Consider the following 60,948-nt stretch of genomic DNA (forward strand, 5'->3'; position numbering starts at 1 on the left):
TGGTCCAACATGAGAACTACATAACATGAAAGTCACATATAAGGAAAATAATAAAACAGGCAAAACGACTGCCGTTGATGGAAACAATGATAAACTGGTACGATGAGATATTTTGATTTTTGTGGCATTTTATTTGTAAATTTAAAAAAAATAATAGTACAATGTAACGCGCATGGTTTGATGCATGCTCGTCCAGGTAAGGAAATCTCTCATCCACTCATCCAATCGATTTCTTCAGCTGTCTCAGCTGAATGCTGGTTCCCCCAACCTTTTAAACAGGTCACTTTCTTGATCATTACTATGCAAACTGTCATGACTATTGATCAATAACCACTGATCAAAGACCATTGATCAGCGAAAACTGATCGATGGCCATGAGTACCATTCACAGAGAGTTGGAGAATGGCTGCAATCACAGCATTGTAAGATGGTGACAGCCCCCTCCTCGTGTAAATGGCCTCCTTGACTCCCTGCTCAAATTGTACATCCTCATCATTGAAAGAGTGTGCATGGCCTGTAGGTGTAAATAGACTGCAAAGTCCTGACATGACGAGTTAGGTCTCGTCAAAGGAAGCAGATCTTTGAAGGTGACCAATTTTTGACCCAGCAGTGTTTAAATAAAATGCATCTCAGCTGTTCTGATACTCCTGAAATGTCACAGATCCATAAGTTTTCACTTAGGCTGCATTTGTCCTTTTTCTCTCCTGACTCGCACATGCAATCGCTTCACATGCAAAATTGATTTTAAGCCCTGTCGCTCACACGCAGAGATTTATCCAGATACTTGAATATTTGGATATTACGTACTGTAGATGATGAGATTTTAAAGTGTTCAAAACCTTAACATTTAGGAACATTTATAATTGTTCCACGACTTGTAGATGCACCTTTTTGCAGGCTGGTGAACCTCTGTCCACCTTTATGTCTGAGAAACTCTGCCTCTCTGAGATGTCTTTTATTTTCTTGTGTCTTGTTGCCAGTTAACCTAATTAGTTGAAAGATGTTCCTCCATCTGTTGTTTTAGTAACACTTACTTAACATACTTTTCGACCCTTCCGTCCCAAATCTTTTGCGGCGTCTTACTGCCATCAGAATTCAAAATGATCTAACATTTTTCATGAAATTGTAAAATGTTTAAACATATAATATTTACATTTTACACAGTGTCCCAGTTTTTCTAGAGCTGTTCTTGTATTTCCTTATACAAGTTAAAGGCAGGGTTATGTCGGGTAGGGATGGCAGCAACCAAAATATGTTCACACGTTTTAAAATAACGAGTGCTGTGCTCACTGTGTCACACACATTAACATCAGCAGAGGGAGATGTCAGAGTGACATCACTGAAGTCACAAAGCAAGCATAAGACCTGCGACATAACTTATGAGGTCACAGATGAGTGTGAAGTATCAGGTGATGTAAGAGGCATTATGCAGACACAATTACATTCACTAAGCTGAAAGGATGGTCAAGATAGCCAAAAGTCAGACCCACACTGATAATCTGCTATTTATTTGAAATTTGGGGGAAATATGCATAAAAACTATCGTACAGAGAGGGATGTGATACGATTAATCTCACTGTTATGAGTGTATGTTCATTAAAAATCCAAATAGCAAAAAGATAAGAAGTAAAAGAGAACAGCTGGCCTGCCTCTGTCCTCTGTGTTTGTAGGGTTAAAATAATCTACCAACACCTCTAAATCTCACAAATTGATGCTCTTTTTGAATTTATTCAAGACAACAAAAATGTTAAAATGTCAATGTAGCGACTGTTTTGACCAATATAGCAACGCCTATGAAGAGCTGCTATATGCTACAGTCACACTAGTGGTTGGAGACTGCAGCACAACCAAAATTACTCTGACGGTGTTCAATGAAATCACTGTCGTGTTGCCTTTGAAATGGTTGCAGTAATTTTACAGAGTCAAAGTTAGCAGCTGAAGAGGGTCAAGCTGGCAGTGGTTGATCTTATAATATGATTCACTGTGATAAATAAGCCAAAAACACAAATCTGTTGATATCCATCCAACTATTCGCCTTTTTCCATTTATCCAATTCAACAAATGTCCTATTTTTCTTTTATATAGAAATATAATCAGAATACAACCGGTTCAGTCGAGCCCCCTGTCACACTCTTTGATGCAGACTTACTCACACCGATTGAAACATGTTAGGATTCTTGCTGTGGTTATAAATTAAATCAGAATCTTTATCAGTCAGTCAGAGTTGGCCTGTGATTGTTTGGTGACAGGTTGCTTCCATCCAGGGGAGCTGTGCAGCTGCCCTGTGATTAAAAGTGGTTTGCCTAAAGCAGGGGTGTCGGACTCCAGGCCTCGAGGGCCGGTGTCCTGCAGGTTTTAGATCGCACCCTGGGTCAACACACCTGAATAAAATGATTAGCTCGTTACCAGGCCTCTGGAGAACTTCAAGACATGTTGAGGAGGTCATTTAGCCTTTTAAATCAGCTGTGTTGGATCAAGGACACATCTAAAACCTGCAGGACACTGGCCCTCGAGGCCTGGAGTTCGACACATGTGGCCTAAAGGTTGCTTCACCTACTTGCAATTGGTCAAAAGCAAAAAAAAAAAAAAACCCAGTACAATCGCAATTTTACCTAGATTTGATTTTTTTTAATGGATAAGTATGTTCACATTGTAAAAAATACTGGAGAAAGCAAGTGCATTGGTTTTAGACTCTGCACCCACTTTGACTCCCACTATGTTCGTATTTTGGAGCCATAAAGGATCATTTGGAGATAATTTTCAGATGGTTTGAACGTGTATGCCTGAGGAAGAGTAGATATATTGGACAAATGATATTGAATATGGAGCTACCAGGCAGGAGGAAAAGAGGAAGACCAAAGAGATTCATGGATGTAGTGAAGGAGGATAGGCAGAGGGTTGGTGTGACAGAGGTGGATGCTCAGGATAGGGTGAGATGGAGGTAGATGGTTTGCTATGGTGACCCCTAAAGGGAGCAACTGAAAGAAGATGAAGAAGAAGAGGAGGAAGTGACCATATTTGGAAGAGAGTGAGAAGTGCTGAACACAAACTGAAGCACAAACTTTGTTGATGGTCAGATTGTTCCATTAAAAGGCTCTAAAAAGCACAAACAGCAAAGACAAAGTGGAGCTTTGTCAGATGACTGAGTGAGTTAGCAGAGGTGAGTCTATCAAAGCAGCTGCAGCCCTGACTTTAAGCCTTACAAGCATCCAAACAAAGAGCTTTCCAAAAATCCGTCACCTAACATGTAGTTAATGGGGAAACTATCATTAGAGAACTGTTTTTGCTTTAATCATGTTTATTTCCTCTGTAATGGTACATTTGTGCATTTTAATCTAGGAGTCTATGAAGATGAACCCACGTGTTAACCAGTCCAAGTGACCATCAGAGGAACTGAACTTTTGTGTCTTTGGCACTGGCTTCATTTCTTTAGTCCCAAGGGTTTCCACGTGTTCTCACCTTCGGTGGTTAACATCGTAGCCAAGTAGTAACAATTTTTCAATTAGACGGATACATGAGTATAAATATCTATGTTCAGGCTAAGTTATAACATCTTTGATTAATTTTTTGAGAATTTAGGTGGGTGTTTTTTTTTAAAGAATAAGCTTAAAGTTGCCCCCATATCTTATTTATCTTATAATAAAATAAGTGTATCCAGTCTTTAGTCCTCTGTGGACATTTTTGCTCTTGGACTTGTTACAGCCTTGTTTGGTGTGAAGACTGTTGATTGTGGGACAGCTTGTTGCTTTCTTCTGCTGTCCTGCTCTGATGCGATGTTCTGTCATTGAGTCATAGTTTAGTTTCCCCCGCAGGCTGTTTTTACGTCACTCTCCAATCAGTGACTGTGGACTGGAATAACCTAATGCGAGGTGCACACTGACTCCCGACCTGTGTCGCATCCTATTCTTCTCTCCCATCTCCACGTTGGGAAAGATCTGCTCTGAGAGCAGCGTGTCTGTTAGGGAGGAGGCTGAGCGATTTTTGAAGCTGTGGTTTTTGCAGTTAGCAGCTGTTTCCGAGCCTCGGGCACTTCAGGATCTGATAGCGTGGAAGGGAAACTTTCTTGGGGCATTTTCCAATATCTGCTTCAGCACCACCACCTCCAACAGTCATCTCTGCAGTAACATGTTTGAACAGATGAGCGTCAAGACGGTAAAATGTAGGTCACCGCAAAGATGGCGTTTGCTTGAATGCCTGCATGCTGCGAGGTATTCGGGAACCTGAGAGGAATCTTTTTTAGGTTTTTAAATGTAGATTTCAGGTTTTTGGTTCACTTTTCACTATTTAAATGTAAAATAAAATCCTTCAGGAGTGTGAAGGGTCACCAGGTTTCCTCTAAATGTGCACAGAGAGCTCATCTCTTTCTCTTTGTTTCCATTCCCCTGGTTTTCTACTTGTGTTTTGATTGTGTTCAGCCTTTACATCACTTCCTCCAGGGCAGCAGGGGGGTGGGAGGCGGCAGATTGGGGCGGGGGTGATGTTTGACGCTACAGTCGTCGCAGGGCTGCTCTCAGTGGTGGACCTGCCAGACCTCAGTACAGTCAACAGACAGGAATGAGTCAAAGTGTCCTCTGGCCAGCAGTGAGTGCGTCACCCGCACACATGACCAAACACACACACAGAAACACACAGAAACACACAAACTTGTATAACTTGTATGCTAAGGTGCTGGTTGTGTCTAAAATATCAGCTTTAGAGACCAAAAATGAGCTTTTCTGTTCAGCTTCACCTAAAAGTCTGAAATATTTCTGTTGACTAAATTATCTAAGCTTCAGCTGTAGATAAGAGAAATACATTTTAGTGTAACTGGAGTCCATTTGGAGTTTGAATCCCAGAGATCTGAAATGTTTTCATAAAAAAATAAATTTTGCCAACACTTGTTCTTGAGTTTATAGCTTTTGTAACACGTTCAGACAGAAAAATGTTCTGGATTTTTCTGGATTGGTAATACATTATTTTTTTCTAATGATAAATAGATTGGAGCAGCTGAAGGAGGTGGAGGTGTAGCCTACGTGCCCAGAGTGCTACTCCGTTTTCCTGCAGTGAGCTCACTGATACCACTCTTGTGTTCTTTTGTTGGGTAAAGCTGTATCTGTTAAAGTGAAATCGGTGGTTTGCTATTGTGTAGCTGTTTGATACCAGACGTGTTTGAGAAAACAGTCGGCTTTAGTAATTTACCCGAGGGAGAAATGCCACGGTGAATTTGAAGGGGAAAATTGTCTCTCCTGTGAAGCCTGAAGTGGTGGAGCACAATAATAACTCAAATAATTATTAATTATCATCCAGAGGCGACTCTTTGTATCGTTGGAAAATGTCTGATGCTAGTTTATGATTCTTATAAACATGACGATTCTGCTACAGGAGCTTATGGCACAGTGAACGATGCTTTCTTTGTTACCAGGCAACCTGTGGCCATAGTTGTATTTATTGTAGGGTTTTTACCTTCAAATGTTGAGTGCATTAAGGTGACTGTTGCTGTGATTTGTGGCTAAATAGATAAAATTGAACTGAACGGAACTGAATGGTAATGGTACTGAAAACGTCCCTGTGCACAGTAATGTTAGAAAAATCACTTCTGCAAATAATGACTCTGAGTTTAAGAAGGAAAAGAAAACAAAAAAACATCAAGCTGACAAGGCTACGTATTTTCTTTAGTTCATAACCAGATCAGACTTTTACAAACAGGCAGATAAAAAGAAAAAGAGAGAGTAGTGACGGAGCTCAGTTTGAGGACAGCCGTTGTGTAGCAAACAACTAAAAAACTTGATTGTTTTTCCTTTTGGCTTCACCAGGATCATGAGGTGGGGGAAAAGTACAGACTTTAAAGTGTTGTTAGGTTGGGCATAATGATTAGTTGCACAAATTTGAGCCAAGTGCCTAAATGTGTGCCCAGGAGGCCCAAATATAGGTCATCCAGCTAATGCTGTGAAGCTGGAGGTGTTTAATAAACTCACATCGGTGGGAATTCTCACTAAAGCCTAATTTTCATATTACTGGTGTTACCTGGAGACTTCTACTAATTTGCAATAATTTCCAAAATTGCCTGTAATATTAATCTTGGGTGAATCTGCAATTTCAGTAATTTATGGAATAAAAATTCCACTTTGACTAACCAACCATAATCTACCAAACAGAGAGTTTACTGATGATTTTAGTTTTTTTTTTTTTTTTTTTTTTTTTTTTTCCGCCTGTCCCATTTGGTTCTTTAGCCATCAGAATTGTTGTCTGAAGACCAACAAGGATACCCAATGGATTTACTTTGCCAAATGGATCATCGTGGCATTGCCGTATTGGTCCATTTGGTCGATCTTTGTTTTTATTATTTATTACATTTTATTTTCAGATGTTACAGACGGGACAGACATGAGTGAGAGATAGGAAAGGGAGAAAGAAAGAGGAAGGAAAGGAAAAACAGAAGGGGAGAGGGACAGTGAGAAAGGGGGGGAGAAAAAAAATAAAAATCTCCTGGATCACCTGTTGAGAGAAGAATAGAAAACAAGCAAAAAAAACAAAGCAACATACTAAACACAACACCATCGCATTAATCTAGCTAAGTGTAAACAGCAGTAAATACTAAATATTCAATGTTGTTGTGCAGCACGCAGGACAGATGTGCTTCGAAGTAGCAGCCAAGAAAGGTGTAATTTGGGTCTACGAGCAGTGAACACCCGTGTGCATACCTGTGTGGATCAGCGCGCTTGTATTCCAAAGGTTTCTCCATGTAACGATCTGCTAGGGAGTGTGGGGGGGCCACAGCCCCGTCCTCCAGGGTGTGAAGCAGGTATGGAGGAGATCAAAACTCCAGACATCCAGAGGCCCCCAGAACACAAGAAACCATGGAAGACCAACAGAGGGGCAGCCGCGCCACTGTCCCAGAAAGAGCTGAGGAGAGTCCCAGATGAGGGTTCACTCAGCAGCCGCGGAGCAGAAGCCAGGGGGAGTTGCAGTGACGCGCCCGTGAGCTCCGCCGGCCGCCAGCTGTGCCTGAGTGACCGAGCCCCAGGCCGAGAGGCCGGGGGCACCCCACCCCCGAAGGGGCCCGAGCGAGCCCCAGGCTCCAGGCCCCGATAAGCGGCCGCCAAGGAGTGAGCCGGTGTGTACCTGGACGCCCACCCCCAGACACAAAGAACCACCAACGCACCGACACCTGAGGGAGTCCGCCACCGGCAGGGGAAGTGGTGGTGGGTGGAGATAGGCCTCCAAACCTTGGAGGGCCTGAGGTGTCCCCAGAGAGGTGGCGTCTGATACCCAACCTGACATATAGACACAGACATACAGGCACACACAGACACAAACATCCATTCCCCCCCTCATGCTCTCAAATGCACTCACTCCACACTCAACCAACGTGGAGACAGACATAAAGAGACGCTGTACACACGATCACACTCCCCAAGCGTACTCTACAAACCGGGTCTAGGTACCCTTGCCCCTGATTTTAGTGCAGTGTGAATCAGCATCTCTCTGACTTTGGTCTCATTTTCTTCACTTTTTATATTTTTTGTGTTATTTGCAGCTTTTTCTGTCTCTGTTTAATATCTTCCTCCTTCCTGATTTCTTTCTTCTTATTCTTCTTTTTGTGCATATTATAACCTGAGAAAATACAAAATGCAGTTTTTTTAAATGATGATTTAATTTATAAAGAGGGGGGGAAAAGCTATCCCAACCCACCTGGCCCTCAGTGGAAAAAAATAATTGTTATCCACTAATTTAGAAAACTGCCCCGGATGGCTGGCATATTAAAATATCTCCAGAGCTCATCAAAAATAGAACCCAGACCAACATCTAAAGAACTGCAGACCTCATCATCCTCATTATGATTTTATAATTCACAGAAAAACCAGCAGGTTGCTGACCTGGAAGATGTTGACTTGCTACCAAACATTAGATTGTGTATCGCGTAAGTTTCTGCTCGGCAAGTTGTTAACAAATATTTGCAGATAAGTTGGCGTCTTTCATGAAAACTATGTGCGTCTGTGGCAATGTGGTGATGACCAAAGCAATCACACAGAGGGTTTTGATGCAGGACCATGTGACCTAGCAACAGCCAGCAACCACATGCCAACTGGTTGGGGAATAATGGAAGTGGTTGCCGCTGAGTCACCAACCACTCTCTAGGCCTGCATGACTGAGGCCTAAGAAGACCTACTGGATAAATTTAATTAAACAGGGTTTCAGGGAGTACATCTCAGAGGATTTTCCTTTACTGTTTTTTTATGTAAGTTCACATTTTATGAGACTACAATGTTCAATTACATAATAAAAATACAAATTAAAAAATGTGCCGCATTAGAAGTACCAGATAGTGACATATGGTTGCATGCACACAGCTCAACACTCATATTATGTTCCTCACACACACACGACTGCTTGCACAAACTCAAATCTTTTCACACATAAGCTTCAGAAAAAAAGGACTTGAGACATCACAACTTGTAAAGAGAAATGTTCAAAAAAACAAGGAACACATCTGCAGGCTTTGACCTCGGTTAAGTCGTGTTAAAATGTAGCGCACATGGCCAAGGAAGAAGAAGGAGATAGCGAGTCTCTGCAGCCGTCACGCTGGCAAACAGCAAAACAGGGACATATGGAGTCACATCTCCATATGTCGTGCTGCGGTTTGCACCGTGTGAGGAGTAAACAAACATCGCTCAGGCACATGAAAGCACAGAGAGTGTAAATAAGTGGGGCAGCGGTTGCCCAGAGGTGACGGACAGGATGGAGGCAATGGGTGTGGGTGGGTGTATGTGTGGGTGGAACCAACTTACTGCTGAGGTGCACTTTAGGAACACTCTGCGTACCTGTGTTGTGTAGGGTCTGCCTGTACAAATAAAACTGAATTGAATTAATTAATGAATTTGATGAAAACGACAGCTTTATACATTTTTGGACACATATTTAAAAAAGGGGAGAGAAGCTTTAGATGGGGAAGAAAATGCAGCAAAGATCCTGAGTCACATTTGGAAATGAGAATGTTTGGTGTTATTGTCTTGACTTCTCAAACACCAGGATGTCACGTCGTTGGGCCTTTTCAGTTATATGTCTAACTTGTTTGAGCCTCAGAAATGACAGATTTGAATGTGCAGTAAAGGTTCTTGAGGCATCGGGGTGTGTTAGGATGTGTTTAAACGTTTAACAGTTAAATGTTGAAGAAAAGAATTAGATATTTTAATCACCCAGCAGTTTAGCAAAGTAACAGGATAATTTTGTGGGGTAAAATTGAATGATATTAAATTTAATCTTTGCTGTTTTTTTCTTGTTTTCTATCTGGCTCTTAAATGACTTTATCTCACTGTCTTTATGAGTTAACGTTTTCAGCATTTTATAATATCATTGTCAATCACTTCCTGTTTTATTTTGACGGACGGTTTATAATTGTTGTTTATGTTTGTACTTATTCTCCTCTTTCCCCTTTGCTCTCCTCCTGACTGAGTTTGCTTGTTCCTTATTATCGTTCCCTCCCTGATGTGTATTTAATGAGTGTCTGTGCTGGTCATCATTTCTCCCTCCAGTTCCTGCTCCTCTTTTGTTGGCTTCCTGCTTGTATTTGTCCTGTTTGCCCTTTTTAGATTTTTCCTGTCATCAATGTGCAGCGCCTAATGCACTTTAGTGACTAAAGTGCCCTTTGAAGTCCGACCTGGTTTTTGTCTGCATTTGGGTTTTCCCTTTGAACATTGTGCTCAGCGTGGGATCAAATGCTTCATTACTTTGCCCAGTCTAAACCAGTTCCATGTATTTCCACTGATAATAGATCAGGCCAACAGACATCTATTGTTACTGTCCTCACATGGAAATGAATTTAAACTAGTCACACTTCATAATGTTCGGCACTCAAACTGTTTAAATGTGTACTTGTTTTTGTTTTTTGTAAACATCATGGATGTCAGCATCAGTCCACCAGTCAGAGGACACAGGGCAGCTTGTGCTCATTAAGTAGAGAATTAGGCGTATTTATAATAACAATTTAAATGCTTCAGAGTTGGTTCTCAAAGTAGAGTTTGGGGACCCACTGGTTTCCACCACCCAATGACTAGTGGTCACCCAGTCACCCAGGTAGAGACTGGTTGGTGACGAACAGATAACCAGTGGATTCTAGAGAAAAATGTGAATTCCCTGATTGGTTAGAAGCAGTTGTTGAAGCCTGCGGACAGTTGCTTGGAAATTGATTGCTAACTTCCACTCATGCAACCCTAGAGACTGCTAAGCGAGCTCCCAGTTACAGCCAATTTCTAGGGAAAATTGTGTATTCCTTGATCAGGTGGCAAGTGGTTGGGAGGTTGCTGCCAGTTGCCAGGGGAAATAGCAGGGATATGATATGGGGTACAAAATGTGCAAATGTTGGTGACTGTTTCAATCTGCTAATGATCAAAGCGATCACAAGGACACTCCAGTCAGGAAATGTACATTTTTCCTGCATGTCCAGACTTTGCCAGGGTGTGGCCAATCTAGATGATCTCTATTTGACTGGAGGCAGAAACATGACTGAAGCGGTCCTGGCTTATGGACAGCTTTGGAGAGCATTGTTTACATATTGTCACAAGGGGGCAGTGTCGCAAGCAACCAGTGTATGGGCTACTGCTGTGTGTCCATTAACCAGCTGTGAAGAAGAACAAAATGAAACTGGCTGTTAAAAACTATGAAGTGTGTCCACAGCAGTGACTGTCACAGATTTTTGATCTCTGAAATGTTTTTCTGCATACTTTCAATATCGAACTGCATACTGTGAGGTTTTGGGGGATAAGAGGCACGTTTGAGTCCGATGCTCATGGAAAAATATGAATATGATCAACAGTTCAGCTCAGTACAGAAAATAGTTAAGCCACAGCCACAGTTCGACTGTTATCTGAATCCAGACCCTTCCTATTCCCAGGATATCAAAGATGTGTCACTGCCGCTGGTATACTGGCAGTCAAGCCTAAGGCGTCTTTTGGAGCACGGGGTTATGGGAATAGTGAGCTATTCATCACGTATAAACCCATTACAGTTGTCCCAGGGTTACATTACCCATTACAATGCACAGCGTTATTGTTGGAAAATGGTGCCATTAAATCCAAAACACAATTTTTTACCTAAAGCTAACCAAGTTAAAGAAGAAAGTGAATCAATCAACTCAGCAAGTGAAGAACCCAAAGGTCCAAATGGGACATCAGGGACAGTCTCCTGGTTGATAATCCTGTGACTCATGTTGCCTCCATCCCTCCAACCTCTATGACTCTCTTTGATCTGCAGGACCATTATTTGCTGGCGTCACTGTGTCACAGAGTGTCACCAAAGGGTCCTTTGTGCACACTGGTGAGGTGTAGATGCCATCTGACAAATCCACAGCGTTTCACACTTTATAATAAGAACATGTTTAAGCATCAGTAAAATAAAATTAACCCAAAGATGTGAGGACATAGCTGAGCTCCTGTTAAACTCCGAGTGTCTAGTTCATGAAGTTCGGTTTTATATTTTGTAGAAATGAGCTGTTGCTAGCATGAGCGGTCATGGCTGCAGCTGGTGCACGATGTAAAAAGTCTCCATCACAAACGCTCGGGATGAGTCAGTTTCTTATCAAAGTGGTGGGTGATGATAATGATGAGGCTGCTTTAAGTGCAGATGATTCTGTGGAAGGATGATGGCTGGATGTACTCCAGGTTTTATGGTCTGCACTCTCTGCATGAACCCTGTTCCATGTGAGCGTGTGTGGTTGGCTTTTGGATTTTTATACCTGTTATTCTGTTGAATATCCAGAGAAATTAAAGGAAAAACAACCAGAACAGAAGAGCACGAAAACAATAAACACAGTTGCTTGTGGACAGCTGAGCAGCAGGATACGATTCAACGGTAATAATCTGATCATGCTTGTAGGAAAAAACGCTGAGATCTTAATGACTTTGAGGAGGAGGGCTTAATGTCTGAACACAGATGGTCTGTGCTCAGTCAGACTGCTCAGCTGGCTCAAGTCTGGAGAGGAACAGAGACTTCAGTGACATCTGCATTTGGATCTGTGGGGAAAATGTCAGTAAACAGAGTTGTAGAAACACAGTCAGCCTTCCTAACACAACTTCAAGAGGTCAAAACTCAGCAACACACAGTATCGGCAAAAACCTTTATTGTTTTATTGCCTGCCACTTTTTAAACTCCATGAACTCACAGAGTTCACATGAGATGATAAGCACAATGTATTTATTTCTGATCAATATTCTGAGCAATATTTAAAAAAAAAAATCAGTTCACTAAAAGGTTTGTGCGTAAACATGATGTGAATCAGTGTAATCACCTTCAGATCCACCAGATCTGAACCCTGCAGTCGAGTTTAACCAATGACAGTCAGCTCAGTCATCTTCATCAAAACACTGAAAGAAAGAAGATCATTTGGATTAATGTTGATGTCCACAAATTTGATAGATTAAAGACCTGGCAGCACATGGTAGCTCAGTGCATTACCAGCATATATTACACTGTTTTTTTCCTTTAATCTGTCACCTGTTGGAGAGTTGACAAATTGCTGCTAAAAGATGAAAAACAAAACAACGTAGCTCAATAACATACATAGAAAAACAGCAAAAAAAAAAGAGAAGAGCGGAGATAAACAGATTTTAAATAGAAATATAGAAGCATCTGCTGACTGTGTGTGCATGGAGTGCATCTTTGTGTGGGCCTCAAGCTCGTCATGGCACACAAGAAGGCACTACAAAGGGTCATTAACATCGCCCTGAAAATGATTGGCCGCCCCCCTTCCCTCTCTGAAGGACCCCTACACCACCTGCTGTCTCAAAAGGGCACGCAGCATCTCGAGGGGCTGCACACACCCGGGACACCGGCTGTTTAAGCTGCCGCCGTCTGTCAGGGGACTCGGGGCGCTGAAGTCAGGGGCAAATCAAGGACGGCTCTTACAACAGGCAAAATGCCTAAACAGTGCAAATACCTGAGTGCTCTTATTTAAATCTCTGTAAATATGATTCACATTTTTTATTCTTTATGTTATCTGTGATTACTGCCTTTGTACAGAAGTTCTCTCCCACATTAGTCCTAAAACAAAGTATGACAATAAACAGTTAACGTTTTCACCTGACGTCCAGGTGAAGCTGAAAGCGGTGGAGTCATGTGATGTTCGTGTGGGCCGGTTTGATATTCTACACTCAGTACTTCAAGAAAAATGAACTGACTTAATGCTAAAAAGAAATCCGAGTGTAAAACAGTCTTTAACATACAGCATCCAGAGATTTTAATGCCGCAGCAGGTCTGAGTGGAAGTGATTATAAATACTTGATACAGTATATAGTAGATACATTTTTTATCTATGAAATAAGCAGTACCTACATCCATTTAACAAAGGGAACAAAGTAAAAGAACAGAACAATAATCCACATGCAACCATCCATAAATGTAGAGAAATGCCATTTATGAGTAAAAGTGTTGCACAAAATGGAAAAAGCTTCTAACTGTACATGAATGTAAATGAAAAAGTAAAGAGCTTTTTCCCCGTGCAGACAGAAGACCTCTGGGTGCAGAAACAGAACCATGAGCAACAAAGAACATATGAATAAAGGATTCTAACATTATCCTTGAAACAAATGCAGAGAACAAGCAGCACATGCAGCTTTTTGATTCCATACGGCACCACATTATACAGTCACAATCAGAAATGGTAAAGCGTGATGCTCTTATCACATAAGCCTGCCATGAAAGGTCCTGGCAGATGATGTAATGCACTGCCGTTTATCACCTGTCAGGTCCCAGAAGTAACAAGATCACAGCTGGAGTGACAACCATGGAGTTGATTGCTGTTGTTCAGATTTGGTAGCTGCTCACAGGATGTCAATATGAGGTTCAAACAGATGCTGATGGAAGCAGAGGAGGCCAAAAACAAAACCAAAATGGAAACATAAAAGACGACTAGCGTGCATGAGGACAGAATTACTTGCATGTGTCTGTGAAGGTTCTCAGTCATCCAGGTCATCGTAGTCTAAGGAGCTTGGAAAGAAAAGCGTCTGGACTTGATTAAGTTGTTTGAAGACGTTTCACTTCTCATCTGAGAAGCTTCTTCAGTTCTAAGGTCAAATGGTGGGGAGTCCCAGATTTAAACCCAGTAGGAGTTTCCCCCCAAAGATGGACAAAGGACCCCTTGGTGATCCTCTACCTAACCACATGAGCCGAAGTGTGAAGCCGAGGTGTGAATTGTGATTACCTGCATGGTTCAGAGAAACAAGTTCACAGCATCAAACCAAGACAAGAACAGGTTTAGGGACATCTGGGTCTACAATCAAGAGATGTTTTCATGATTTGAAACTGGGTTTTCATCCAAATGCAAACCACTGGTTACAGCCAGGAAGACGACCAGATTAGATTTGCTTAAAGAGACTGCCTGGAAAAAAAACCAAAACTAAAATCTTTGGACAGATGAAACCAAAATGAATGAAGAGAACAGTGTGGAGGAGAAAAGAAACGGCTCATGATTCAAAGCACGCACATTACCTCCATGTTTGACAGGTAATATGACATAGGGATGAGTGGCTGTCAGTGGAACAGAGCCACTAGTGTTTACTGATGATGTGACCACTGATAGTATAATCCATCCTGCTGCTTCTGACTCAGATATGAGCAGACTCATTGTCCATTTTCACTGCAGTCCAAAGACCCAAATCATACTACCAAAGTAAGCCGAGACAGTTATCAGGTCAGTCTCCTGGTCTCAACCCAATGAAAGCTACGTTGAAACCAAGCACACCATTATTTTTCTTGTGACATTACCAATAAGTTTGATGTGTCACATGGCCCTCTTCCTATTGAAAAAACAAAAGTTGTATCCAAGATGGCCGACTTCTAAATGGCCACCATGGTCACACAGGACTTTAATATCACCAACCATTCCCATGTTATTACAGTGTATCCATATAAATGGCCCACCCTGTATATTCACATGAGCTCTAATCACCCCCGTCATCAATCATGTTTGAAGCTTCAGATGTTCCCAAACTCCCAGAAAAACCAAAACACAAGTGCAGATTTCTGAAAAGTAATTATTTTATTAATATTTTACAATCCTTTATTCATGGTTATGTCATTTACTTTTTCAGCGCCACTTTGCAAGTGTCATTATTCCATGCTGTCTGATGACAACAACTGAAGGAAAAAAAATAAGGAAGTTTGAAGGATGAGAAGTCTATACAACACTTCTTTGCCAAGGGGCAGAGAGAGATTCACATTTCAGCTCTCGGATTGACCTCTCATCCCTCCCGCTTGTCAGAAAAAAAAGTAAACCCCCCCAAAAAAGTTAAAAGCACGACTGTCAGTCAAGTGAATAAGTGTAGAGTTGTGTGTCAGGTTATAAAAACACTCCTTTGAGAAGTCGCTGATCTTTAAAAAGAACAGTCCCCGTTCTCCTCTGGCTTTTAAAATGATCTCCCCCATTTCTGGAACAAAAAAAACAAAACAAAAAAACAAACAAAGAAAAAGCACAACCTATCACAAACTTGATACAAAATATAAAGATAGTCTCTCTTCCAGGTGCTGCTCCAAACATTGGAGGATATTTTTATTAAAAACAACAAAAAACAACAAAACAAAAAAAAAAAGAAAGAAGAGTGAAATGAAAAGGGCCGCTGTGGTGTAAAGAGAAGAAAGGATGGAAATTAAACCTGCGGTGAGAGTCTGTCCTGGAGGGGAAGATATACTGTAGTTGTGCTGTGGCAATGGGAGCTGCTGGCGGATACATTTCCTCATAAAATGGTCTATCAAATACTTCCTGAGAAATAAAGGAAATATCTACCTGGCATGAAGAGGAGAGGAGGCGGCGGCTAAGAGAGAGAGAGGAAGAGACAGAAACTCAAGTGTTTTGTGTCAAAAACAAGAAAAACAAGAAAAAAAATGAGCTGCTGTTGAGTTTTGCTGGCAGCTGTGGAAGAAGCTCGGGCAGTGTGAGAACGAGTGTGTTTGTGTTTGGTGTGGGCCCAGTCGGCTCAGTCGAACCCTTCAGTGTGTAAACATGGAGCAGAGAGCTGGAGGACAGAGGAGATGTGGGCAGCAGTGCTGGTGTTGCTCTGTTTGTGCTCGAGCACAGAGAGGAGGAGGAGGACGAGGGAGGGAGGAAGGAAAAAGGGAAGGAAAGAAGAGGCTGGTGGGAGACGAACAAACTGTCCATCCAGCTGCCGGCAGCATCCAACACCCACCATGATAACTGCTGGAGCTGCTCTGTGTTAAGAGGATCACGTCCCCTGGCTTTAACCTGCTGCTCAGTTTTAGACGTCCAGGGTGTGAGGCGCTCCGAGTGTCGGGTGTAGCATGAGCCCGGTCTCATACAGACGCCGTCAAAGAGAAATTTTGTCAAAGCTGCTGATGTCACAGAGGCTGATTTCACAAACAGAGCAGGTCAGGAGCTTTTTGTTTTCTAACACTTGTCAGTTCTCACATGTGGCACAAAACAGGAAGTGGCCCACACGCAGTCCTGAAAATATTTGGCTTGATTTATGTGAGGGAGCTGCGCTGATAGATCACCAATGCAGCACACAGATTTTGCACTAAGGGGCTGGCAGATTAAAGACCGGCCAAGGTCTGATCAGAACGCGGGGGACTCTAGCGTTCTCACATGTTACTAAAAGTGTGCTTGAGCCCCCCTTGGGTGCAGCAACAGTAATCTGTCATAAACAAGACAGAGCAGGACACAAAGCTCCCAAACGGAGCTTCATGGCCTCTCTGATCTTTGTGTCCACTGTTGCTCTGGTCAGAGATGCAAAAACGACCCTCTGTCTGTACTGCTGAAGACAAAACGCCAGTATCTGACGTCTTGGGATGAAAACATTTTGGCGTATTTTCAGGCATAAAGCTTCAAACCTAAATAAAGTTGTAGCTTAGCTTGTTGAAAGCTATCAGAAGCACCTGGTTAGCATCTTTCTGCTGCGTGCAGACACTGACATGAGCAGCTGATCGTATATTTGTCTGGCAGCCGGATGGGAAAATTTCTGCCGACAAGCCAGCGCAGCGAAGGTGGACACAATCTGATCTGTGCACAAACAAAACAAACAAAAACTCTATAGAGGAACATTGTGGACTGAGCTTTCAGCAGGTATTCATAAGTGCCATTATTGTAGTCGTGAGAGGATCCCCGTGCACCTCCGCTGCGTTTGAGTGAACGCAGAAAAATTTAAACTGTGCATGACGAGAAAACTGGGAAAGGAGAAGATTTAATTACAACTTGAGTTGTCCAAGCTTCTCCCAGTTTGAAGCCATTTTTGTGAAACTATGACATAACGCTGCCCACCAGGTAAAAGACAGTTACTACCAACACCTCGCCGGCTGCGTTGTCACACTCCTCCTCTGCGGATAGACGGGAGTAGGCAGGGCGGGATATTTTTAGACCAGCGGACAAAAAGCATGAACCACCTCACAAGTAAACAAACACCGACAACAACAATAACAAGAAACGGGACCTCTGGAGTGCGAGCGAGGCCTGCGGTGCCACCTACGACCAGTGTTTACCCGTTCGGCTGCTGGTTGCTTGTTTTCCCAAACAGACCAGAAGAGAGAAGCTAACTGCTGAGCTCCGGCTTCACAGAGCTGTAAAAGGACGCCTCATCGTCACAGCAGCAGGGCAGGTGACCTCATTAATCAGCTGTTTTACACAGAAATCCAACACTTTTGCACCTCAGGAACTTGACACCTGTGATTCCAATGATAACCGCCACACTGGGGGAAGAGATGCTAGGCCTAAATATCAGCTTCTACTCGCTTGTTGAGGCGGATGAATTCATTCATTAATAGCCTCACCTACAGCATCTGATATCCGCTGCTCTATTTCAGCTCCTTCGGCGTCTGATGATATAACGAGTTAGAAAAATAGATCCGAAAATGCAGAACAGCAAATAATTTTAAATTTCATGATTAGGTTTTCATTAGTTCTGCTTACTTTTACTTTAAACTAAATTTTGTATTTTTTTTTATTTTTTTTTCCCTCTTTTAAACAGATTCATTCATTGTGAATGACTTCCTGTTACTCCAACAAGACCCCAATCAGCTCTTGTTGTTGTGGAGATGAGCTTTACTTTTACATATATAAGGGTGCAGGTGAGCCTGGTTAGCACCACCTCTAACCAATACTTCACTGTTAACACCTCAATAACGGAGACAACCACACTGATCATGAAGGTCGACTTTACAGAAGAGCGATTTAAGTGCACAGCTGTACCTAATAATCTGGCCACCAACTGCATTTCACTGTAGATTCAATGTGGCTGTTCAAGTTCTCCACCTAATTTGTACTGAAGCAGAAAGACTGACGTATTAACGGGCACGAAAATGATGTGTCCACGGATATGAAGCTCTGCTATCATTTTATTCCACTACTCCAAATCCAAATTAATCTGGATTATAAACCAGTGGAAAACAAGGCAGAAGCTCAGCATCATTATGTCTCAGGTTATGCGAAGCGTCACATTAGCAGCTGTCAAGTTCATGAAGCAGAAAAGAGCTGGCTGCTCATCCTCTTTGACGCGTCCTCGTTTGCTTCTCACTTGATTTTAAAATTCATTTCTCTCAGCTGATGCAAGTCTGAGAAGTGTTACCTCACTGATGGAGTTCACATCTCCAGGTTTTCATTGGTCTGTTTAAAGTAGACAGAGCCTGCGCTGAGAATATAACTGACCAATAATCTTTGGCCTTTAAAGGGCGGGGCTAACAGAAGCAACAGTTTTAAAGCCAAATTAACAGGATAACTCAGAGTCGAGGGCAGGGGATAGTAGAACATTATACGCGTGATTATTTTGTGTGTGTGTTTGTGTGATTTGTCTAAGCCAGGAAATATTTTTTATTTTTAAAAAAAAAAAAAAAAAAAAAAGGCCTGCTGATGAAGAGATAGAAAGAAGAAAGGAGGAGATGATAGGAGTGGGAGGGGTTATCACTGCCGGTGTGAGGATGGTAAGGCGGGATTTGGAGGGTCAGGAGGAGGGACGAAACCCGCCCGCCCCCCTCCGGCCCGCACGTCTCCTTTTCCCAGCGAGCTGAGGTCAAATCCAGGAATGTCAGCAGGTGGATCAACCTTCTCCATGCGTCCATCTCTCACTTTCTCAGCTGTCAGTCCTGTCGCTTCTCTCTGCACGTCACTGGAGGTCTCGGTCTTCGAGGTACCGGTACTCAAACGTGAAGCCCTCCTTCTTCCGCTGGCCCCATTTCTCATAGTCAAAGTAAATGTATGTTCCCTAAAACAAGCAAAGAAAACACTAAGTTTGAAGACAAAGAGGAAGGCGGTCAACGCACGACTAAATGTTTGCAGAAACATCCATATCGTTAACATTTTTAAACTCTGCGGCTGAACACACAGATGTGATTCTCACCTGCTCAAACTCATCAGTGATGGTCTTGGGTTCTTCGTGCCTCTGAAACCACATCATGTACTTTGTGTGGAACCTCCACGACTGCTTCTTCAGGGCTTTGGCTGCCAGATACTGGGCCTTAGTGCCCTGCAGAGAGGGAGAGAGGAGAAGACGAGTGCTGAGAAATGAGACTAAATTAGGAGCACGTTTTGGCTCTGAGGAGAAAGAAATCCTCAATTTTACTTGTAATATGATTCATAAATACCTCATGAGCCTAAATTAAATCTGACTTTAGTGTAATCAATTTAGTCTTGACCCTGGACTCCCTAACAGGCCCTTCTTTCATTTAAACTAATCATCTTCATCCTCCAAATTCCGATTCAGCAGATCCAATTATAACCTAAAACAGTCTCACAGAAAGAGTTTGCTGTAAACAACATTTAAGCAGAAACGGACCAACACCGCTTACCTCCAGGTAGTAAAAGATGAAGAAGAGGGTCTCTGTGGAAAGCCTCTGGTAAAACTCTACAGTGTCTGAGTGGGGCGGTGGCACCTGGTGGTGGAAAGGCAGGGTGGGGCAGGGGTTTCTCATCAGGTACTGCCTGTAATACAGACAGAGAGGGGAGTTAATGGTTTATAAATGAAGAAAATGGCAAGAATTTAGCATAACTTTTTAGATAACACGCTGCATTCCTAAAGTCTTATCTTCAGTATAGAAGGGGGGAGAAACAGAAAAGATGAAAAAAAATTTGTCTTGATCTCATTTTTTTAAACATCTTTACCTAAAAATCAGTTTTTCATCTCAACTATATTAGATGTTTAAGAAAATCCACAATTAAAACTTATGTGCTGTCAGAAAAAGGTGAAAGTACTGAAGCACCTCCCTTTAAAACCTTCCATTTGTCAGGGGCAGCCAATCAGAAGACAGGTGGCTTAAAGAGAGGGTGGCCTTAAAAGCAGATGAACTGATGGGCTCTACGAAAGCTCAGATGGATTTTTGTTGAGCCGTGAATCACGTTAAGCTACTCTAGTAGAGCTTGAGAATAAAAATATGGGGCTGAAAATAAGCAGAACAAAATAACCAATTAGGATTTCTTCCATAACCTAAACAACCCTCATCGACAGACTTCACCCATCGTCTCTGCACAGTTAAAAGTGAAGAAGCTCTGTTTTAAGGCTTTTTAAAAAATAAATATAAAGAAATGCAAACACTACAAGTGCAAAAATAAAGTAAAGCAACAGGTTGAGATTCCCATTTGTAAACACCAAGTCAAGATGGGCAATCAGAACCACTGACACCGTGACATCAGAAACTACAAACTGGTCGAAATGTAAGAAAAATCAAAGCCTAACATTTATAATGTGTTTAATTGTGAGAATCAGAGTTATTCTCACGGCAGACTCATTTTACCAACATGTGATCTGAAGACCGAGATGTCACATGTTGAGGAACATGTGGGTCGTACGTACACAATGATCTAGATAAAGATTTTCCTTCCCTGATGGATTCACAGAAAGTAGGAAAATTCAGCAGTGGGTCACTCTCTCTACCTAAATGCACTTTTCCGAGTATTTTTAGAATGATGACAAACCCAGTTTGTCTGTTTCCATGAAGCTGTGTGCACCGAGGGCGCGCCTAAAATAACAGAGTCCCACAAACGGAGCAGAACAGAAAGTGTGCGAGTGTCTGACTAATGTGAGCACTTCAAATCAAACGTGGAGGAAATGAGCTCTGTGCGTGTAGGAGAAACAAGTGTGTGCGTGTAAGCTGAAGGTAAATTATACTTTAAGAAACAGGTGGAACAAACACGTCTGTCACGCTTTTATTACAGAGTCATGTTTTAATCACAACAAGACAAAATCCACGCTCTGCGTGTGTGTGTGTGTGCGCTCTCATCTGTAAAGCACAACAGGTACTGTGGGACAAGAGGGTTTGAGTGTTTGATTTAAATGTCAATTGTATCTGTGTGGGCTGACTGCATTGTAGATACTGTACCAGTATAATCACTTCTGCAATTATGACTGTGTGTGTACAGGTGGGCTACATTACTGAGCACTCCAGTATCAGACTGTACTACACACAAATCGAATAAAGCAGTGGGGTTTTTATTCCCTGTGCTGCAGTTTCTCCCACTGACTTCAGTTGACTGAATTTTGCTCTTTTAAATATTTTTTACTATTGTTTACACAAAGAGCTGAGGCGCTTTTGTCCAATCTGATCCGTAGATGTTTTGATAGAGTCACTGTGAGGAGATCTTTTAACAACTGTAGTGTATAGTGCTGGTCAAAAGTTAAGTCACTTGTAAATGGGTAAATATGGAATAGATACAGTGATTTATGTTTGGAAAGTGCACAAACATGAATTTCCACAGTTTTGTTGTGCATGTACAATAACAAAGGGTCATTTCATTCTATGCTATGAGTGGAAAACAGTATATGAGGGAAGAAAAGTGCAGCACTAATGAGCCTGAAAGTCAATGTTTGGTATGACCACCTTTATTCAACACAGTGAACTGAATATACTGCACTGGGATGTGTTTGGGATCACTGACATGCTGCAGAACTAAGACATTATCAGTGAGTAACCTTCCAGGTTATATTGCATAGAGGATGCAAATCTGACTTTCTGTATGTACGACTTAGTTCTGCATGACAGAGTCTCCACCATGTTTTACAGATGACTGTAGACACTCACTGTTGTACCGCAGTGAACTACTGAGTCTTCTTAGATTCAGGTAAAGAAATGGGCTTTATTTTTATTTATTTATTTTACAGCTGACTTGACCCTGGCCTCCTCTGAATTTAAACAGTTGTTTGTTTGTGAAGCTGCCTGTAGTGTGTTGTGTATAACGATGCTTTTTCTGACTGCAGAAAAGGTGGGTGGTAAAAATTTCACTGCACCTGATTCTCTCGGAGTCGGATGGGTGTGGCATATGCGTCCACGCCTGCTCCTGCATGACCTGTTGGTAGCCCTGGTCTTTGGACAGGGGAACCGGGCCCAGCGGACACACCCCCAACGATGGGGGGATGCTGACTTCTGACAGCGAGGGCTGAGGTCCTGATGGGGGGCCTGAAGGGGCCGTAGTGCTGCTGGGGAATATTTCTGAATAGGAAAGAGTGAGGGGAAGTGACGATGAGAGGGATTCGGGTTTTGGAAATGGAGAGAAAGAAAAGTGGAGTTGAGTCAGGGATGATAATATCATCAGCAGTTTTTGTTCAGAGGCGGCTGAGAGTGGGAGGTGAGATGACATTTTGTTCCATTAAAACACAGCTTTTCTATTTCTGCTCTATGGTAACCCTCCATCTCTTTTTATCAAGGTGTGTGTGTGTGTCTTACCTGAGGTGAGGTGCAGGGAGGTCACATCTCCCTCGATCCCTGAGCTCATTGCTGCTCGCTCGGCCATGGACTTGAGGCTGCTCAGAGGCTCTTGGGGCTGATGAGGACAGACAAGGAGACACTTGGGAAAAAAGATTCTCCAGGATGTGTGCACAGAGTTATCATACCTGCTTGAACACAGGAACTCGAGTTCCCGCACCACTGATAATGTTGTCATGGAAATCACTTTGACTTCAGTTTTCGGGCTGTTTGGTTTCTCTGCTCCTGTGCCCTCCCTTCCTAAGATGCATGTGACGTAGCGTCAGGCAGCTTGAGGAGTGATTTCAAGATGACATGACGAAACAACAACAAAAATAATGCACTATATGTTCGCAAGTACGTGGATAGCTTGGAGAGTGTCCTTCAATATCATACTGCAATAATGTGATTTACTTTAACTCTTAGATCAGAGATTTTTGTTACTACAAGAAACAAAATCGACTAAAACCACATCCATAGAGAAATTATTGTTCTCGTTTGGTGTGTTGACTGTGGTCAGGTTTTATGTGGTGGACCTAAAGTTGTGTGTACTCGTGTCTGCAGGCACATCCAGGGGGTTCAAAGATACTTTAGATTGGTCTGTAGTGCAGCCATTCAGACTGTTTATGGAGTGCCAAATCATGAAGAATATAAAAAGATCGAAGATGAGTTTTAGTGAAGGAGGTCAGCACTCTAGTATCAAAAAACCTCTTGTTTCTGTACATCCCCTACAAAAGTCCTACTTTACTCTCCATATTTTCTCAGATCATCCAAAATCAGTTGGAGAAACACTGAGTTAGTCTAACATATTCCATAAAAATAAAGTTGAACTTAAAGCCAAAGAAATTAGTACGTTTAGTCACAGGCTAACTCGAGCTCAATTGTGCGTATGCAAAGATACGAAATGGAAGAAATTCACACTGGGCAAATTAAACATTTCAATTTTGGTAAAATATTCACTTCACACTGAGTCTCGAATACCTACCAGCTAAAATGATCCCACAGACTTTTCTCCTGATACTAATAAATATTAAATATTGTCGCCATGGTTCAACTTCACTTTTATGTAAAGACTCTATAAGCTCTGTTACAGATTTACACCGCCTTGAAATTTTATACAACAGGAAGTTTGTATGAAATTCACAGGGCTGCAAATTCTCCAGCAAAAACTGTTGTTTTTGCAAGTTTTCAGTAATTCAGATTTTGCAGCTTTAACATTTCATTCATCAAGAATCAAATGATCTTACTCTTTTTTTTTTATATCCCCATGGAAACACTGTATAATTGGAGATCACTTTTGAACTTACAATGATCTGGCACAACATTATGACCACCTCTAATATTCTGTTTGCCCCCCTTCTGCTGCACTGATCCGTCAAAGCACAGACTCAACCCCACCCCTGAGTGTGCTGTGGTATCTGCACCAAAATGTTAGCACCAGTTCCTCCAAGTCCTGTGATTTGCTAGGTCAGGGATCCATGCATCAGACTTGTTTATCCAGCACATCTCACACTTGTGCAACTGGATTGAGATCTGGGGAATTTGGAGACCAAATCAAGACCTCAAACTTATTGTTCTGCTCTTCAAATCATTCCTGAACCATTTTTTGCTTTGTGGGTGGATGCATTACCCTGCTGAAGATGCCATAGCCATCAGGGAATACAGTTTCCATGAAAGGGTGTGCATGGCCTACAGAAATGCTTAGTTAGGTGGTAAATGTCAAAGTAACATCCACATGGATGGCAGGAACCAAAGTTTCTCAGCAGAACATTTCTCAGAGCATCATACTGCCTCTGCTGGCTTGCCTTCTTTCAAATAGTACATCCTGATGCCAGATGGTCCCCAGGTAAGCACGGCACAAACACGCAGCAATCACAAGATTTAAAAGAAAGCCATTTCATCATACCAGGCCTCCTGTTGCTCTGTGGTCCAGTTCTGATGCTCAAATCTGTACTTTTACCCAATTTTCCTGCTTTTAATACATCAACTCTGAGCACATAGTGTTCCCTTGGTCCCTGATATCCCCACTCACTAACAGGTGCCATGATGAAGGGATAATCAGAGTCATTCACTTCACCTGTCAGGGGTCATTATGTGTGTGATCGGTGTATATTCATACCTCTTTAAAACATTACTGTACCAACCTAACTTGGCAGGTATTTGGTTCCTCCGTGTCGACATTTATTGATTTTTGGCACTGTTCTCTCAGTGTTTGCTGAAATTTGCTTTAAACAGCTCTGTTAATCAACAAACAGCAGTAATGAGACTGTAATCATCTCCCCTTTGGATTTAACTGTTGGCAGAACGAATTAATTAAAGCAAAGGCCATTCTTATTGTGTCTGCATGCAAATTAATAGTCTGTGGAGATTTGGGAGATTAAGTTGCTCTCTTAGCAAACAACACTCAAATCCCAAACTCCCATATCCCCCCAAAACGATTAAAAACATAGCTGTTCACCTTCGTATGTTCAAATGTGTCTCACCTTGATGCTGTCGGAGGACTGCTGTGAGTAGGACATTGGCCCATTCAACAGGTTGCTGCCGCTCACCGTTTTGGCCTCGCTGTAAGAGGCCGGGGATGGAGAGTTGGATGACAAACTCATAGAGCCCAGTAGACTGGGACCAGTGTCCTTACTGGAAATAGGAAACATGGATTTGTTTAGGCTGGGGTCACAGTCAAAAAGGAGCACAAATCTAAAGAAGTTACAGAAAGTCTTGTTTTCCACAAGCAGCAGAAGTTTCGCAATAAAATCCCCTTTGACAAATACTCCTGTGCAGGCCGAAGGTTAAAAGGCTTTTAATTAGAAGTGCATATAGGAAGACTTTAATGCAGTCATTTTAGCTATGGAATCTGAGCGGCTCTAAGGATGCTTTGTACGCGTATTTTTAATCAGACAAATAAGAAATAAAGTCTAACAAAAAGGAGAGGGTAGTGGTGACAGTCAATTTCATTAAAATGCTTCTATAAAAACAATCATGTCCTCTAACCAGCTGCTTTGGCTACTTACGGCTGATTGGCTGTAGAGGTCAAAGATGAGGGTTGGCTGCTTTGCGATTGGCTGGCACTGTTGAGGGCGGAGTCTGCTGTGTTGTCTGCTACCACAGCACTGTAACCTGTAATAAAAACATAAATACATAAATACACTTAGAAATCATCCTCAGGTGTAATTTCTCTCTGAAACTTTATTTCTACAGGTGCTGGAAAAACGCAGACATTAGATACTCACTAGTGCTACCGTTCTGCTTCTGTCGGCTCGGTGGTCGGACAGGGAGCGAATTTCCTCCTACTACTCCACTCCCTGCTGATCCCGAGCTGCCTCCGTTGCTCCCGATGACTCCTACTCCGCTACCTGGGGCTAAACCTCCCACCGAGCTCGGTGACACCAAGGATGAGCCCTGCACCCCTGACTGACTAGAGCCCAAACCCAGAATCCCAGAGCCAACCACGCCCGGCGCTGCACCCAGCAGACCTGTCGAGGATGTCGGCCCGCCGACTGTCATGTTCCCGCTGCCGATGGAGCCTACAGCACTGTTGGTCGTTGCTGTGCTGACTCCACCCAAAGAGCCTGGTAAGCTGGAGCCGACCGCCTGAGCGTAGGGTGCAGGGGTGTTACTGGACAGAAGGCCTGCCATGGTGCTCGTCAGGGATGCCGGCATCCCCGACAGGCCGAGGCCTCCGGACATGGGGCTGGTGGTGACGGCGCCCGAAATGCCTTTCCCCAAAGAGAGGCCCAGGCTAAGGCCCAGGCTGTTGGAGGTTGGCGTGGACCCTGATGGAGCCTGCGGCTGCGAATTTGAAGCACGGAGCTCCTGTGTGCTGGCATTGGGTGGAGAGGCGGCCAGTGAGGCAGGGTGGCTGTTGGTGGAGGTGCTGGAGTTGGAGATAGGAGCTGAGGAGGAGGAAGAGGAGCTAACGGAGTTTTTGGCCTGTTGCTGCTGCGCTGACGGGTGCGGCGGCTGCTGGGTGGCGTTGCTGTAGCTGCCAGCGGAAGTGTTGGTGAGATGACCTGCTGAGTTGCTGTGATGACTGTTGCCCCCAGAGCTACTGCTTCCTCCCCCAGCGATGGTCGCCATAGAGATCATTGAAGATGAGGTCAGTCCCGAGACGGAAGAAGAAGCAGAGGAGGAGGAAGAAGAGGATAACGAAGAGGAGGGATTTCCATTCTTCACAGGCGACTGAAAAATATAAAAAAATACATGAATTAATTAAAAATTAACCTGATGTCTTAATCAATGACTTTTCAAAGCACTGCTCTTGTTGCTCCATTATCTGATGGACAACAATTGTTTTTTGCCCAATAACACATCATTGTTTAATTACAGTACAATGAACACTGCTCATTTATCACTGAGGACAAATCATAAACCAAAGTCAAAGATTCGATTGAACATGAGGGACTGACCCACACAACAATATATTTTAAGGCAGATGAGATAAGTATGCTGTTTGGGGATTTCAGGGAAAAATCTCCATGAAAATTTCAGGCTCATTTGTGGACTTAAAACAGGAAAAGGATAGTGCTTTGGTTCCCCTGCTAGTCATCGATGAAGGAGATAACAAAGAGACTGTGCAACATTTATATATAGCTGTCACCAATGGCTGTATTTAAAAGGTGTAGCCATTATGAAGAATCCTGTTGTCAAGTCTCAACCTAAGTGTTTTTGCCATTGCCATGAAGGCTTTTTTTAACATGTAGAACTAGATGTCTTTTTGCAACCAGAGGGATCGCCCCCTACAGGACATTGGAGAGATTGCAGGTTTAAGCAGACACGTCATGTGAGGAGACTCAAAGAATCCTGAATAGAAATCTTTGCAGTAGCAAAGAAGGTGGTTGGCTTAAAATTTAAGTAGTAAAAACAGGCAACATATTAGTACATACTAATTAATGTTGTTGCCCCGGTGCATGACCATAGATGTTTATGACAGTTTCAGCTATGTTGTAGCAAACCTCTCTACTCTTGTGTTTTAGTAAAGATGTAGAAATTTTACACTTTTTGTTTGTGGTGTGTTGAGCAGTGTTGGTGCTCTGGATACTGTGGTTTGAGGTTCTGGCTCTTTCCTAGTTTGTTTAGGATCAGACTGGTTCCAAGATGACTCCAGAGTTGTTAGACCAGAGTCCAGATGGACTTTGGTTTAAGGCATGCACTTACATAGGCTTTACATGCAGTCTATGACGTTCACACTCGTCTGACTATTTACTTAACGAAAATTAACTGATAACTGCAGCACTTTATGATAATCTCAGAAGGTAATGATGTTCCTGGAGCTTTCGGCACTCCTGCTTTACTGGGAGAGGTTTCGGCATCTTCACACTAACCTGACTAACTTCACTGTCCGTCGAACGTCCCCTCTTCTTATCATCTTCTGAGTTCTCCTGAAAAAAAACAAACAAACAAAAAAAAAAAAAAAAAACCACACATGGCATTAGGGCCACAGAGACAAACACCATGGTTGTCATCCTCATATGCGCCAATGCAAATGTGTGTGTGAAGTGAAAAAAGAAGAAAAGAAGGGGGTGGGGGGGTGGGAAGCAGGCAGTAGCAGATTTAAGCTTTGCAGAGCTTTTTGGGTCTCATGTTTTAATTCTTCTGGTTAAAGTATCCATAGCTGTCCATTGCAGTTAAGTAATTAATGCACTTTATATTTAATTTGCATTTACCATCAACAACTTTATACAAGCACATTTTTTCTTCTCAGTCTTGCTTAATTCTTATGCTGCTTATGTGTATGGGAAAATTGAGATCATCTTTCATTTCAGATTTTTGCACTGTGTGCAGAAACATGCAAAGTAAACCTCAATTTAAGAAGCGTGCACTTACATTAACATTAGTCTGTGTACATGTTGGTACATCAGAATCAACCCACTATCTGCAATGTGCATCCTGCCACATTCCCATTCCTGTGTGCATGTTAACACAAAGGTGTGTCACGGAAAAAGCTGTGGAATTTTTCTAAAAATTGGCTGCAGAGCGAGTAACCCTATAAAGACAATCAAAGCACAACGCAAAAATAAAACAAAGTGAACACATACTACAGGTTGAAAGCAACACAGCAGCTACAGCCAAAGTAGAGCGAGTGTATGTATGGGAAGAAGAAAAAACACTGTATGAATATATATATTGTAAGTGCTTTGGCAGAACATAAGAGGCAGACTAAGTGAACAGACTTATCAGTATCACAGCTCTATCATTGCTTAGACGTGTTTATGGTAAAGACAATGTAAGCTGTATTTTATAAGCTGCAGCCGTGACAGTGTTTAACAGGGCAAGTACAGATTTAATGTTTGAGGAGGAGAAAAAAAAAAAAAAAAAAAAAAAAAAAAAAAAAAAAAAAAATCACACTGAGGCTCAGACTATGTGCAAAAGGTCAGCAAGTACAAGAGGTGCCCTATTTTAGGATTTTTTTTAAATACATGTTTAGCCTTACAGATCAATAAAAATTGCAGCCACTGAGGGGGAAAAAAAAACAAAAAAAACAACAACAACAACAACAACAACAACAACAACAACAACATAGGAATAAAGTTTCATATTTGAATCTACATTTTTTACTGGAGATCAGTATCAACTCAGAAATTAAAAAACCTGATGTTTGATGGTTTTTAAAAACTTTATACCCTCCATGCATCAAGTTCAACAAGTTCTACAATGAATGCTGATGCAATTTTCTGGAGCACTGATTGGTCAGTAGGGGGTGGTTATACATGCGTTGATCTTTTATCTTGCACGTGATCTGCTCTGGAACCGATTAGCTCTGTAGCTTAAGTGAATGCTAATAAAATTAACTACCTCTGGAACACTAAAACTTCCAGATTCTGCTTCGTAGAACAGCCGTCTGTAGTTTGGGACTCCCAGATGTTTTGTTACATTTGACTTTTAGTGCAAACTCTAAGGTAAAGCAAACATCCAAACTTATACTGCGTCTCATTATCATCATGTATGTCTGTGTCGAACAAACTCAACAACTTCTAGAAACCTTCACAGCCGAGTCAGAGCAGCCTACTGAAGACCTTCCTCATCCTTTACATTCCCTTTAATGCCACGGTGTAACTTCTCATCAGCAGCGCGGAACAATACCACGCCTTCTATTCAGACAAACGAGCCCTATAATAACTGCTCTCACTACATACTGTGTGTGGGCGGATAGGAAGAACAGATGATATAAAGGCAACGCAACAGAACAATGAGAGCAGATGGCAGGGCACTACAAAAGCTACAAAGGCAATTATCTTTCATTTATATTTTAGATATTGACTCAACTTGAGTGTAACAATCGACTTAATTTCCCTCGATTACCAGTATTACTTCAATAGAACCATTAGTGACAGGTTCAGCAGTCAGTGATGAGATAAAACTGGATGATTATTTTTGGTGGAAAAGCAGCAGGTTAATTTATTCATTTGGATTTTTAAAGTAATTTTAATTGTCATATCACTGGGGACGGGAACATCAAGGATGCAAATAATATGCAGAAAAGCTTGAATGATTGTGAGCAACAAGTGGGGTCCAAATTACTCTTAATCCTTTTTAAATGACTTTAAAAAGCCCTCAGTGTTTTATTTATTAGTGCACAGCTAGCACAGACAAAAGCACACACATAACAGAAGCTTTAGCTAACTCTGGGGAAAGTTCTCTTACTGTAGTGCAAGTAGCAGGCGACGGGGGGATGGGTGAAGATGAGGTGGTGGAGGTGGGTGTGCTGCTGGACTGCTGGAAGATCTCGTCCTCCAAGTGCGAGTGCCCCGGCGGTGAAGTGGCGACCAGCGACTGAGCTGGAGAAAGTAGAGGCAGAGAGGGAGGTCAGTGAAAGTCAAAAGGCCTTTAAGACTTTGGTAGGTTTAAATGTTTAAAGCTGTTTACAAAAAACTGTGGTTTGGGCCATTTTAATAATATATGATGTATATATGATATAGTCAAAAATGTTAAGATTTTCCATTGGAAGTGACCGGGATTAGAAAGGAGAATATAAAAGGATGAGTTTGGACATGTGCAGAATAGAGACGTTGGATTGACTGGAAGAAGAAAATGCTGAATATGGAGCAGACAGGCAGAAGGAAAAAAGAAAGACCACAGAGAAGATTCATGGATGTAGTGACGGAAAACATGGTTGGTGTGACAGAGGAGGATGCTGGGGATACGGGGAGGATATTACGTGCAACTAGAAAAAGTTGCATTTCCTGTGAAAATGCAGTGTGAATGCCGTGTAGTGGAATCTGAAAAAAAGCAGAACTATCTGCTGAAAAGAGGCGTAGAAGCTTATCTCTTTGGTGAAAACTGCTTTATTTGAAAGGGTGGAGCGAGTGCAAGAGGAAAAGATGTGGGGCAGCAGCCATAGGTAGGATTCGAACCTGCACCATCTGGTCTCAAGGCGGCTACTCATCTCACTAAACCAAACTGGAGCAGAAGAAACTGAAATTTGTGCTGAAAACAGGTGAAAAAGCTGAACTTTCTGCTTAAAGGAGGTGAACTTGTTGAACTCTTTTCTGAAAAGAGGTGAAGAAACTGAAATTTGTGTTGAAAAGACTTTAAAGAAAAAAAAAAAGTTGTACTGTTAGCTGAAGAAATTGTTGCCATAGGTGGGATTTGAACCCGGGCCTCCCGCTCTGAGAACGGGTGCTCATCTCACTGAGCTAAAACACAGCCCACCCGCGGGGAGCTAAATCAGCATAGACACTTGTGATGTGGTCCCATTCATCTCAAGGGGCCAAAAAAAAGGGCATAAAATGCTTAATATTTCAAAAAGTATAAATGTTACGAGCGCCAAAAGATATAGCTGGCATTAGCAGAAAGAGCAGAACAGTTTAAAAATCTGAATGGTGAAAATCGGCTGAAAACTGAGGGAGTTTTCAGCCTCACGGCATTCACACAATTACACGTAAACAAATAAAAAGTGTGAATTCAGAAACCAAACCCCGGTTCCTTCTCTACTTACGAATGTCCTCCAAATCCAGATCGTCGTAAAGGAATTCGTTCTCCTCAAAGTCGGGATCCTGCGACGAGTCGATATAATACTCTACGTCATCCTGCGGAAAGTGCAGATAGAAGGGAAAGTTACAAGAAAGTTTCGTATACAACATTTCTTAAACTAATTTTGTGTGTGGCAGTATATAAATAAATTCATCTGATGAAGGTTTACACTTTTTGTATAAATATTTCATTTAGTTGATGGAAAAACAAAGAAAAAGGCCGTAAAACTAATTTTTAGGAAAAGTTTGGCACACTAATTAAATTAGAATAAGTTATTTCTGCAAGTAACACCCGAAGAAGATCTTGTGGACACAAACTGTGCCTTTGTACAAACATTTAGTTGCTGATTCTATGTTTAAAACTGAGAAAAGGACAGAAAACACCAATCACTCTAGCCTCTGACCTTGATCTTCCTGATGGCTTCCACCTGCACAGAGTCGTTGTCCAGCATCCTCAGTATCGTCTCCAGCATCCGGATGTGGTACCGATGCCTCTCAATGAATTTCTTCAGCTCCTCGATCCGGTCCTGCTTCTGTACAACCAAAAATAGGCGAGAAGAAGAAAAACAAAACAGCAATTTAAGTAATGTAAGGAGGCAACACAGGCCCACAATCTACTTTTTAATTTGCTTAAGTCCAAACATTGATTATATCTGTGTTATGAAAATCTCTTAACATGTTTGAGCATGCCAATTCTCTACATTAATTATTTACTGTTGGACTAAAAAAAAAAAATTAAAAAAAAATAAAAAAAAAAAAGCATACAGCAGCCGGAGCATTTGACAGCTATAAGGCTGTGCGAGCGTAACATGCCGCTACATGTGCACTTTATGGCTTAATGCATCATATAAGCTAGCTCACGCATAACTGCACCTCTTACTTCAATATTTTATATTTCTAAAGCTTCATACATATTCTGGAGCTCTCAGCCATGTATTGCGTTTCTTTGTCCAGAGATAAGTTTAGATAAAACTAACACACCCAGATACCTCTGAGGAATAAAAGAAAAGAGTGCACGAGCAAGCTGGGCTGATGTGATTATAACAACACAGCAGCTGTTAAAACAGGCGGTCAGGACTCTTATGGAAATGTCTGGTGTGGCTGCTGGTGCAGGCAGCCAAGTGTGGCGTGTTAATGTTTCACCTTAGTGCATTTTAACACTGCACCAGAACAGTCAGGAGCATGAACAAGCCTCCAACATACACCTGAACTCTTTGGCCTCTTGTGCCACAGCTACAGTTGTAGTCAGACGTTTATATGTACTTAGAAGCATGAAATTAATGAGATCATCCTTGTACTGTTTTTTCCAGGGTGGCATCATGGTGCAGCACACATCTTTAATGAGTTTAAAAACAATCGGCTGCACAAGTTTGTTTTCTCTAATCCACACAGCCTCAAAGATATGAAGGATTTGTTTGACAGCACTTACTGCATTGAGCAATACTCTGAATGGGAAAATCCAAAACTACCCCATGACGTTCATGTCCATGAGGAGTATGCAGACCACAAGTGTAATTAAGAAACGGTCCAAGCCTGTATACAAGTTTATTTGGCTCTAACATTAATAAAACAAATTGTTTTCTTTTATTTTTTGTTTCCCTATTTTGATCCCAATAAAGCCTTAAAAGACTGAAAATATAATGTATATTGTAATGTTAATCTAAAAAACCAAAAAAATAAATAAAAAAAAAAAGTTGTGAGTTTTGTATGAATTCTTCGGTCCGGCTACAGCAGTCTGCAGCAAATCGTTTTCAATTGTAGATTAAAACACATTTGGTGCTCTGGTAAGTATTTGGGGCAGCAGAACAAAATAAAGAGTGTGTGTGTCTGATGTTAATGCAGCAGTGTGTATCGGAGGACTCGAGTTTTTAATAGTTTCTGGACAACAACAGAGCTGGAAGAACACAACACGCTCACAGTGAGAGGAAAAAACATCACCAGAGGTATCCTGTAAATTATAAAATAAAAATAAAATAAAAAACATGTTAAAAATTTTAGTCATGAGCTTCTTTCATCCAAAGAGAACAATAAGAAATATTTATACTGCCAGTACTTCCTCTTTGTGCAGAGTAGCCTGAAACTGATTTTCTGAACATGTCCCTGTCCTCAGATGGCCTCCAATCACTAGATCTCAATCTAATGGAGCTCCCTTCTGGGATGCGGTAGAACGGCAGATTTATATCGGGGATCTGCAGCCAACAAATCTGCAGCAACTGTGTGACGCAATCAATATATGAATCTATGCCATGAAGAATTAGGGCAGTTCTGAAGGCAAGAGAAGGTCCAGCTCAGTATTAGTAAGGACCTATTAAAGTGGCGAGTGGCAACATGTCCTAATAGGAGCCAACTTAGTGGCCTATAAACGTAAGATTTAACCAGAACCCCTCTTTATCTCTGCACACACTTTGTAGCTTGTTTTTTTTTTTTTTTTTTTAAATTCATCCTTCTTGCATCTTGAACATTTAAAAATCAAAGTACAAAGCACAACAGAGAGAGAGAGAGACCCTGTGTGAAGATTTTTATACCAAAAGAAATTTTAAGCCTTAAACTTTTGGTCTGAAAACCACAATCTTACAGCAGCAGTACAGTGCAACAGTAACTCTGAAGATCTCTGCTGAGAGAGACGGTCCTACGCTTTTGGCCAGTTAAACTAACCGCACAAGATACAGATAAAAATAAACTCCTCTGGGTCTCATTTATGAAACGTCCACGGCGAAAAATTCGTGCTCACAACTAAATGCGAGGCTAACAAAGTCGGCTGCAAACACTTTGTGACATAACAAAAGTATTTTCTTCAGCATGAGCTATAAACTCAAACATGGAATCTGAAAGTTTTCATGCTTTTTGCAATATCTGCACTGTCATCCACAGGTTTCTCTATAAATGAGATCCCTGAAGAGGACTTGAAACGAAAGCCAAAAGAAGGAAGTCAGGAGAGTTGCCCTTGTCTGGATAGAGACAGAAGATGAATGGAGGACACACTATCTGACCTCTGTAGCAGAGAGGGAGATAAAAGAGGAGAGAGAAAGGCTGCAAGGCTAAGGCCGGCTGACCGAGTGATCTGTGTCAGCTGTAAACAGACGAGGGAGAAGGCTGAGAGAAAAAGAACCTCAGAGGCGAGTAGAGAAGAAAATAATGAATGAATCAGAGATGAGAGCACACACTGACCTCCTTGTCTCCTTTCTTTTTTCTCGTTTGGACTGAGAGAGACTCCACTTCGCTCTCAAACTGGTCCACCTGCATGTTCAGAGTGTCTATCGTATTCTGAGCAAGAAAAGACATTAAAAGTTAACATGGCAGCGGTGTGACAAAACTCAGCTGGTTATTAGACCTTTAACTAGATCGGCTCTTGAAGAAATTTATCATTAAAATCTTTAAATATTTGCTGCCATTGTAAACCTTGGATGACATTAAAAATCAACTCTTTGGCGTTTGGAATCATCGGCTGACGAAACAAACCATGTTTAGATCCAGAAGTGGCTTTTTAATAGTGGAAAAACGGGACTTTCCTTCGCTCGCTTATTAAGTAGGTTCGGATAAGTTTAAAAAAAAAAAAATTTACCCAGGCTTAACATGTAAAAAACAGCAAGTATTAAACTAAAAAGCCTCATTTTGCTGTTAAGATTACAAAAGGCAAAACAAAAGGAGGAAGTCATTGAGTGTTTAAAATGTGTCGTGCAGCATAAGTTTTTCCATAACGGAGGAATGTTTTGGCAGCCACACCTGAAAATGAGCCACAGCCATCGCTGAAGGATTCCCAAAGCATGGACTAAAATTTAATTAAGCAGGTTTATTACATTAGATTTCATTTATTCAATCAAAATAGATATTTTTGTTCATAAAATGCACAGAAAAAATGTAAAAAGAGATTTCTGGGAACACAAAACACCAACACACACTGTTGGACACCAGCCTTATTCCTCAGCCTCCTAGGAAATATACCTATAGACTCAATTTTAAACTCCTGCATCTCATTCTTGAGTTGCTGCATTTACAAACTTGTGTCCACACTGCCTGCCCACCCGGCAGGGTGACAACAATACCCCAAACAGTATTTGACAACTGAGGGGTAAATAAATGAATAAATAAATAAATAAATAAATAAATAAATAAATACAGGCAACATTGATTTACTGCCTTTATTATAGATGGGCTAATATACATACAAGTTTAGTCCCACCATTCTGAGACTTGGGGGAAATCCCCATTAAGTCTAAGATGAAATAAACAAGTGTATAAACACAAAACCATCAAATTTTGACATTTTTAACCTGACAAATAAGATAAATTATTAATTAACTATGTGATTCGCCGTTTTAACATCTCTGCTCAAAATCAGCCTTTTTACTCTGATGATCAGAATGACGACACATTTTATAGAGCGCCAAACACAAGTACGGTCATGTTTAGAAATGGCTGTCGATTAATGGGAGTCTGTTTTCGTTGAAAGCTGAGACGGCGTTTTGTTTTAATTTTGGTTTTAGTTCCACCTGATTTCACTTTCAGTTCCAGGTTTCGTTGCAAAAGAAAATTAAAAACAATTCAAGCAGAAAACTTCCTCATGAGAGACCCGAGCTGTGACACATGAACTGAGCCGCTGACTCAAAGTAGTTTCTGCGTTTGAGAATAAGAACAGATTTCACCACGGTGTCATTCGACTCGCCTGTTCTGCTTTACAGCAGTGGTTACATTAAATGGGTGATTAGACTTACAGGATTAGAAAGTACTACTCTACACAAATTAATGTGATGCTTGACAGCATTTAGATGACACTAATCTAGAAGAAATACTACTCTTCCCGTCACAAACAAACCATTTCCCATCTTTCGTATGACAACATTTGATTATGAAGCTCACCGTTAGCCACGTGCCGACCTCCTCCTTCTCCCTCTGGGCTGGGTCCACCTTCTGTGCCAGACCGAGCCCTTCTTTAGAGTATGCTTTTGTCTTGGTTTCTCTTTCCACTACCTTGAATCGCTCCATTTGCTGCAAGTAAACAAAGAAATAAATAAGAAGCTGATCAACTTCAGTTTTCAGGGATATATTGATCTTCACAAACATCTAATTGTGCCCCCTTATTTAAACATTACTCCAACTTCAGTTCGATTTTACTTGATTATCATAAAAAAAGGTTTAATTGCAGAAAACAAAATCCTAAGAATTCAGATTTAAGACATTTAAAACAATACAAAAATCTGCCATGCCATCATATTTTCACATAAATGTGGAGACGAGTCAACCGTCGGCCCGAATTTTGTTTATCTTTTGTGTTTTAAGGTTAACTCAGGCAAATCATTTACAAAAATTAGGTGACTAAACAGATATGAAGAAATGCCACTGATGCATTCATCACTCAGTCTGTACACAAAATGTCATGCAGCTAATATAGAGCACAAAACTGCAGCGACTCAATCAGACCAGGTATGAGCTAAAGAAACGCCTGCAAGTCCAGATGCAGGGCAAAACAGTACAGCTCGCTGAGGAGCTTAAATGCAGCACCTGGGCGAGTAACTGAGTCTAACTTAGAGGCTTTATCCTAGAAGCAAGAAGCTGCTGCTGTGACAGGATTGTTAGTTCAGCACTGTCACCTTATTGCAATCATCCATAAAATGTGTAGCTAAGCTGTCGAGCTCAGATAAACTGCACAGCGAGTCTTTAACATTACGCTGCTGCTACTCGGCCGTTTTTAAATATCTTTGTTTGTGTTTACACCTCCAGCCACCGGATGGCGCTTCTTTATATATGCTGCTTAAATGAGTGCAGATAAAAGGTGTGCAGCAGTGGTGACAGGTGCTGACTATTAGAGGAAAACACTTGAGACGCTACAGAGATGAGACAACCAGTGGATAGATTTATGCACGTGGAGTAATGTGGTTCTCTTGTTTCATTTCACAACTTCATATGGACACAGTGCCTGAACAAATGGAAATAAATGGAGCTCTGGAACTTTAAACCAGTTTAAATACATGATCATTGGAACTAGACATGAATATTTCATTTTTAAATATGAATTATTATTGACACCCCTAATACAAACCAAAGGTTTGTTCTTATAATTTGTTGAACCCTTTTTCAGGGTTTAGAGTAATCCTCTATAAAAATGCAGGGTTCATAATTTTCCAAACACCTGTCATTATAAAGCACCACAACAGTGAAAACCATCTAAAAATGGCATTACAGTTGTACCTAATAAAGTGACCACTGAGTGTGTAGAACTGCAGAAAATGTCATTTATTCCACTGATTTCTTAAATAATCTGAACACCAACAAAAGCGTTGCTTTAATAAATGTAGTTCTTGAACTCGAAGAGCTCCTGAACGCCTCTTAGCGGCTGATAAATGGGACATATTGTCTGTGACTGAATGTTGTTAAAGTCTCTTCTCTGCCTGCAGCGGTTTCAACACCAACCCTGCATTCACGGCTCTAAACTGCAAGTTCATCTTGGTCACATTTCTGTGTAAACACCCAGTAGGTTGTGAATGATCTTTTGCTGTTGAGGCAACATGTTTCTAACAAGCTCCCTCCGCTTCCTGCAGGACTGTAATTTCAGGTCAACCAACAAAACTGCAGGAAAACTCGAAGAACGTCTAAAAGGGACCTCTGCTGAGTTGCAGAGGTCCCTCATTGTGCAGGCAGGTGGCTCACATTCAGTCCATCTCAAAAGCCCTCATCAAAGGCTCACGTGGCTCCGAGGCCTGGAGGACAGGTGTTAGATAGCGGAGCAGATGAAAATGGGCGCAGCTCTTTAATCTGAGCCAGTAATCTAGGGAATAATTTTGGCAACACGTTCACACCGTTTCTGTTTGTTGTTGAGCTTCTAAAGGCGGCACCGTCTGTGTGCATTTGAAGGTGCGGTGAGAATTTTTACAGCAATAAAAAGGAACATTTAAAACATTTCAAAATGATTTTAAACAGAAATGTAAGATAAAAAAAATAAACTTCTAGCTCAGCTGGCATTGTAAGCACTTGAAGGCAATGACTAATAAAAAAAAAAACAAAAAACAAAACAATCACTAAACTCAAAAAATTTGCAACTTTCCATTTCCACAAACTAACAGGCAATCTGCTATCCGGGAAAACTTTCCTTATCTTCCTCAGTTACAGCCACTGTACTGCAAACAATAAACGGACACTCTGTTAGGACTGAGCCTTGGGGAATCCTGTTTCTGGACATTGTCTCTCTTTTTTTAAGACATAAGTTTTAAGCACTCCGTAACAACAGCCGCCTCCTCCAGCAGGACGACGCAAAAACAGATCAAAGTCAATTACAAACTCACTGATCCCAATCTGACTGAATATCCTTGGGATACACCACAAGCCTGATCTATAGAGAGACCATCTTGTGACTTACTGGACCCAAAGGATCCATTTCTAAAGAACTGGTGCAGCTTGTGCTGCATTGTCCTCAATGAGAACTTTAAGCAGCATTATTCAGCAAAGACCCAGTAAAGACTGATATCTGTGATTAGGTTATAGTAATTGGTCAGTTCTGCTCCATCCATCTTTTAGAAGGATAAAAATTTACTGACAGAGCTGGAAAAATATAAAAAAGCAAAAATAACTGAAAACAATGAACCGTTTTCTTTAATCCACCCCAAAAAATATAAACATATATAAAATAAAAGCTCAACATTAATTAAAAACATGCACTGTTTTTCATTAGCTCTTAGTGGTAATATTACTGGGGCCAAATATTAGTGGATAACTGCAGGTAAATGGCTCCATAAAGACCACTAACCTAGCACAACTTTCAATTATTTGAGAAAAAAAAAAGAAAGAAAAAAAATCTCATAAAACTTGTTTATCTGACTTTTTTTTTCCAGATTTCAAAACAAATAGTCCTCCAGAGTGTAAACAGGCCCTGGAGGACGTGTCATAATGACCTTCATCCTCAGTTTCTACTTACCGTTTCTATGAGTTTGCGGTTTTCTACTAGCTGCCTTTTGTCTTTGATCTCGTTTGATGCCACCCACGTCTTGATCTGGTCTCGAAGACGCTGAGGGACCAGAAGAAGAAGGCAAAAGAGGGGGGGACATAGCGGGAGAGGAGGGAGAAAGAGACAGAGAGAGACACAGATACATCAGTGAAGTCTGTGATAGGAGCGCAGCCTCCTCTCCAGCAGTCATGGGTGGTGAACATGATGTCTGCATGCAGCAAACAGGCTTGGCGTGAAGTTTGGTCCTCATGACAACACTGAACATTTCAGGCTGAGCAAGATGATATTTAATGCTACAAACACACACCTTTATGTGTGGCAGGTTAAATGATTCAAGTCAGCAAACATCTCAGCCTTCACAGTCCATTTTCAGAGACGTCAGGTTAAGATCAGCAGCTTCTGTCTCACCTGCTCACTGCTGATTGGCCACAAATTAGAACCCATTCACACCTGGTGCTAAAAGGAGTCAGGAGCTGAGTAACGATAGCCCCGCCTTAAACTGAGTGACTTCACAGAAATCACAAAAAAAGAAAAGAAAATCAACTCAATCATTCCCAGAGGCCTGTCTCTCCAGAAAACCTGTGGAAAGGTCACTATGCTGTTATCTAATTTTAAAAGATAATTCTACTTTACTTCTATCTGCTTGTTTTTTTATTGTGGCAGCTGCAGCCCTATCAGTCATGCAAACTTAGAAACGAGGATATCAGGGTAACAAGTCCAAGCTGAATCAGTTTTTACAAAAATCCTTAGAAAATGTGAGTCTGACTGAAAATAAAAGGAGAAATTAGCTGTCCTTATGCTCCCTGCATTTGAAATAGCCACCTGAACACTGGTGCCATCTAATAATGATCTCCTCCTTTCAAGAAATCTACACAAACAAAGTGGAGAGAGCAAAGGAAGTATGGCCCACAGAGTGACAACAAGAGGACAAAATACACTGAACAGTTAATTATAACCCAGAACAAGTGAAAACAGGAGGATATTCCTACGTGCTCTTTGAATTTTTTCCTTAATTTTTGTTTGTGTGCTTGTAAGTGAAAAACTTGAAAGCATGATGAAGCGAGGAGAAGAAACAAGAGAACTAAACAAAACCCGACTGAAGAGGCCAAAAGAGCAAAGAGGTTCCAGCCAATTACTTATTGTCCGTTTCTGGTCACTTATTAAGGTAAAACAGTCACTGCTATATGTGACTGTGATGCTCTTGGTCCTGTGTTCTTGTCTTCAGGCTGGAAATGAAGCACATTTCACAGAGTGGCATTTTCCTACTTACACTGCCGAGAATAGAAAGTGAACAACATATTTTTCATGTTAAGGCACAATAAACTCAGAAATTCCATTGAAACAAAACAGGTTATGATGTGTCGCTAAGTGTGAACAGAGAATTGTTACTTTCAGATTTGATTTTCACAGTGGGCATAAAATGCTTACGCAGCTTTCTCCACGCCTCCAGAAGTTATTTGAAGTTTCTGTGATTCCATTTTTTGTTACAGGACTTTAACATTACCCCAGTCTGCTTAAAATACACCTCGTTAATCAGTTATCAATAAAGGGAGGGTCTGCGTGGATAATCTTATCAGTGGTCCAACCCTTTCGCATTTGCATTAATTTTGATTCAGTGATGTCAAAACTTGTGTGACCTGTGGGCGGTTCAGAAAGCAGAGTCGGTTGCAGAGGTGGAGGAGTTTCAGTGGAGGAGTCTCTTGCTCCTGCAAACGTGGTGCTGATTACAGGATGCATGATAATAAAAGCTATGAAAAAAACAACTCTAATCAGGCTCAAGTGTTTTCTGCTGGCGCCTGATGTGTTTTGAATTGTTACAGTTTGGGGTGTATTCCCAGCTTCTTCATTCAGTAATGTCACTGAACCTGTGAATTCAACTCAAGTTAAAGGTTTGCTGACTCAGGAAGGCAAACACCTATGTCACTTTTGTTTATTTAAGAGGAAAACCAGCGTTTCAGTGCATTTTTAATAACCGAATGGCTGTTTTCCTGGTTAAAATCTGCAGACTTTAGAGACACTGTCCTGTTGATTCAAAATATATATTGATTTGTGTCATAATATAGACTACGGAGAAGCATCATTTAACAAATCTCAGGAGGTCTCGAAGGAATGACCAGATTAAAACCCTCCTTAAACACCAACTTCCCATAATCCAGCAGTGGTTTGGTGACAATCACTGGATCTTCCAGCTTGATGTAGCACCATGACACTAAGCAAAAGTTATAACTGGCTTTCAGATAATCAAATTAACATTTTAAACCAGAAGACTGCACAGATCTTACAGCTTTTGGTCAAACTGTAGGTGAAAAACCTCTAGAAAAAACAATGGTTGCTTCCAGGAAATCTGTTTACCCTTGCTGATGACGGCTTGCACGCTGGAGGGGTTTTATTGTTCGTTTTTTAAGTTCAACATGACAATGATATGTCTGTCTTTTAATGGAGATTGCTTTTTGACTTCTCTGACTTTTTAAACTTTGGAATTATTTAAAATCAGACACATCTACCCTGAAGTTATACTGATTTAATCAGCTTTGTGGGAGCCCAGAACACCTCAAACAACCTGTCAGTGGAAAAACTTTTATTTTCTGGTTTCCTTTGTTCCTTACCTGTAGCTTTTTAATCTCTTTCTTGAGGTCTGCTTCATATTTCTCCTTCTGGTTTGTGTTGGCTGCATTGTGAAGCTGCAAAAAAAGAGAGAGACAGACGGAGACAAAGGGTCAAAGCTGAAGTGCAGCAGTGCACGCCTTCATTTTCAAAATGTACCATGCTAAAAATCATCCAATCTGTTGAAAGCTTTACAGCCTGCAAGTAAAGCATGTGATCATACTCTTAAAATCACAATTATCCTGTTTAATTAGATTAGTGCTACTAACTGATTACGTAGCAAAAACAACATGATTAAGTAGGACAAAAACATAAACCTAAGAACTAAATGGGTAATAAAGTGAGACATAAAACTAACAAAGGTCATCCAAACAAACATGAGTATTTATGAAGAACACAAGCTTCTGGAAGGTCATAAGGAAACGCAGTAACTGCCAACAGCACAATAAAAAGTGGATGTAATGAAGGGAAAAAAGGCAACTGGGATCTTTGTTAATGCGCTAATGACTTTGTGCCTCTTTATTAGCAAAGCCGATGTTCACTGTGGGCGCTGCTGTGCGCTCTGGGCAAAGCATTGTTTTAATAACAGCTGTATTCACTTTGTTTATTATAAGTCTCATGAGTATTGGACATCCTGTTGTGGTAATGGCAACCTTTATTAACTACTAAGGTTAATAAATGCAGGAGTCTGATGAAACTAATGCTGCACAGAAACATTAGCAACAAATAGCCTGAGAGGGAGAAAGTGTCCCCGCAGAGCCTGAATGATAACAGATGGAACGAGCAGTCAATAATAATTGATCACTTGGTTGGCAGAGAATCTGTGAACAATAACTTAACGATTAATATATTTTTAAGACCTTTTTACAAACATGCTTCTTGAATTCTTCTTTAAAACTGCAAACAGAATATTGTCAGGACTGAACACTGATCACAGAGAACATCACGGACCTCATGTGGAGCATTTGCACTTTTTCTGAACATTTTCTAATATTAGACATTTCTTGTTTTTTTATACCTTTGTAGACTATACAAAATAAAGACATTCAGTAAATATGGGATAGAACTTGACATTGCCTTACCCCAGATATATATTAATATGATGCATGCATGCTTTCAGATAGGCACTGATAGGTAACAGAATATAATTTCGAACTTTTTGGGGTAATTTAGAAAGTGTCATCACACAGTGTGTCCAGCCATATCAGCTTTAACTGTGGCATATGTTGGTCACGTGGGTTAAGCAAAAGGGTTTATAAAATCTATTTATTTTAAAAAAGTATGAACATATTATTTTCTGTTTAATGCGTTTTGGTAAATGGTAAAATGGTAAATGGCCTGTATTTGTATAGCGCTTTTCTAGCCCCTAAGGACCCCAAAGCGCTTTACACAACAAGTCATCCACCCATTCACACACAGGCAAGCTACATTGTAGCCACAGCCGCCCTGGGGCGCACTGACAGAGGCGAGGCTGCTGGACACTGGCGCCACCGGGCCCTCTGACCACCACCAGTAGGCAACGGGTGAAGTGTCTTACCCAAGGACACAACGAGCGAGACTGTCCAAGCCGGGGCTCGAACCGGCAACCTTCCGATTACAAGGCGAACTCCCAACTCTTGAGCCACGATTAAAATATTGGCAGATCTGTCTGCGTCTCTCTTAACTGCCTGTGAAACTGTGTTTGAGACAAAACTCCAGGTTCTCAGATTCTAGTGGACACATCTGAAGCTGTGTAACTTAGAAATGCATGTTGCTAACCTGCTGATAACTTAGCACACCACCCTCTCACTCAAATATGGTCGCACATGCTTCAAGAACCAGCATGGCAGCATCCAACATGCTATAACGAAAGCTTCCAAATGCAGAGTACAAAACTAGTAGGTGATGTCACAGCTGTCACCTCTATATTTATTAGATACAGTCTAAGACATGCTATAATATCAGCCTTCTCTTTTAAGTGGCAACTCGATTTACAGACAAAGTTATAGCAGCTAAGTTGTTTAATGCGTCTTACTGTTAGATTTTCACTTTAGCTCCTCTTCATATGAAAGTAAAGCATAAACCCAGACAATCACTGTGCCACAACACCAACTGACTGCAGCATTAAAATGCAATTATCCCTCTCATCCCTACCATGACTCCATTGCAGGATATCTTTGAGTCAAAATGAAAAAACAGAAAGTTGCAGTCCCAATAATATGATTGTTTCTTACCTTTTGCCAAATATCCTCAAACTGCTCCACTCCCTCCGCTACTTTTTTCAGACATCGATCTATTTCACCTGGAGGAGACCAAAAAAGAGCAAAAAGTTCATATAAAGCATATTAGACATGTGTCTCCGTTCTAATTCAAAGAAGCTGTATAAGCAGGTCAAACCCAGAACACATGACTTCCTCATCAAAGTCATCAGAATCAGAATCAGAATGGGTTTATTGCCAGATGTTGAGGTTTACAACATTAGGAAATTGCTGCGGTGCTTCAGTGCAGACAATAAGAATTAAAGTGCTATGTAGAAAGAAAGATATGTGCATGAGATATACATGAGATATATACATGAGAATAAGAATTATGAGTGCTACGTAGAAAGATATATACATGAGTGCAGGTGGTGATCAGTGCCAAACATGAAATGATGCAGTGACACAGCGTAGGGTCATGTGTTAGTGGCGGGGACAATCATGTGGTTATTGTTCATGTGTCCAACAGCAGAGGGGAAGAAACTGTTCTTGTGGCGAGAGGTTCTGGTGCGAATGGACCGGAGCCTCCTGCCTGAGGGGAGCAGGTCAAACAGACTGTGTCCAGGGTGAGAAGGGTCAGCTGAGATCCGGGCTGCACGCCGCAGTGTCCTGGAGGTGTACAGGTCCTGCAGAGATGGGAGTCTGCAGCCAATCACCTTCTCAGCAGAGCGCACAACACGCTGCAGTCTCTGTTTGTCCCTGATAGTGGCATTTCATAAGAGGTGGGAAGAACAGAGTATAAATAATAATGGATTCATCACGTCAGAGCATCACTGACCTCTTTTTTTAGTTAAACTGACTTGTGTTTAAACATGTATGAGATGTAGTCATTAGCACAGAATAATAAAAAGAAATGTCATGTTTGGGAAATTATTTAGTATATGAGCACTGACGCTGCCGATCATAGCTCTAGCTGTACTGGTTATTTGATTAAAACCAGAGTTTTTTCTACCATCAATATATTCCTGCTTCCAGGTTTGAGGCGTTCTGCTCAGCAAAGTGGCTCCAGCTTAAAAACAGGCCACTGGAGGGCTGTTTTTGTGTCGGGCACAAAGAGAAGCGACAAATGCACCATATAACAACAAGGCACTTAAAACTGTGGCTGGCATCTCATGAAATATGCATATTGTAAAAGGCACATTATGCTCCTGAGCAAGTGGTGGCACATATACAGCAGCTAATTCCCAATATCTTAGAAATGCAGCTCCATGAATAGCGTGTGGTGGATGTTTAAAGAGTCAGAAGCGATTAGGGAGTGACAGAAAGAGACAAACACGTCTAGATTTAGGCTCAACAGATTTACGTCTCCCTTCTGTGGTCGCATGGATTAGCTCGTGGCTATCAAATGTAAACAGGAAAATGCTTGCAGTCTAATTTTAACATTTCTGACCTGGACCACATCAGCCTAGTCATTCTGCTTTTTACATACCGCAGAGGAATGTCAATGTAAGTCCTGGAGTGGAAAATCATGATATGCTCACCCGTATCTCATCCAATTACAGCTTTATGTCATGGTTTACTTGGTCAGGGAAAATCAAGATCATCATAAATGTACAGCCCAGTCTCATAGTAGAATTTTAAATACTATTACATATTTTCTGAACCTAACCATTTATGTTTTTAAAGTTTCAACAACAACATAAAATATCACAGGCCAAGTGTAGAATCTGGTCCCGTGAGAGACTCAAACTGTGGTCGCTGGTATGAGTGGTGAGATTCTTCACACCACCACCAACCCCTTCAGCCTCCAGCCCCAATATTCACTTTTTCCCATTTAAAAGTGGAAAATATTCATTTAGTGTACACATGACACCAGCCAGACAAACAGCTGTGTTCAGGAAAACAAAAATAAGGATGGGAAAATTTGTTTCCAGAAACTAAAATCAGCAGATAAAGGGTGTGACTAGTTCACAGACTGTACTAAAATGCATGCACATGTGAAGTGAGGGAAAAAGGTCTGCCAAAAACCACCACACCTCCTAAACAGATATTCCCAACTTGTCATGTTTCACATGTATTTCCAGCAGCACCATGAACACACCATGATGCTCATTTGGTAAAGCGGTAGTTTGTACACAGCCTCAAAATGCAGAGTACAGAAACCAGCGGATGACATGACAGTGACAACCATGTTTTATGGACAGTGTTTGATCTCGGTACTCTCTGTGTCGGTTAAATTCTTTGCATAGATCTGCAAAACAGGGCGACTGTAAATCCCACATAAGGCAGATGATAAAGCAGGTTATGCACTGGGCATGTAACCTTGATAGGTTACTACTGCATGAGTGTGTAGCATCCTCATTTTTTCTGCCCGTCAACTGTGACATCTGATTTCTAAAACCCAGGGCAGAGATGGAAAATGCTCAGCTTTAAGAAAGAAAATGAGATTTCACAAGCAAGGGTGATGACTTGGAGTCTCTAGGAGCCAGCTTGCAACTTTAACTTTTTACCTTCATGGTATTTTCAGAGTTATAGACCCAAAATACATAAGAATGGAGGTGAAATTTGTCCAGTCCCAAGCCCAGATACACATGAGTGGTCGCTTGAGAGAAAGCACCCAGCACCGCCAAATCAAACATCCAGGGAGCCACCGAAAGTACCTTCCTCCTATTCTCCCTCGTGTTTTTGATCCTTCATAAGCCCATAAATACAGGGCATATCAGCGTGAAATTTTGCAAGCTAAAAATATGTTTACACTAACTCCAAATGCTACAATCACATTTTTGTTTAGCAGGATCTTTTACTATAACCAGCTTGGGACATATCAATATTATGGAAAATAGCAGATTTCCATTAGCACGGCTGCATGTATACCCAGGATATGAATGGAGCTCTGTGCTGGGTCCACCCCACCTCTCGCCCTACGACAGCTGGAAAAGGCTCAGGCACACCCACCACCCTGAACTAAATAAACAACAACTGCACTAATTTAATGTCTATGATGCAGAGTAACAGAAATAAGCACTGGTACCCTGGATGTTTGATCTGTTTTCTGATAAGTCACAAGAGAAAGCTATGACAGGTCTCCTTTCTCCTACATTTTTATACCAGACTGACATTGTAGCCGTAACTGCCTGAGAAATGAGTCAAAATGATTATATAAGAGTGATGTTTAAATATTTAAAAATTCCATAATTTTGACATATTTTCATAGTACGAAAGTAACATTTTGATTTCATACCCTTGTATTTCTAATCTCTTAAATACATCAGACTTTTATTTGATCCACTGTGTGTTTGCTAATGAAGATAACAGGAGTGATGAGGAAATAAGCAGCAACCAGTGAGGTCGAGAGAAACCCGCTGCTGTAGCCAAGTTGTGTGAACAAACTCCAGCTTGAGCCTGGCCTTAAACAGCCTTGATGTTAAGATACTGCCGTGGCTGTGTTATTTTTAGATGAAAGTCTACCTCCTCTGTAATAATACATTACAATTTGACAGAGCCGGGGCCGTGCTGGAGCTTGATCTTTTTTTACTCATGACAACATTTTAGGGGGATACGTATATGGGTTTTTGTTTTTAATGTGACAGCTGCTCAACCGGAGAACTCACGGGAATATCATGTGATAGGATGAGTGATGCTGAATCCTGTCAAAAAAGTGTTTTTTAGCCTGCGGCGACAAGCGTCGGCTGGAGAAACCCATCAAAGTTAAAGACATCGACGGGAGGGAGAAAAAAGCCTCGAGGTTTTTTGGTATTCACACAAAGGTCTGGGTTCAGGTTACAAGACTTGTTGTGGTGAGTGTCAGAATTTTATCCCAGCATTATCATCCAAGAGCTGTGAGTGTGGTAGTACTTGTTTAAATTTTCAAAATAAAAGTATAGAACAAAGAGCTTGACACATGCTCTAGTTTCTGTGAAAGTGTGTCAGCAGTGAGCAGACTTTTGCACAGATGTCTGCCGGCGTGCACGGATGCAATGTCACCCTGTGCACAAAAACAGGTAGAAACATTTTCACTAAACCAAAACAGGAAATGCAAAGAGACAGAAAAATTTATGAGGGAAATAAAAATGATTATACTGTGTGTATACACAGTTCACTCAAAAATTTAACGACAGCACTTTGACCCTGCATGTCAACATCAAGCCTGAAAATTTCCTTGCACACCAAAGTCAGTGATGTCAGTCAGTCAGCCAATGATGCCTTATTTCAGTTTCTATGGTTATTTACGAAGATTTGATGCAAAATGGATTTCTGACTCCAGATCCAAATCTTAAATACATAAAAATTCACAAAATTTGTTATTTTTATTTATTCAAATAACAAACCTTCCACACAACCTTCCTGGTGGAGGTAAAAATAGATAACATATGCAGTCAGGAAGGATGTGGAACTTTTAAAACAACGCCGTTCACCCCAAAATCAAATTTACATATCTTCCCTCTGGCTTGTATTGTAATTTATCCATTCAAATTACTTGGATGCGAGTTACCAAGCTTTGAATATATCAGCTGTAGAAATGCCTGCCTTCCTTTGAATAGAATCAAAATGGATGGCACTTAGCTTTAAAAAAAACAAAACAAAACCTTTGAGGTGAAAATAAATCATCATGACCTGGTTATTCAGAAAACTCCACAAGTTTCATGTAGGAACCTTCTTCTACCTGCAGTCGCCAAAATAAAAAGCTGCCTGACAACAAGCTTACATGGCAGTTCACGCTATCAGTGTTTAGACCTTGGCAAAATCTCATCGCTGATGGATACATACTTCCTCCTGCAAAGTAATAATGTGCATAAATGTAATTTTGAACTGTCTTTTTAAATTTTAGCTCTGCCCAAGACAAACTTGTACAGGCCGAATTAACTGTGAGAAACCTCAGCAGCTTTATAAAATGATCCACTAAGGATCTTTTTATCCTATCCTGCCCATTCTGTTACATCTAATAGACAGAGACAGCAGGTAGAGAACAGTTCCTACATGAAACTGCTCACAACAGGTTTTGTTTTCTGAGTAACTGGGTCGTGAGTTTCTCATATTAATTTTTTGGCACACTGAACTAACACCAAAAAGCTAAGCACCATCTAGTTTGATTTTATTTAAAAAGAAGTGTTGGTAACTCACATCAAAAATCATTTGAATTTTTACCCAGTGACTCTGTTTCTTACCCACGAACTCCTCTTGAGTAGATCTGGATAACTCACAGATCAAAATATTACCTTTTTATCTTATGTGCAGATTTTTCCTCCCAGGAATACATGTCAAATATAATTACCGTAATTGTCGGGCTATAAGCCGCTACTTTTTGCACAAGCTTTGAACCCTGTGGCTTTTAGTCAGGTGCGGCTTTTCTATGGATTGTCCATGATTTTTGTCATATCGTAAGACGATTTGTTTTATTTGTTCCGCTATTGTACGGCACTACGTTGCCTGGCGGAAGGGCATGTGATCGGACACACATCGGGGTTCAAGAGTAGTATGTTGGTCACATGTCCATCCGCCAGGCAACATAGTGCTGTACAAGTAGCGCGAAAAACAAACTTCAAAGTAGCGCTACACGTTCAGCGGGAGGCGTGGATGACAAGCGGCCATAAACTTGCGAAAAGCAAGTTATGCCCAACTCCACCGGTGGATTCTGACAGCGTGGAAAAGTGTGAAAACATCCATGATCACCAACGGATTTCAAAGGGCTGGACTGCTGCATGATGAAGAGGAGGACACCGCCACGGCCCTTCAGAGGGTGTTCGACTCTGACACTGACAACGAGGATTTCTTTGGTTTTGAAAGTGACAACGAAGGAAAGGAGCTGAGAGTGGATGACGAAGCCATCCTGAGCCTGTTCATATCCGACACTGGGGAAGATGGTGGTGAATGACTGACTTTTCTTCTTGTTAAAGCCGTGTCGCTGCACCTGAGCCGAAAAGGTAGTCCGAATCTATTTTTCTGGTGTGCTGTAGGTTATTGTTATGTACTACATTTGTTACTCATTTATGAAGCACAGTACATGTTTCGTACTTGTAATTACCGCTACTTGTACATATACCTAAAAAGTTATGCAAATATGTACCCATAACTTGTTTTTCAAAATAATTAATAAAAGGCGTGTGTCTCCAAACAGCCATCTCTTTCCTGACAATTCCCTTTGTGCATATTCTCTTACATATGATAAGTCAACATTGAAACACCTGCGGCTTTTAGTCAGGTGCGGCTAATGTATGTACAAAACAGGATTTTCCCCTGATTTTAGCTTGTGCGGCTAATATACAGGTGCGCTCTGTAGTCCGGGAAATACGGTACCTATCAACGTAGTGGTACATATATAAGAGAAAATAAAGTAAAGCAGAGTGAAACCCTATTTAAGAAGATCGATATCAATGTGCTTGAAGGTTTTCTGTCCTTATCATCAAGTTATGTTTGGAATCCATGTTCGGATTGCACAAACTCAACAGAAAATGTGCATTCACACTTCAAAGAGACCCGACTTTGTAAAGTGGTTAGTTCTGATGTACAGTGGAGGGCAATCTGAAACTGTCAGGCCATCTGATTTAAGCAGGCAAACACATAAAAAGCACCTGAGAGGAGAATGAGCTATGTAGGTAATTTTACTGGAGGGCAGGAAAGAATCCAGTCTGACTCCAGACTAAAGAAACAGAAAGAAGCTAAAATGACAAACTTTGGCAAAATGTAGCAGTCTTTGCACACAAAGCAAATGGCCTAGATCTTGGTTCCACTTACCTCTTACCCGTGACTTCAGTGGAAATTTCAGATTCAGGCACAGACTAATTCATGTTCTACACAGTTCTTACAAGTTCATAGAAATTTCTGTTCAATTAGAACCAAATATTTGAGTTGATGATTATAATTTTTATACAGTTGTTGTAATTTGTGTTTTAACTATTTTTTTAAACGATGTTTTATTACAAAACAAAACATCCATCAAAAAATTGTCCTCTGTTTTTTTTCAGGCTACTTAAATTTATTTTGGGCTATCAAAAACTGAAGAGTGTCTGCCCGAAGGGCTACCAGGGATTTTGAAATTTTGCGAGCCCTGTGCACATTAAACCAATCATCTGATGCTCCCGTATTTTCTTCTGTGCTTTTATTTGACACAGAACAAAGCAGGTAAATCTCCCATGCTTTAGTTAAAGTTAGAAAACCAAAACCAGATTTGTTTTAGCTTGCATGTGAAGCCAAACATTTCTAACCTGGCAGGATGAACACTTACGTAACTCCACAAACAAGCTGCTTGTGAACACATGTGACTTTTGTTTACAAGCCCTGGCTCTCTTTTAAACAAGCACTGTGACGTAATTAAGGAAATAAACCAAAGAAAATTTTCCACTTTTGGTCGCAAAACAAACTGCTTGCCAACGAAGCAGGTATAGGTGTGCTCGTGCACTATTTATCTTTTTCCGGTCAGAGTGACACATGGGCGGAGTTTATCACAGACAAAACATCAGGGGACTTTCCAACAGCAACACACATAACACAAACTCTTCATTGAGATCAAATGAGATCTTTATTGTAATTTGTGGTTAACCTAATCCACCTGGCACCTGATCATCTCACTAATGCCCTTTTACACATGCACATGCATGCACACACACACTCAGGCAGAAATCTCACCTTGGAGTTTCCTTTTATCGGCCATGACTGATGACTAGGATGATGTCTTCATGCCTTCTTTCACTGCAGGGAAAAAAAACAGGAGTCTGCATTAATAAATCCCAGGATAGGTGTCACAGAGAAAGACTAAGAATATAAAAATGAAAGGAAGCAGGATGCAGAGCGATGATGACTTGTGGAAAGATGGATGGATTGAGGACAGAGGGAGAAATGTGGACACAACTGTCCTCATTAGCTTCTAAAATTCAGTTTGGTTCTCCAGTGAGAACCTTTGGTGAGGAAGCTTCTTTAAAGGAAGCAAAAGTCGAAATGTTTCTGTGGGTGGAAGGATCATTAAAAGTTCCCAGTGCCTTTGTTTGTGATTTCTGAGGGTGTCTCACCCAGTGACTGAGGTGTTTACTTACATATGGCTCTGGCTCTATGCTGTTGTAATTATGACTACTGTACAGGTCTCCAGCTGGGAAGCATCACTCCAATCCTGACTCAAAAAGCTGGATTAAGTATCAGTAAAAATGTGCTAATCTATTCAATTCAGTTCTATGTTGCTCTGCGTTTGCCTCACCATGTGTCAGCAGCAGTGCACCAGTTGTTAGCACGAGAGCAAAAGGAGCACGGAGGAAGCTGCAAGCAAAGTGTCGGCAGTCTCGAGGTATTTCACACCTGTGATGCCAACAGCTTCTCTTTGTATGTTTGTAATAGTTTGTGACTTTACTGTAAATTGTGGTTCTCTTTCTTCTTTTGTTGCCCTGCTGAAAAACTGTGTTTTTGTTGGCAGCACACTGAATTCCCGCCACTTTTCTGCAGCTGAAAATCAAAAAAAGCAACAACAAAGTTGACAGCCGCCATTCCAGGGCAGACCTTTTGATTCAATCTGACTCAGCAGTGATACCTAACACTGCTGCGCTGAGCAGATCAGATAGAGGTGAGCAGGTACGACAGGTATGGCAGAAAAGCCGTTTATGAATATAAGTGGCTTCATCAAAAGCTTGCTTTGAGCACGTGGCCTCCAAGGTTTTCATAGCAGAGAGACACCAAAGTCATTCCTCACATTTCTTCTTCTTAAACTCAACTGATGACGACTTCATTAAAACATACAGCGATTAAAACAAAAATCTAATATTTCCAATAATAAGAGCCTAATTTCAATCACAGTTTGATAAAACAATTAGTTTTATAATGAACGGTTGCTACAAAGCTCTCGTTTTATCTTATATTATGAACCAAAGGCACCCATTGCCTTCACAGCAATGCTGTAAACAGCGGATCATCCAGTCCCCACCGCCTCCACCTCTGAAATAAATTAAATTAACTAACTAAATAAATAATACAGATTACAATTACTGGAAAAACTAAACCATAAGATGTGGACTTTTGCCATAACCGAGCAGCCCTAAAGTACTTCTGCATGCAGTTACAGTTGCAGGTGGCCTGTGTAGATAAAAATGTTTGGAAAGTAGAGCTCATCAGTCAGCACAAGAATAAATATAATACCAGCTGCAGGCCTTCAGAGACAGTTTACTGTAAATATAAACCTGGCATTAAGGTATTTTGTAATTTCATACTGTCATAGTACTATGGAAGGTCATTTAGGGTTCCAGGTGATTCGAGATACAACTGACTGCAGATAAATGATCTCAATGCCTCCAGGTGGATCGCACTTACTTGAAATGCCAATACAATGTAATTACTGCACATTTGTTTTTATGAATTTATTTTTCTTTCTGTCAGATAAATACAATCTTAATCAGCCCAGTACTGATGTTTTATTCATGCTGTGGAATCGTAATTTAACTCTACTTCTGCCCCTTGATAACATAATATTGTGTGAGAACCTGTTTTGACTACAGCTGCACTAAAACACTAAAAGCAACTCAAAGCATAATGCAGGAACAGAGGTCTGATTAAGAACATCATCTCAGTGCCTCTCTCTGGTTACATACACTAACAATTAAGTTTGCTTTAAGGGTTTATATATGACAAAGTCATTAAGTCAACTGTCAGTAATTAAAGGCATTTATATACATTCACAAGTGAGTGAACAGTGAGCGAGTTTCTTTAAGCTCATTAAAGCAATCATCACCATCATTGTTTGTTAATATCGGCAGGGGGAAAATGCAATCAGCGAGAACTAATTTGACTGCAAATTGGCACAAGCCAGAGGAGCACTTAATCAGCTGCAGAAGTTCAGATTTGATACCCAATCTGTCGATGAAGGACGAGCATTATGTGCTATTATTCATCATTACTGATCGCACAACAGGTCAGCCTCATGGTCACTACCGAAACAATGCTGTTTTTTGTTAGGGATTCACCAGCACCAGTGGCCAGTGTTTACATAACAGTTTCATTAGATGGCTCTGTGTTCAATGATTTATCATTATGCAGATTTATTTTTGTCCCTGCAAAACAACCAACGGTCCTGTCCATGAGCTCTCCTCATGTAACTTCTCCTGGCATCTCCACACGGTCGGATATCCCCGTGCTGGTACTGTTCCCAGATCGCCAAAACTAATGTCCCAGGTTCAACACTGCCAGTGACCGAGCTCATTGTTGTGATGTCATAGTTTTGCACCATCACACCACATACCAAACCGCAACTCCATAACTGTAACTACAAACACAATTTAAACCTAAATGCCTGCTTTCTCTGACTTTTGTGGACACTAGCAGATTATTTTTCCACATCTCAAAACTATGACATTATAGCAATATGATTGATCATTTGCAATGTTAAACCTGGACAAATATAGTCCATGTTATATAGCACCAACACGGGAACATCAGACACAGCAAAGCTTCCTGTGATGCCGTGTCTCGCTGGAGGAGCTGGACAACCTGCACACACCTGAATGGTTGCAGTTACTGCCTCATGCTACCAGCAGGAACAAAAACCCTTAAAAGTTGGGAGGGCTAAGCAGAGAGCAATGGTCTGCCATCAACACCTGCTTAAACCATTCCCTTTTTGGGGGTCGTCTTGATGTTGATGCCCCAGTGCACCTGTTGTCACTTAGATTTGTACTAAAGCAGCTGAAATGGATTCCTGGTGGTTTATGCTTCCTAATTGGACGGACTGACATCACTGAAGTTTAACTTACTTTATGTAAAACCGGGCTGCTCAAGTTTTCCCTCGATTTTAAAAGCAGCCAGCGAGAACAATAATGTCTTCAATGCTGATAGTAAATTTTCTGGATTTATTAATTAATTATTATAAGCCAATCGATAGACAACTGTAAGTCTGAGATATTGGAACCATTTAAGCACTAAGGTAACACAGTGAGTCAAACTCCAAGAGCCAAAAATGTTATAATTATGATAATAAATGTTTAGACTTGGAGTGAAACAGAAAACAAATAAATTTCTTTTCTATTTTCTAGCAGGTTAAGAAGCCAAAACCTTATGATAAGCAGCATAATCGAAAAAAGCCACACACAGATGAATATAGATCCTGAAATATTTCAATTCTAACTTCAAAGACATAAGAGCTGCTTCGTTGATTGGACACCCATCAAATTGAGAAGATGATCCTCATGCCTCAGAAAGCGACCAAAGTACACTTAACAAAGTCAAGTAAGGACAGGCGGTGCAGACATGTTATTAATGAGCAGCCTGAGGTGAGGCTGAGAAGATGCTGTGTCAGCTTTAAGGCGCAAACAAGCAGCACGCCACTTGTCAGGTTCAGACACGGGCCATTAAAGAAAGGCATATGTGACGACGCCGGCACCGCTACTGCTTGTGATGCTCTTTTGACACATAAGCTGAGTGAAACTAAGAGCTACAGAAAAAACATTTACATTTTTATTTGTGTTGCAGGAAGTGTGTCCGAGACAAGAAGTGATGCAGCAGGTTTGACCCCTGTTCTTAAAATGCAAATTAGGAGGAGATGAACATTTAATCACAATCAAAAACAAAAATGGCTCCTTTGCATTGGATCTTGTTTCAATTTACTTTTTAAAGGTGCACCACACAAGATTTTTTTCTCTTTGCATGTTTCTGTTTGTGGAGTACCATCTGACACCTTTTACTGTTCTGTCAGGTAGGTAGCATGCATTCTTCTAACTCTTTGGTTAATGATGATTAGCAAATGTTCCCTGGCAGTAGCATTGCATGGTAAAAATGCATGCAGCCTACCTTTTTCCATTTTCAGTAGGCTTCAAACACCTTGCCTGTGGCTATCTGCTGATACAGGGTACTGATCCAGTAGCAGAGTTATATTAATAAGCTCCATCTCAGAGGAAGAGACTGCAAGTCATTCTTTTTGTTCAAGACAACAGCTGAAGTGAAAAAATTCTAATTGAGTTGAGCCGCTTTATGTTACCCTACGTGTAATAAAAGCTTTCTAACCATTGTGAAACCAAACCAACATCACTCTAGTTTCAACATGATATAATGACCAAACATAAGAGTGAAAGATTGAAGCCAATGCATCAACTCAGCTGAACTTTTCAGTCACATCAGCTTACTTTAACCACAGTCTGCAGTTAAATAAAAAAGGTTTTGCAAACATACAAAGAAAAGCTGCGGTGTACCAGCCATGAAACACCACCGAACTGCTGCTGCTGCTTTGTTAGCCTCCTCCATGCTACGTAAGCTCTGTCACTAGCAGCTACTGTCATGCACTGAAGTAAATACAGAACCACACAGAACTGAAGTGAATGCATCAGCCATCACTGACATCAGATCCAGCTGTTATAGTCAGGATCAAATCAATACCCAGTCGGCCCATCCCTAACTCCAACCCCACCAACTGGTGATCGTTCTACTAATCTGGAGATCCACCGCAAGCTGAAGCATCGCTAATCAGAACCCGAAGCAAGTGAACAACTGGTGCTCCTACTCTGAGCTCACAGAGGCTATAGAGCAGAACACGATCAACTGCTACCAGCTGCAGTCCAAGTCCATCCACGGGATGAGGAACTCATTGAAGAGGCAGCCAATATCACTATTTATTGTCTCAAAGGACACATTAGTAATCAACTGACATGACTTTTTCATGGACGATACAGATAATTAACAACCAAGACTGACCACCAGTATTTGGTACATTATTACATTTGCAGTACAAAACATAAAAACTTTGCAGTCAATATTTGGATATCTGGAAAATGTAAAAAAACATGGTAATGGTAAATGGCCTGTATTTGTATAGCGCTTGTAAAATGTTTTTAAAGATGGCTGTCTATGGTTACCACATGATGACAGAAGACTTCTTACAGCTGTTTTAACCTTCTGCAATGACAGCCTATAACATAACCTATGCTGACGCGCCTGCAGGCATTCATGCTTGTATGTGGTGCATTACACGTTAATTACCTTGTGGTTGTGTCCTGGTATTTTAGATGCAGTGCCAGCCTTGATAGAAAAAAATGCTGGGACTTTTGTGATGGGTTTTTTTTCTACAGGCAAACATATTTGACCCTCAACTTTTTCAACTTCTTTGTACATTCCCTCACATCCCTCCCTCCTGAAACTGCTGACATCTGAGAGTCCTTACATTGAGGCTATGATTATTATAATCTCGCCGATTTATTTAAAAACTGCAACACAAAAGTAGCTGAAATGCAAAGGAGGAGTCCAAGGTACTGAACAGGCCAATTACAGTAGCTGTGGGCTGTGTCAACATGATATGTAATTATGTTTCTAAGTAGGTGCACATATAGGTTATAGAGGTCTCTGCAGCATAGGTTTACTACAGATGTACTGATCCCCAGTTACAAGGGAGAAATCTATGGATTCACAAAGGCCACACTTTGTTTCATCATTGTTCACTCATTCAAGGCATGGAGCACATGTCCTATACAATTTTATTTTATGTTCCTGTCCTGTGGCTAAAGTGAGACTATCAGAGATTTGCACACCTTTAGTTTTTGAGTTTAGATGCCGAGTGATACAAGGCACATAGAGGTAAATGCCAAGAAAAAAAACAAACGGCACTGTCATCACCTTTTACATCCCGATAAACTTCCAGAGTGGAAAAAAAGTATTTCTCCAGAGGGTTTATTATCCATGTGTGGACCCAAAGGCCATTTTATGTGAAGAAGGCCTTTAGCTTTAATCATGACTGGTACACACAGTACCTTATTTGAACCACTGATTTAAAAACAAAAAATGTGTGATATGCTTTACCAGCTGCAAAACAAATGAACCAAGCGGTTAAAAAATAAAATCATTTTGTTGCAGCACTGGAAGAAGGGAATTTCCATTGGAGGTGGATAAAACCTCTTTGAGAAACTGCCAAACGCTTGTCACTGTATAAACAAAAATTTTAAAAAAGGACTCCAGGTGACTCCGGCATGCAAAGCCAGGGTTTTCCTGCATAAGACAAATTTTGCTACCCCCTCAAAAAGAGACCCCCCCTGCGTAAAGTACATTATTGCCTATGAAATGGCCAGAAAAACAAGTTAAAAAACACTTGTGTGATTTGTGACTTTGTCTTCTGGTTATCAGCTTTTCCTTGTTTTGTTTATTATGTATGCTGCGTATTTTTAGTTTAATCTACACTTTGATCATTCCACTTCTGTATGTCTGCCAAAGCATTCTGTAAACTGTGTTTTTTTTTTAAAGGTGCAGCATAAATAAAATTGTATTCTATTTCTGTGATGACAAGTTATGTAGGAAGTTCAACTTTCAGGGTTTGGGATTAATAGGTGATTGAAGCCTTTGTGGTGCTGTTGAACTTTGTATGCTTGCTAAAGGTAATCTCACATTAAACCACCTTAGCTAACTAAACTCCCAGCTGTGTGTACTTATTTGCTAACTCTTTGTCCTCTACTCGGTTTCTGGGATCAAAACTTTTGCGGGAAACCTGGACTCCGACTTAAAAGAGCCTCACTGTTTAGTAACTGAGTCCTAGTCTGAATAACAGAACTACAATAAAGAAACACTGTCAAATAAGCTCCAGCATTAGTTTTACACACATCTGCACACATCTGGAGACAGCCCCTTCCTGTCCACACTGAACTAAGTTTGGACCAACAGAGGACGCCTAGCCTTTTATGACCGTGTCTGACAGCCGGGCTGCTCTTTGAGAGGCTTTGAGCAGACACCCAGGTGGCGTTTGTGCACCGAGGGAGTAGTATTTGTTAGCCCGGGATGTTTACAAACAATGCGGGCATCATTACTCTGAGAGCAGCTCCAGCCCAGCACATACACTTCAAAACAAACTCAACTTCGCGTTACACACCGCGGCTCGGCAGAGGAAGTTCCGACTCTAATGCAAACGCGCACACTTGAAGTTGTTGGCAGTACCGAGAGCTGCAGCTTCCCACTGGCTGCGCTATTTGATGTGGGAGACACAATTTGGAGAGGGGGGAGAGAGAAAATAGGGGGAAGGCACACAAATTCATCACTTCTGGCTCGACCGTCACTTTACCTGGATTTTTCCGAGGTGCGAGTGCTTTCCTCAGTCGCCACACTCCGCTAAATCTTCAGCGATTCACCACGAAGGGTTATTTCCTTTAAAAAAAAATGTCAATTCTTCTCGCTAAACAATCACTCCGCACATCCAAGATGGCTACCAGGAACACCTCCTCCTCCGATGCCCTGTTGGACAAGAGTTCCGCCTAGCTCGACTGTGATTGGGCACCGAAGGCGGCTCCCGCGCTTCTATTCGGTGAAACCGGTTGTCAGTCCAAACAGGCTGGTTTTACTACTTCCAGCGTAGCTCCCGCTCTGATTGGCCCGCTCAGAAAGGTTAAAGGGTAAACTGAGTTTACGACCTCCCCCCGCCCCCTCAGACACTAAACGCACCCCCTGTGTGCCGCAATGTATTGTGGGAAATGAAGTTTGTGCAGTTGTCATTTATTTTATATTTTTCTATTTTGAACGCCATGACAGTAAACGTTTATTATAATGTTGTTTTTCTGCTAAAAGCTAAAAGAGTAGTTTATAATAGATAAATACATAAATATAAACGTATACAAGCTGTTTATTTTAGTGGGTACAAGTTTGAATATTTTGCATAATTCAACGCTTAGTCAATGCTTAGTCAAAAAACTGAGACCTCTTTGCATATTGCAAATAACAATTTAATGAATGGCATTATTACATACAGTACTGTGCAAAAGTCTTGAGCCATGCTGTCATGCTGAAAATGAAGCTGTTCCCAGCTGCTTTCACAGTTATTACAATATCACCTGTTTTCATAGGATCTTCAACAAACCAGCTGAAATGAAGCTCCAAACCATCACAGAGCTTCCACCAGGTTGTACAGATGCCCATAGCCACAACTCTCCTGTGACCTCCCATGTACTCCTGCAAATATTGATAACAAATTGTAGCCAAACCTTCAAAATTGGATTCAGCACTACTTTAGACCAGTTGCCTTTAATGTGCATTCGAGTTATTGTGTAATTTGGCATACCTCAGCCTTTTCCCCCCTCCTTTGCTAAGAATGGCTTCCTGACAGCCATTTTCCACTGAGACCATTTCTTTAGTGAACAGTAGACATAACTGAAAAGTCAGATGCATCTCTCAGGTCTTTGCTGGATGTTTGCTGTCATTTTGGAAGGATTCAAGTAAAGAAATGGGAACAAATTGTGTGTTTTTGCAACAGGGTGCAAGTTACAAAGTGTCTAAGACACAATTTAAAATGGGATCTTTGCGTGTAGACAAAACTGAACTATTTCTTGAGTTTGGTGCCTTTTTATGCTTGAATGGCTCATAGATCAGTGCAGTGGTTCCCAAACTTTTTTTTGCCAGGCCCCCTTTGTTTTACAAGAAAAATGTTAAACACACACACGCACGCACGAACACATCCTCCAACCACACGCACCCATATTTTGCTCCATTGCGGTTTATTTCACACCTCAAACATTTTGCAAACAATTAAGCAAATACAAGTAGCCTAATCTGCAATAAATTACAGGTAGTAATGAAATAAACTACTAAATCTTTTACGCTACCTCCGCACCTACACGGGTATTTTTGAAAACGCAGCTGTTTCGTCCACACGTAAACGGCGTTTGGAATCAACGAAAACAGATTTTTTTTAAAACTCCTT

At 41.1% G+C, this 60,948-nt stretch overlaps 1 protein-coding gene across 1 annotated transcript; it reads right to left on the reverse strand.

Moving 5' to 3' along the window:
• Positions 1-18,820: 18,820 nt before the first annotated feature.
• Positions 18,821-59,455, reverse strand: LOC146609223 (CCR4-NOT transcription complex subunit 3-like). The gene is made up of 19 exons (XM_085346348.1): positions 59,320-59,455; positions 51,951-52,013; positions 44,364-44,431; positions 42,153-42,227; positions 39,517-39,606; positions 36,468-36,596; positions 34,779-34,874; positions 32,015-32,143; positions 31,577-31,667; positions 30,283-30,416; positions 27,963-28,019; positions 25,872-26,820; positions 25,653-25,758; positions 25,128-25,278; positions 22,627-22,723; positions 22,191-22,392; positions 19,759-19,891; positions 19,311-19,436; positions 18,821-19,175 (listed from the first exon to the last, which is right to left on the reverse strand). The coding sequence occupies exons 2-19, from the start codon at positions 51,973-51,975 to the stop codon at positions 19,077-19,079; spliced, it is 2,757 nt and encodes a 918-aa protein (XP_085202474.1). The 5' UTR covers positions 51,976-52,013; positions 59,320-59,455; the 3' UTR covers positions 18,821-19,076.
• Between the last annotated feature and the right edge of the window lie 1,493 nt (positions 59,456-60,948).

Source organism: Diplotaxodon limnothrissa, linkage group LG22 (assembly GCF_057381915.1).
Source record: "Diplotaxodon limnothrissa isolate DT_005_m linkage group LG22, D_limnothrissa_male_GT1.1, whole genome shotgun sequence".
NCBI lineage: Eukaryota > Metazoa > Chordata > Actinopteri > Cichliformes > Cichlidae > Diplotaxodon > Diplotaxodon limnothrissa.

What these genes read in the sequence shown, in the direction of transcription:
- LOC146609223 (XM_085346348.1), bottom strand. Translation starts at nt 51,975, where the DNA reads ATGGCCGATAAAAGGAAACTCCAAG. An exon ending in AGGTCGGCACGTGGCTAACG is followed by an intron (nt 34,875 to 36,467) that starts GTGAGCTTCATA and finishes TTTCTTGCTCAG; the next exon opens with AATACGATAGACACTCTGAA. An exon ending in AAAAGAAAGGAGACAAGGAG is followed by an intron (nt 32,144 to 34,778) that starts GTCAGTGTGTGC and finishes TTGGTTGTACAG; the next exon opens with AAGCAGGACCGGATCGAGGA.